The sequence below is a fragment of the Trachymyrmex cornetzi genome, unplaced genomic scaffold (assembly GCF_001594075.2).
Source record: "Trachymyrmex cornetzi isolate Tcor2-1 unplaced genomic scaffold, Tcor1.1 scaffold225, whole genome shotgun sequence".
Classification (NCBI taxonomy): domain Eukaryota; kingdom Metazoa; phylum Arthropoda; class Insecta; order Hymenoptera; family Formicidae; genus Trachymyrmex; species Trachymyrmex cornetzi.
The window spans coordinates 239,008-311,096 of NW_017296901.1; the positions used below are offsets into that span (position 1 = coordinate 239,008).

A 72,089-nucleotide genomic window follows, 5' to 3' on the forward strand; every position below is an offset into this window, starting at 1 on the left:
ATCCATCCCTCTCTTTTTGATTCTATTATTTTATGTTGACTAATTTTTTTTTCCTTCTGAATGAAAATAATTTTGTAAGTAAAACCTCTTTTTTTTAACACAAAGTAGTACTAAATTATTTTATTTCCAATAAATTATTGGTATTTTTAATTATCAATAATATTTTAGAAAAAAACATATATATATATCTATTACTTCGTGTTATATATGTATATATACCGTCCATAAATTATAACTTTCTATAGACAAAGTCATAATTTGTTTTACTGACATTAAAATGACATTAAAATCATTAAAATTTATTAATTTAACATTTTAATAATTTCCGCAAATTTGTAAGATCAAAGAGAACAAATATAGATTTAGCGTAGATCATCAGTCTTCTGTTTTTCGGAAACAGTCCTCGAATTTTTATGTGCTAAGTTTCGTTCAGAATCTTCACGAGTGCATTGGGAACTTCTACTCCGAATAGAAATTTTTCCAACTATTCTCTAGGTTGTACAAAACTAACATACCAGTTGTGCTCAGAAATATCGAGTACAGTCATTTAAGTTATTATAATACCCTAGGCTTTTTCAACTTCTGAATTTTCAGAAGTTAAGAGAGTAATCCGCCTCGCTATTTTGGCGCGAAGAGAAACAGCTATACATAAGATGGAACAAATTGAATTTACCGTGGCATCTCTTATTAATTCCATTGTGGGACGTCGAGCGACACATCATAAAGGATCGGTAAACCATCGTGTGTATTTAGAGTTCAGGGGATGCTGGAGTGATCAAATTGTCGACTGCGAGAATGCAGATCGATAAAAATCTCCAAATTTACTGTGAACGGAATAAAAATCCTTCGATAAAAATCTTCGAAAAGAATGTGACACCGGATATCCGATATCCGGTAGAACAATCATGGCCCCCACAGACATAACTCAGTATAACGTTTGTCGCGCGGCAGAAGTTAGCACAGTAGCCAATCATTCTTTCGCTTTTATAGAAAAGCGATAAAATGATTGGCCCTCGCGCCAATTTCCGTCGTTGCTGCGTTCTGTCTGCAGGAGCCACTAATTCGAAGCCGAATTTCGGATATCTTCCCGGATATTCGGTACAAATTCCTTAAAATTCTAAAAAAAAAGGAAAGCAAGGGAAAAATAGCGATAATAATTTTCTTTATCTCTTCAAAGTAAAAAGATAAAGATAAAAAGTAAACTGTACAAGTTCTGCAAATATAAAATTTTAGCTGGGGATATAAGATCGGTAAATATTACAATGATATTCGGTGCATCCTTACATTCATATAATTTTAACGTTCGGAATCATATTAAGAAATTGAAGAAATCAGTACGAAATGTTTACCGACCGATTAAAAATTGATTTTCGTAATAAGCGTAATGCGAGCGGATGAGTCGCGCCATCTGGCAGCTCGCTTGCGAGCGACTTCAGTCGGTACTGCATACGCGAGACGGGAGTACGAGACCGATCACCGGCGGAAAGGCTCGACTTGAGCCGAATTTTCTCGCCGTGATATTAGCCACAACAAAAAATTGGTGGTGATCGCGCAAAAAGTTTTTGGCGCTACGTATTTTTCGCGTTCTACCTACGGCAAGCAACAGCAAGGTGCTCGTCAGCCACGTCGTCGCCTCGTCCAGGATTCGGCGGCCCGTCGACGGCGCGAAGTAAGGAATTGCGTGCACGCCGTTACTCGCGGAACTCGGTTAATTCGGTATCGCGCGTTCGATCCCGCCTGGCCGTGTTTGCGGACCGTGTTGTGTCGGACTCGTGTGCGCCTCTTGACGGCAGACGGCTCGACGGACGCATGCACGCGTTGCGATGTTGTTACGAGAACGGATCTACGCGAATGTCCCGATGTCCCGATATATCCATCACAGCCGTGCATGCTAATTTGGTGGTCGTGAGATGATATGCTCAGCTTCGCATGAGTGATTTGGTCGACTCCGCGTCCCTGCGTCTCACTGAGCGGTGTTCAATCGCTCGCTGTGGCATCCTTTAATTTAACCTACAAAGAATCTTCGCGTGAGAACTCGCGAACATATTTTTCCGAATTTCGTTCTCTCGTCGAAACTTAACATTCGTCGTGACGCAGTTGATATAGGTCTCTCGCGTATGTCGCTGTACATTTTTTATTTACCTCCGATTTACCTCCGTGATGTCGAACGTGTGATCTCTTTATTCTTAAAGCCTGTATCATAGAGATTGAGATTGACTAACAAAAAGAAGAAAAAAAACAAATATCAAGCTTGATGAATTTTAGTTTAATCAGTTCAATCTCAGGCCAGTATTCAGTCGAGTCTTATGTTTGAAACTTTTAAGTACAGTGTAATAAACCAGGAGGGTTGTATTAGTATATCTTAAGACATTACTTAAGAATGTCTTAAAATAAGAACGAATTATGAATATTGTCCTCAGTCTCAATTTCAATCTCTAGTCTGGAGGCTTATTTATATCTCGTTCTTGAAATGAGGTAAAAACTGAAAGTTTTACAAAACTGAATGAATTTACTCGATGTTAATCAATGAACTATGAGGTTCTAAATAAATATTCTAATAAATTTGCACTCTTGTAATTTTTATTTTATTTCAAGAACCGTAACAGGTCCCTGATATAAGATTTAGGCCTGTTATTTTTAGCTGAATTATTTGCATTTTTTTCATTTTTTTCTCCAACTTGGAAAAAAAAGAGAAAAAATGTAGGAACTGTGCAAGAAGTTCAGCTGCAAAGATCTTATTTTGTTCTTATTATTTTACTTTGTTTAAGTCCTATCTCATATGAATGCATGAATGCCCTTAGGCAGTTCTGCACTAGGATTTTATAACTCTTAATGACTGTATCTGTATTGTTATATTGTTGCATAGCTTTTTTTTTTTACTATGTACGTGTAATATCTGCATGATGATAATATAATGATACCGACGCTGCTGTACAAAGTTACAGAATTCTAGGGCTGATTTATTTGTCTAATTGACTGATGTTTCGTTGTAATGTTGCTTGCAGACTGCACAATCACACAAGAGTTATAGGGAAATTCCAGCATTCACAATGGCAGGAGAGCAGCAACAGTTTTTTCTCAAATGGAATGACTTCCAATCAAACATGGTGTCATCGTTCAAACATCTGCGAGATGAGAAAAGCTTCACGGATGTGACATTGGCTTGCGATGGTCAGACTTGTAAAGCACATAAAATGGTCTTATCCGCCTGTAGTCCTTACTTCAAATCTTTATTAGAGGTACATTGGCAATATTATTCTACTATTACTTTACATTGTCATTCTAACATTACTATTATCACTATTATCTACTAGCTAATATCATTAGTGATTGATAGACTTTGCAACTAAATAAATTTTCTCTTTATATATAGGAAAATCCGTCCAAACATCCAATTATAATTCTAAAGGACGTTGCGTACAGTCATCTACAAGCTATCCTAGAATTCATGTATGCAGGTGAAGTAAATGTCTCGCAAGATCAGCTACCAGCATTTCTCAAAACAGCAGACCGGCTTAAAGTTAAAGGACTAGCTGAAGCTCCCGGTGCCATTAAGAGAGAAGGTTAAAAATACACACGTAAAATATGGTATGCTTAAAAATTTTATTTATTTGGTTTTAGAAATGATACTTACAAATGTTTATATAAATTTCCCGTGTTCAAATTTCTAAATATTATTTTATTGCAAAATTTCCTTTATAATTATGTATGTATTCGTTAATTTAATTTCTTATTAAGGTATTTATATCTTTGATAAAAGAAAAAAGAAATCTCTCACTTAATATATAGATGCTATAATATTTTTTTAAGTAATATTGATTTCGGAGTTTATATGTCGCACGAGAGTTCATTGTTCGGTTATTGATTGTACAAATCTATTTATATTCTTGGAGTGAATAATATATATACGAATTTGATTGCAGTCGCGCGCTCATTAAATTCGTGTATATGTTATCATACGCATTGGACGTAAATAATGAGCTAAAATTCTATAAATACAATGCCACAATATCATTTTTTATGCATGTTGTGAGGTTTGTTTGTAACTATGCTTGAAAATGTAAATGGGGCAAAAATATGAATTTTGATTTGCAGGTATTTGAAAAGTGTGTGGACTGAAAAAAACTGTAATAATGTAAAGTGATTGAGTAAAACACGTACCACACAACATAAACACACAACACAACATACATTATAAATATATAGAGACATATGTAAAAAAAATTTAAACACTGCGTGTGCACAACTCGGTGTCCTACGGTTCATGACTTGGATCAACACGCGGTGATGATGTAAAATAATGCCTTTTTCTTATTCTCAGTTAATGTTAACTGGTTGTATTGATAGTATGTACACATACATGCAAGTAGAGAAAAAATGTTGATGTTTGTCTTGAACCCATTACGCCATATTGGCAATAATAACAACACATTGATTATTTTTTTAAAAATGAATCATCGCGAATCAATGGGTCGCGATAGTTTACAATGCATACTGACCGGGGCAATCTTGGTGGATCAAGTTGGAAATGTTGACAACACCTGTTACAATACCTGTTTTTCAAGCCGATCTACCTGACTCGTAGCACTCTCCTATCGATTCTATTTGGTAGATCTATTCACGAAGTAGCGTTATCTTATATTACCATAATTATTTCTGTTATTTATTTTTGTCGCGCGTTAGCTATTACTTAATTTATCTGCGAAATATTGAAAATATTGGAGCCTGATTTTTTAAATCTATATTGTTTCTGTTGTTCGTTTGTGCAAATTATTATAGAGATGGTTATGGAGATCGATCCCATAGGGCATTAACAATCTTATATCACACTAAATTATGTATAAATACTAATTAAATAATGACAAATGAAAGTATTTTATTGGCATCCATATATAGAGAAATTTTGCTCCTATCGTGGATAGATTTGCGAAACCCCCGGCAAATCATTTAAAGAATATCAAATCAGGTTTACTGGAAGTAGTAACGTGCGCGTTTAAATAATTCTCTTTTGTCAGTTTTGAGATATTAAAATACTGTTCTTTTGCGTTCGTGTGAAATGTAAAAAAAAAAGTTACAAAATATGAAAGAAATTGTAATATCATAATTAATCTCCGTACAAGTTACCTCTTCTAGTGATCATGATTTTTACTTAACCAAATACTGCCAGTGTTTGTACCGGCGTATTCACAATATTACCGATATAGACCAAATTTATTTATGATAATAATATATTAAGGGTTGAATGTCTTAAATTGAGGGAAGGTTATTGTAATATAAGCGAAGTAAATTTTTGTAAAGTCGGAGCGCACAGTTCCTTTTCCCTCCCGAACAACCAGGACGCTCGGAAAAGTCTAGAAAGGCAATCAGGAAACATTATCGAATCATGGACATAAAAATCAATTTGTTATAGAGGATGTCGTGTTTTTTCTTGTCTGTAATCAAGTATTTTAACATTATTCGAATTTCACTATTTCATTACTTTTAAATTTATGATAATGCTGTATAAGTTTTCGTCAATTGCGTTTACCGCTAATTCGCTCATATTTCCTGACTTTTCTGTCTCTTTTAATTATACATTGAGAAAAAAATTCTCTAGCGTTTCGTGAGTTTTCCTTGCGAGTTTATTGTCCTTGTGCCTAATATGAATTTACTCCAACCTTCACGTGAATTATATACCGAATTAGCACGAGTGAAGTTTTATGGACACTGAATGCCGATTTATAATTGTACACATTCACGTATCGAAATGTCAGTCATACACGTCATACACCGCAGAATGTTACGAATCATAACGCATCATTTCCTGTCGATTTTGCTTCGGATGTTTCTGTGAATTACACAAGAGACCGCTCTGATCGAATTTACGATTGTAAGAATGGTCCATCCAAAAAGAACTCGTCGTTCGTAAGAATGCTTTGAACTATTCCATGCGATAAAGTCGAATGGAATTTGACTTTGTATCAAAGTATATGGCTTCCATATAAATTTTGGCGATGTCTGACGATAACAAGTTCTGATAATTAACGGGACCATTCTCGTGCAAGCGGCATTAAAGTGAAATTTGCGATGTAAGACATAATAATAATTATGTTTGTCATCTTCTCGGAATAAGGATTCAATTATTTGAGCTTTTTCAAGCATTGGAAGACTTCATCATCTTTCGTAATTATCCGATAACAATATCGTATAATAGATATTCAATATTCTCTCAATCTCATGAGGGAATACAACGAATTGTCTCCCTCCGATTTTAATAAATTTTATGTATGTTAAAATATAGACAAAAATAAGATTAAAAAAATATGTATTTGTTTAAATACTTTCTTACATGTTAAAGGAGAGAACATTTCAAAGAAGAGTTTTATCTTTTTAGGGAGATTCTCTCTCTCTCTCTCTCTCTCTCTCTCTCTCTCTCTCTAAAATCGTTTATTTTAGTGTGTATCGACCTTACATAAATCGTGTAAGTCCCACTGAATCGGTAAAGCAGACGTCTCGTTGGAGTTCGATCTTCAGTTAAAGATCTCCTTTTGTACACACTTTAACATATCAAAATTTAATAAAATCGGAAAAGGATACTTGATTGTATTCCTTTGTCAATATTTAAGGCAGTGTTAAAAGCGTCGAAATGGATGGGTTCAGTTCCTACAATGATATTGTTTGCCGGGCATTTGGTGGCTAAATGTGAATAATAATACCATGTACATTTGCTATGCTGTAAATTTGGAATACAATTATTGTAGAATAGCAAATCTCATATACAAGTGAACGTTCGCGCGCTAAATTCACGATTATATCGTATAGCCTTTTCCCTTATGTTTCTCGCTCCATCTCCGACTTCCATATATTGCACTTTTCACATTCACAACTCGAAATTCTTCAAATCGATTCGTTTGCACAAGTTATCGGGATGAATCTCTCTTCCCTCTCTCCCTCTCTTCCTTTCTTCTGTCCTTTCTCCATTTTGTTATTCCTGCTGTTCTAACCGAAATTCAAAATCCTTATTAACGTTACTTTTGCTATTATATGACTCGATAATGATTATGATATGATGTTGAGATATAAAATAAATTGTGTAAATATGCCATTTTCTGGCATAATTATCTTTATTCCTCCTTCTTGCATATTCCTTTTTGTAGATTTTATTCCTAAATTTTTCTTAAAATATTTTAGCGTGTTAATTGCTATCATATGAATAAACATTGCGTACGAAGTATATATCGCAAAATTATATTTTTTATTGTATATTATACATAATTTTTTTTGCATGAAACATACTGCACAATACATTTGTAGTCATATAAGCAGTGTGATATAGAGTATAAAAATATGTATACGTGATCAATTTACACTTAAAAAAGTTGAGTAATATATTTATACAAGATATATATTATATGAGGTAGTAGCAATCAGAGGATGTTTTTGATTTCCTGACTTTTTTGTTATCACAAACGCGTCGAGTAGAAATAATTAATGCTACTGTGGTGTATTCACTTTGTCTCAGCTTATTTTCCAGTATTTCATTTTCGATTATTTTTTAGGTGGATCTATGGAAAAAAATGTTGAAAATGTAGTGTTAAAAATGATAGATTCAGTAATAAATATTACTTCATTCTTACGTGGTGTTGTGAAATTGAAGACCGGGTATCTTGGTGCAAAAGGCTCGTTGGCACCATGTACGTAATTTGACTCATCTTCATCTTTGATACTATCCGCTCTTTGCATACATTCTTCATATGATGGCGGTGCTAGATAAAGATAATAGTTTTTTAAAAATTATATCTTTTAACATGTCTGTGCTAGGCGAATTTTAAGTAACTTGACCATCATAGTATTTTTGTTTGCGTTTGTCATATTTGTTAAATATTTCATAGAGTTACAAAAATTATAAAAATGATTATAAAGAAGATATCAATATTGCATCATTTGATATAATTACAATATGTATCTACAATTATATATCAACAATTATTTTATAATTATGTTTTTATAGCCAAAATAAACAATTTGAATGAAAAGTCCAGCGTGGATCACTAGTACATAGAACATGTTAAAAGAGATCTTACATGCAGATCAAATTGCTATAATAAATCTTGAAAAATTATATTTTTATTTCTTAATTCTATAACAAAAATGTTGTCACAGAAAAATATTTTCTCTCTGGCCTTGATTCTAATTGAATAAAGCAGTAAAATGAAAATAATATTCAATTGTACGATACGAAGGCTGATATATATTTTCAAGATTTAATATTAAATTTTCAAAATAATTGTTTACAAAGAAAAACATCACTCACGTATGTCCCATGGGTTAGTCGACGTGCTGGGTTGATTTGGCGAGGCAAAACTTATCACTTGAGGATAAGGCGTATTTGGTGGTACGTAGTCTGGAGACGTCGGCATCGGCGGCGGTGGGTCATAATCGTATTGCATTACAGGAGCTGTGGGCTGCTGCACGGTTTGTGTATAAGACGCAGATGAAATAGTAGAGTGTAATGGAATTGTTCCGATCAAGATCGGATAAACTTTGGTAATGCTGCAATGCCTGCAATATAGCGGAAATTGAATTGATTTCTTAACAAAATCATTAATCAGTATAATTTAATTTCGATTTTCTATTTTCGTACATTGCGGGACATTTGTTGTAAACAATTACAAAAAAATTCCTAAAAATTTTAAGAATTGATTAAAAAAATAAACTATTGATTATAACATACGTACAATCGTACAAATTAAATTGCTTTTGATTTTATGCTTTGAGAAAATGTACACATACGTTCCAGAGACATGGATGGTAATGCGCAAAGAATATTTCTGATCTATTATACTGCAGTATTCCAGATGGGATGGCGGTATTGGCGGAACCTGTAATCGTGATGGAATATCAGCTTGTTCGCCGAATGGTCCCATTCTTTGCTCAGCTTTTAAAATCGCTTTATCTGTCTTGGTCATACTATACGGTGTTCTCGCATGGAATTCCAAGGACTTTACAAATAGAAAAAAGGGTTACAATTACTATATTGATTGAAATTAATTTGATACGCTAGTTACGTAGTGTTATACCCACTCGTTCCAATTTAACACAGATCTTTGTTACATTGACACTGCTGGTGTTATTGAGGTTGACCATAGTTTCTATCGATTGTCCCGGAACGAACCCTGTTGTCGGTATTCTGATGCGTAGCTTCATCGAACCCAAGTTGAAACAGCAGAAACAACAAAAACTTTCACTCACTTCATCATCTGCGCCGATCTAATAAAAAACAGATTGTTCGATTTTGGTAACGTCATCGTGCAGTATCTTTATTTTCGAGTTCGACATTACTTTTGTGTAAAATAGAGGCAAAAAAATCTTTGTGTAGCGATGTTACTTACACATTGATGACTGTGAGCGTTCAAATCATAAGATAAGACCACGGTAAACGCAATTTTACTCTCATGATCAAATCTCCAGGGTCGGTCAATAACAGCCTTCATCGTATATCTGATGTGACCGTTTATATGTTCGAAACTGCATGGTATATTATAGGGTAATGAGAAATTAAATGAGTATCTATGAAACCCCGCTGGCACCCGTACTTCCCCATTGCCTGAAATTTAGAATGTTTCGAAAAACTTATGAAATCGGTTCCACTGATTGAGCAATCATTTTATTATTTTGTTATAATATTCTTTTATAAGTTTATTATAACTTCAGGTGGCTCTACTTAATTCTAATAGATTAATCTTGTGAGTGTTACCTGCTGTACTTCCTAATAAGTAATAAGTCAAGTTAAAATACTGTTCGCTTGCTCGGAAATGATCAATCTGGGTGCGATTGCGTCCTTGGGAATCCTTGGTCGACCTTTTTCTCTCCCAGCTAACATTAGCTTCTCCCTTAATCGACAATTTCAGCGCTGGAATCAAAGAAATATCGATATTCTTATATTTTCCTTATTTTTATATACATATATATTTTTTTATATAAAATTTTTATTCAAATATAAAATATCAAAAAGTAGTACATTTCAATCTCTTTTTATCCCTATTATTTTTTCTCATAAATATTAATTTTATTTCTATTATTTTTTCTCATAAATATTATTAAACAAAATTTTGAATTATTGTTATGTTTTACAATGATCATCATTGATTATCCATTCTCCCTTTTATATGTAATATTTGAAAAAGAAAGATAATTAAAAATTAATTTTAATAGATTAAATAATTCTTGAAAATTTAGGGGACATGATATAATGGCTTGGAATATATACGTACATATTTGTATTCCTCTTTAAAAAAAATTTTTGACTAGAATAAAAGAAAAGTTCTACTAATTTTTTACGCAGATTACATGAGATATATAGGAAAGACTTGCGCATTAGCAAGAATAATGCATTATAACACACCTCACACAAAGTTCAATGTCATTTGGAACGTATCAATAATACTGGCAAACATGTAATATATTGATGCGTTGCGTAACTACATTACAGCTGATACACAAAAATAATCGCGAAACAGTTGAAGCCGGCGTTTCGTACATTGTTGCTCCGGAGTAAGTCGATCCTTTTCGGCGATCTAAATTCGTTAGTAATTGAATTAAATCGAATAGCAGCTACGTGAAAATCGCTTGTTGATAATTTTTAGACTTACAACTTTGAAAACGTAGATTGTGAAATGCATGTTCAAGTGAAATTGCAAGGTATTCCAAAATGCGTGGATGAGAGTTTTATAAAATAATTTATATATATGTATATATAATCCGTTTAATTGTAAGTGACCATATTTAAACCCTTATTATTTTATAAATTATTGCTTGCAATAAAAATTTATTTTTTTACTTAACAAAAATTTACGAATAACTTTTTTACACCTTGTATATTCTGGTGTATATTTCAACATTATTCATCAAGTAATGTACGATGCGTTTTAATAACTTCGTTTATAAAGCGCACACGAGAGCGAGATAATTTCAGTGCGTTTTTGTTTGCTTACTGTCAGGATATCGTTTCTGATAACACGAATCGATATAACTAGACCGTATATCCATTTCTTTTGTTCGCGGTTAGCATTAAATAAGTAGGTTTTATTTAATTAATCTATTTCTTTAATAAATAAATAAAGTGGTTGAGTGTCTGCAGAAGAGAAATTTCATTATTGCTGTTTTAATATTGAAGCACAGAAGCTAGAAAACATGAGCGTTCGTGTTACGTTTCGCCCATGTGGTCTCAACGTTGATGTCGAATGTCATGTTGAATGTTTGATAATGACATTTTTATAGCGGGGACTTCATGATCAGTGACAGAACCCCATATAAAAATTTACGCAGGGACAAGTAGCACATTTGAATAACCAACGAAAAAAAATCATCTTTTGTTATAAGAATAAAAAATATCAACGGTGTACATCGTATAGATCATAGGTATATCGTGGATAATATCGACGTAGAAACTATTTCTATGCGAATATGTATTGCAATTAGTACTTTTTGTTTAGAACAATTATTCATTTATATATTTCTATCCTTTTTTCCTTTTTTATCAACTCACAAGATTTTGAAGTTCTTAAATTCGTTTTTCTTAAGACGCTAATTAATATTCGTATTCGAAGAATTCTTCGATTGAACTCGTCGATTTCTTCTATTTTTTCTATTCAGAATTCAGAATAATATTAAAATCTTCGTTTATCACGAGCGATCGAAATGATGTACTTTTCCAAGAAGTAGTAAGTACCCAATTCACATACGGTCCTGATTTCGCACCGTACGCGTTTTTACGCACACACACACATACACCCACGCGTGCATACACATTACACTGTCGAATGCGCTCGCCGACGCAGCCGACTCTCTTGTCGGTGCGGCGCCGATGGCATTAGAGACGCGCCGCGCGATCGCTCGATACTGCGAGCCTCGTGCGCTCGTGCCTCGTGCCGCGCTTGGCAGTCACGTACCGGACGTTTATTTACCTCGGATTGTCTTCTCTCTGGCCAGGTCAACGATGACGTCGCCGGTAACGATTTCACCAGGTGCGTAAGTAGCGCCCGGTCGGTCGAACTCGATGCGAAAGGTCCTCAACGACGGCATTGGAGAATGCGCCGAGATCTCGCTTTCATCAAGCAAGATCGAACTCCGATGATCGACTTAATCTAAGGTGGGGAATACGACTGAACGCAACCGGTCCGCGACGTCGCGACGTTTGTCGACAATGTCGACTGTGAGTCCTCTTGCGACGTTAGTACCGCGTGTTCTGACCGATCGCGTTCGGCGTTAGTCGCTAGACCGGCGCCGACAGGCATCGAGACGTGGGCGGGTGGTTGATATCAGCACCCCACTGTGAACGTCATCGGGGTGCGTGCCATATCCCTTATGATGCTTACGATGGTTTAGTGATGGGTGGTGGGAGTCTTTTATTCTTTACGATCTTTGTCATAGGGAGTAAATGTGTGTGTATGAGAAGCTGAGAATGTAGAGGATAATCGCACTTCATTAGGATAATAAAGAGCAGACAAATATATTGTAATATTATTTTAATGGTTGCTCATTGGAAAGAATACTTTTGATGAATAAATAAAGAGTATTCAAAGAAAACATTATTTTTATACTAATTTTAAGAAGGGATCAATTTGCTGGATGTGGATAAGAGATAAATGAGATGTATGTTTTGTACTTTCTGAGAAAAATTCTGATAGAGATTTTCATGTAATTTTTAGAATATGAATGTTTGAATATGAAAGGCGCCGATTTAATTAGGGGGTCAAGGTACTTTTCGCTCCCACAATAATGTGTATCTTTTCGTTTTTTAATGAAAGATTTTTTAACAACTGCAAATAATTTCTCCGATTAAAACTGTGAGAAAGCGTTGGCCAATACTCCGATGCTGTAACTTGATCTTAATGACAGTTTAATACTTTTATAATGATACTGAATTGTCAAGAGTTACAAATCGAGGTATAGACGATACCCTACATTGGCGTGCTAAATTAAAGCTGACATAGCGCGTCGCTTGCTATGATCGGGAAGAAAGTACATTTTGTTTTACATGTAAAAGTATATAATCTACATACTTCTGTACATTTCTATCCATCTCCATAATGTAAAGACTATTAAAAAAAGGTCATTATTTGAAATTGCTTTTCTCCTTGCCTCCTCTCCAACGCTTTTTTTTTTAAGTCGGCGCCGTTGAATGTGAACGCATATTTATTAAATTTTATCTGAATGCAAAAAATGGAACTTTTAATTGTAAAAAACATTTGAGTCATTCATTAGTAATAGTTCTCACACACACACACACACACACACACACACACACACACACACACACACACACACACACACACGTGTAAGAAACATTAACTTAATTTCTATAAATTGCTAAAAGCATGAGTCACCGTTCGGACTGTAATATACTCTATATTATTATGTATGACGTATGATGTGTAGCTAAAAAAAAAATTCTTTGAAATGACGATAGGAAATTACGGAGAACTGGTACTGTTGCATGATGTGTAACAATGTTACGATACAAATACGTCATTCTATACGTCATAGTAACGTGAAAATTATCAATCTTCAAGAACTATCAAGATCAAAGTATAGAGTAACTCCGGTATATACGCCGCGCCGCGGTAGTCAGAAAAAAAAGGAGTGAGGATAATTTTCTCGCAACTACTCTGTTACATGCCTTTACGTTATATTGGTATTGAGTTATAATTTCAGCTTCTTACTGTTAATATCAATGAAATTATTGTGAGTTGAATCGATTTGTCACTGTGTGTGTAACAAGTAGCATCATCATAAATTATAATCTTCATAAAATGATTACTGTAAGGCGTGTAAAAGACTTAGTGGTTATTTTGTGATACATACGTGTAGAGGAATAGTAAAACATGTTGTAGAGAGAGAGAGAGAGAGAGAGAGAGAGAGAGAGAGAGAGAGAGAGAGAGAAGAGCGAGAGAGGGGAGGGAGAGGGAGGGAGAGAGAGAGCAAAATACAAGTGCTTTGCTTTCGTATTCTCTTTGTTTAGTTTGTTAAAACCCTTGCGTTTTTGTCATATATTCCGCCCATTATCTATATATAGCAAAAATGCAAGATTTCAAAAAGTTTATTTTTTAATACGAAAACTAAATATTTCGGATTTCTAATATTTTTTTCATAGTAGTAGACAGTACAAAGTTTTTACTGATATAGTTCGTTTATTTTAAACATAGTAAACAATACTTAATAAATTAAGTTTTTGATAAGAGTGCGGCGTATATACCGGAGTTACCCTTTATTATGAAATGCCGATGATAATTCAAAGAAAATTGTAAAGCCTAGATAGAAAAATAGTAAGAAAACATGAACTAATACAAATGAGAGCAGAAAACTCATCTGAAGACGAGAGTGTGTAATACAATAAATTTACAACGTATAAACTCAGATCTAAATCAAGAAGAAGATAATTGAACGATAAAGATTAAACTTCTACAAGGTATATATTTTCATTCTTTATATTGAATTGTTAGGAATGCGTTATTATCAAATAAAGTATGTTTGTTATCTGTCCTATTAAATGATCAATTAATGATACTTGGAAGTGTATGGCGTGTTGAACATTTCTATGCAAATTTATTAAACTATTGTTGCCGATCATACAGTAATTATTCCTCAATGGTCCTTTTATAAATGCTTGTCTTCAGCGATTGATTATCAAATAAAGTCTGTCGAGATAATTAATCTGATATATTATCAGATAATTCCTAAACAACACAAAGTATAAAATTATGACGTAAGATGTCTTTAAGTTGTCTTTTAGACGCGAAAAACGTCTTGATTTTAGACATTTTTTGTTGTCTGGGTTCTTCCATGTGTGCATATAATATCTCTCCAAAACAGGATTATTGTGCATCTACCTTATTGAATTTACTGTATGCATTCGTCATTTAGTAGCTTCTGATACTATTAACTTTATGTATATACTCATATGATATCGTATTGGCAGTGCTAAGTTAGACAGCGCGAGAAAAATCGGTCTTTCTGTTTATAACAATTATTTATTTGTACGTTTGGATGACAGGTTGGCAGTATTTATTTTTTTAGTGAAACTAAATTCATAAAATTTAATGTGTGCTATGAAAGGAAGCGTATACACATGTTGAACTACTTATGTATACGAGTATTTTTTATAAAAAAAAACATTAAACAACATTTATTTTTCAAAATGTTTCTCTCTTGATTATAAAATCAACGGTTTAAAAAAAATTAGAAATAAGTTGAAACGATAGAAGATAATTTTAATTCGATGTAGCTGTTGTCACGTCAGACGATTTATTTGTTTCTTGTGAGTACATCTGCAAGTAAAATATTCATAATAAATGCAGGTGATGAAATAATGTAAGACTTAATTAATATAAAATATCAACAAAAAAAAATGAAAAAAGACTAATGAGAATGGCGCTGTAGACAATTATACCTCCTTAAGGGGATGCTGGAGTAATCAAATTGTCGATAAATTGCCGACAAATGTTGACAGATCGATAAAAATTTCCGAATTTATTGAACGGAATCAAAAATTCTTTTACAGGATTAAAGTATATGCAAAATTGGGAGGTGCTGTAGTGAACTTTATACTAAAATCGAAAAAAGTTAAAAATTTACTTATTTTTCAACACGTAGAGTTGTTACCTGACGTAGATGTTTTCTTAATACAAAAGTTTTATAGCTCGTATGGACAAAGCGACAGTGCCATTACCCTTCGGATTACGCGCGCGTGAATGAACAATACTGAATTTATAATTCTAAAATTAAAAGCTTAAAAAAATATTTATATTGATCTGTAAATTACGTGTATACGTATGCTGAGCGAAGACTTAGAATTCAAAATGATAAACAAAGTAGTGATGTCTAGTAGATTATAAGCAGTAGATGCTCGATCTTGCAAGAATGTATACGTTTGAGTGAGACAGAATAATGTAAGAAATGAATTAAAGATGTCATTATCATCGATTTTTTTTTATTATTTAATTGGAATTAAAAAAGTCTATATACTATCGACATCACTCAAGTTCAACGCCGCCTGTATTATCGATAAAGCTAGCGTTTTTAATGTTTTTGTTCCTGTCCAATTTCTTCGTAGTAGTTTCACAGAATAAAATTTTCTTTTCTACGATTAAAATATACATGCTAATGTACTTGGCGCTGGTGTCCAAAACTGGAAAAAAAATATTACAGATTTCTTTATCTATTTTTACCTCAGTATGGCGACCAACGCAGAAGCTATGAAGAAATTGGATTGGAACAAAAACGTCAAAAACGCTAGCTTTACCGGTAATACAGGCAGTTTCAGCATCCCCGTAACAAAAAATAAATTCGTTCTATTATTGTACATCGCTTGTGGTGCCATCTACTCTATTGATCTGCGGTTTGCATCCCACCTTACGACTATCACGAGGCCGGTAAAGCAGAATAGCTTCTGTCAAAATGGCCGAGTGTTCGTGGAAGGTTAAATTCTAATCGTCGCAATAAATCATTTAGGTGTGCGAATCAATTATTTAAAGCCTGCGAGTGAAACGCAGGCCTATTTTTCAGAGAATATGTTGTCATCCGGTAAACGCAGTTTATCCAAAGAAGACATCAAAACCGCGGACAAAGATGAGAAAGTAAGTATCTCTTATCGTCGCATTGGTGTATGTATATCAAAGAACACGCAGTATTCGGAAGTGATGTCACGCTTGGCGGGAAACTTGACGTATGTTTAAATTGTTCTTTTGCAGGAATCGCTATTGGAGCACGATAGCGATCTCGATGAGGAGATGTTGTTCACGTAAGAAAATTATTTTTATAATCAACTGTAATTGATTAGAAAAATTTCTATAAAAATATATATATTTGTAAATGCCATTTTTGTAAAAAAAAAAAACTGGAATAATAAAATATATCCCAGAAAGAACAAGAAAATCAAAATAATGTCAATTTGACGTCATTTTGACGAATTTATATCATTTTTTGATCAATTTATATATAAACTTTTTTTTATATATATATGAAGTCATTCTTAGATCATATAAGATAGAGATTTTTATCATGATCAAAAAATGACATAAATTCGTCATATGACGTCAAATTGATATTATTTTGATTTTCTTGTTCTCCTTGGGATAGTTATTTCTTATTTTAACATTTGGTATAAACTAGTTTTACATTTTAATGTAAATGATCAATTTATATAAGTATTAATTTTGTTTGTTCCGCTTTTCTGGAAATTGCCTTAATTAATATAAATGTATTAATATGAAATATGTAATTACAGCCGACCCAGTACATCAAGTGGAAATGAAAACATTGAAAATAAAATGGATACGTAAGTATAATGATTTTTAATTTTTATATTTTAAGGATTCGTTTGTAATAAGTTTTGCTGAATCATCGGTAATAAGTAGTTATTTTTTAGTAAAATAGAAATTAGTTCTAAGAAGAATCTTTTGAGAGCACGAGGAAAAAGTAGATTGTTAAAAATACTTAAAAAAAAGAAGGTAATCACACGTGCGTTTTAATCTTGTATTAGTCTTGACTTAATCTTTATATTCACGGTTAGTTTATATTTTTATAATTGATACGATATTATATATGCAAATTAATACAGACGAAATTATGGTGCAAACAATCGATATCGATTTAATTGTCTGTATTTGAAGCGTCAAGCTGCAGATTCAGGAGGTGGCAGACGTGATGCGGGATAATGTTCAAAAAGTAATAGATCGTGGCGAGAGACTGGAGGATTTACAGCAAGCGAGCGATCGTCTCAATATGGCCGGAAACGAATTTAGAGAAGCTGCAAAGAGAGCGCAACGGAGAGCATGGCTCCAGAATGTGAAATCGAGGATCATCATTATCAGCATTACTGTGACGATCGTACTTTTCATTGTTGGTAAGAAATAGTGCCACGTATAATTAATATAACAGCACGCGATAAAAAAATTAAACAAGCTGTATAATGTCATATGTCTTATCTCTTCTCATACTTTTTAAAAGCTTTTTGTACCATTTCATACGGTTCTGTTTGTTCATGTTTTGTCCCTTAAATTTTATTTCTTCGTAACCTTTGACGTAAAATATTATCATAACATAACATGAATATTAATAATAAGACAAAAGTTACCGATATTGACATACCACTTTCTTTTTGGACAATATTTCTTAAATAAAAATTAAAATTTTAGAAACATAAATATAAATTTCTATCAAATAATATAACTGTTTTTTTTATAATACTGTTTGTAATTTTGTAATTTTAATTAACTTTCCCATAAGACAAGCAAAAATAAGTGTTTGATAAAATGAGTCTCAAAATTGACATAGTACGCAGTAATGCCATATATTCCTATTTTTTTTCTTTCACAGAAGTTATCTGTATAAAATATTTACAAGTGAATGTATACAAGATTTTATGAAATTTTTTCACTTCGATATGAAAAATTTTTTGTTGATTTATATGCATATTTTATGCTGTTCTGTATGACGCAAACATGTAACGCGCAATTTTTTTTGAGAATTTTTATATCGCGGTATCGGCGTCTTTTTTCTATTAATTAGAATATAACTGATGGTTTGTGGCTCGGAAAAATAAAAATCTTTGTAAGATAGACTGTAGATTAAAAACAATTTATAAGATGTTTGTTCTTCACGTATAAAGTTAAATTTATACTTTTGAAATAAATTCTTTTGCTTAATTTTAGAATACGAATTTTCATTACAGTTAACAATCATTAGTTAAAAAAATATATTTCTGTTCTGTATTCTATCCCATTCTATTTATCTTTTACTCAGTACTATTATATTTTTCTACATATGTTTTATACAACTCTTATATTTAATTACTTATTTAAATCAAGAATTTAAAATATCAATGTTAAATTATTTTAAATCAGTAAATTTTTGGAGTATGCTGTCTAGTTTGATTAGCGCGTATCGTTTTCAGTTTTGGACATCATGGTACTTTATCTGGTTCTCAGATAACGAGTGTAATGTTCCGAGCCTCGATCATTCAAATTAAGGTATATAATCTTTTACATTGTCCCTGAACTTTGCATAGTAATGTTTGCGTAAAACAAAAATTAGCATTACCATGTATTTAATAATCATTAAGTTCAATAATCATAAAAATATTACATTGCGCAGTTCTTTGCACTTTGCAACTTTTTTTGTTCGCATTTATTTAAATTTTCTATTCATATCTTTTCATCACATTTTGATCGCTGTATTTTTATTACATAACTATCGTCAATGTGATCATGATACAAAAATATTAATATCTTTTTCTTTTCAGGATCCATCGTTGTGAGATTCGTCTGACTGAAAAATTACCAATATATTGTACATGTTGTACATTAAGATTTTCTTCCCTTAAATCAATTATAAGTATTGTAATTATATAAGTTTTTCTGTATAAATATATCTCTTCTATTATTTATGTAAACATGTGTGTCGTTTTTGTACATTTTGTTACCATAAAAATTGTACTACTGTCTATGTTTATTTTATGCGAACAAATGAAATTAAGATGACGATATGTTGATCACAATTTTATGTTTTATATCAGTAATTTTGAACTAAATTATATTTATATTTCACTATTTTTATTATATAATAAAAAGTTATTTCTTTTATTTTATTTGCTTTTTCTTTTGCTTAACATATTAAGCTTTATAAAAAAAAGTTTTTATTGTCATATGATTTTACGTATATTTTTCGTATTATAATGAATTAAACATATAATCTGATATCAATATCAAAATCTTTCACTGTAATGAAGAATGTAAAATGATACAAGTGTATAAATCAGAATAATCTTTTTATATTATCAAGAAACAAACACGTATATTTTAAGTATACTATCTACAATATGTAATCATACTACGTCTTGAGCTTGAATATTATTTTATTTCAAGGCTGTATAAGCACTTTATACAATACGCAACATTGATATCAGTTTATATATATGCGGCTTGTTTTTGTCAGCAAATAAAAAAATAACGCGTATAATCTCTCTCTCTCTCTCTCTCTCTCTCTCTCTCTCTCTCTCTCTCTGGTAAATGCAATGATGTAATTGTAATAGACGTACTTGTACTGTCTTCTATTTATTACTTTTTATCAGTTAAAGTAAAGCGCAGTTTCATTTATGTTCTTTTCAGTACGTGTGGGGATGTTGTGAGAAAAAAGTTACTTTTACCGTTTTTAAAACAACGATTTGATTACTTTTAAAAGTAACGAATCGACGCATTACAAGTAATGAATTACTTTTTTCAATAAATAATACGTAATGATGACAAGTTACTTTTCAAAAGTGACGTTTCCAGCCTTAGCTTTTAGTTAGTTATCGTTATCGTTATAAAAAACTTCAACGTCATTACCAAATCGTTGTTTTAAAAAGTAACGGTACATGTAACGGTAAAAGTAACTTCTTATCCCTGAGTACATGTATTACAGCACTATACACATATGAGATATTTTTTATGTTTTATGTTATTTTTGTATTTTGGTATCAATAAGTTGTTAGGAATTTATTTTTAAAAGAGAATCGTCTCTGTTTATTTCTATATGTATTCAATATCTTATTTTAATGCAAAAAGTCTGATTATTAATATTAAATTTAACTTTACTTTTAAATAAATAAATATTATTCCTTTTGTACCCTATACATGTTTCTCTTTTTTGAAAAGATAAATATTTTTATTTAAGTGTAAAATATTAAATTAATGTTATTAACCAATCTTTTTTTTATTAAAATAGGATATTGAATAAAAGAATATATCACATATTATAGACAATATATTATATACTTCATTGGAATTCATTAAAAGCTTACAATTTCGCAATGAAAAGCGATCATGTTATAGAGCAATTTCATACGTGACAAGCTTTATATAGTACGACCTACAAATTACGATAGGCGTGCGAGACACTATCTGTGGTCTGTTCAAAATAGCCGATTCGACCATTCTCATCGCTGTTTACCAACGAATCGCAGTGATGAGCATTTTTTCGCATTGTCGTATCAACAACACGATAAACACGTTTTAATTAATTATATTTTATCGAAGATTACTGATTGTATCAAATTAAGATTTATATTGGCTACAAAGGAACAAAATGTTTTTGTTATTTCATGATTATTATTTGTTTTCTTATCATATCTACACGTAAAAAACAATTTTGCTGAAGTATTTAGAAATTTCGATAAATTTGGATAAATCTGAAAATAATTTTGTTCTATTATCAAAATAATCATGTAGGAAACTTGAGTATGACGCTCAATGCTGCAAAAACTTTTGATATTCTAGCAAGTAAAGCGTTCTGCTTAATTATTTTGATAGTCTAACAAAATTATTTTTAAATCTATATCTAAATTTTAATATATAATATAACTATAACTAAATTTTTAATTACATCAGCAAAATCATTTCTGTTTCTATATAGACAGACTTTCAAGAACAAAATAAAATAAAATGTATAAACACATGAAATTTTTACTTCTTTTTCTTAAATCATATTACTGCTAAGAAAGTAAAATCACTTTATTTTGCTATGATCTTGTATATGATACGATAATAGTAATTATGTTATTAAAATGTGATTAAGAACATTTTATTAGAGTTATTTGAGGAGAATTCAGGATTTGCGACCGTACCGTTAAACCAAACCTGTTGCAATTTTACATTTTCGGAGCACCCGCCTTCAGAAGCCGATGAGAGCGACTTTCACAAAAGCTTTTGCGCATGTGTTATCCATCGCAACGTGTAATATCAGCTTTATCACTCCCACTGCTCCGGAATAGCTCCGTAGGATGGCTCATGAGTTCGCGATGACTACTACGTGCAAGTCTGTCCACATGGTTGGGGAGATATACGGATAGTGTTTATATATATCGGAGCCGTCCTTCAACTCCGTTTCAGTCATACCACGACGTTCGCGTTTATCAGTACTTAACCGGTTTATAATATACTTGCAACCGGTGTTTGTAACTAATGCGCGATTGACCGGTGGCCGCTGGCGCCATTTCTAGGTTGCACGCTCGATTAATTTCCCAAGTTCTAGGACGAGCAAACATACGGAAAATGATGACGACAGATCTCCACCTGGTCATTATCATCGTGTTGAGCCTGCTACTTGGCGGCTTTCTCCTTACCGGAAGTCGCCGGCACTTCATTTACGTGCTCTACAAAACGTTACCTAGAGATATTTTGTGAGTATAAATAAATGTGAGAAAACATGGGCGGAAAAAGTTTAAATATTTTGTTCAGTAGATAACGTAGGTACGAATGTTCGTGTTTAAATTTTCGTTAGTATTTTTTTAATGCTGCTCAAGGTAAAGAATAGATTAGATAAAAACAGAGGAAATGGAAGATTCCGTTGCATTTTCCGTTACTTCTTATAACAACAATTCGACGTAGTAATTTTTTATGACTATATAATGATAACTACATAATTAAACACTAAGGTTATGAGGTTCGAAAAATCACTTTGAAAAATAACTTGCATCATTACACGTTTACTTACCGAAAAAAGTAATTTATAACAAATACAAATTACAAGTAATGACTAAAAAATAATGAATTACAAATTCCGAGTTAATTTTTTCAGTAACAAATGTCTTTTTTAACTCGTTACAAGTAACGATTGAGTGACTTTCCAACACTGATGTTACCGTGACAGTTATAAAAGAATCCGTCATCGCCAAATCATTATTATATCAGAGTAATGATAAGGTAACGGCATTACAAGTAATTAGTTACTTTCATTCCCTGGAAAAAAAGATATATTAGATGTATTTTACATTCGTATAATTTCATAATTTTTATATTTTATTTTATACTTTATAGAAACTGTTTCTACTAAATTTACTTTATAATATAATGATGATTATATATATTGTTATCAAGTTTTTCATTGCTCCAAAATGTTCGTTTACAGTAATTGAATAACATTGAAAAAATTGAAAACATACTATTACACTATTATAATATTATACTAATAAATTAATATAATATTATATGTAAATAAAATAATATATTTTATATATTGAAAATATATAATATATACTATTTTATTTACACATTTATTAACATATATGATTTTAATTTTTCAATGCAGCAATTATTATAAGTTATTTAAGTGATAATAGATAAAATATTATAGAGAAGGCTGAGAATATTTTGTCGCGGTATATTATTGTGGTATACTTAAAGCTCGTAATAATAGTCTTTCGTGCTTCACGTTATGTTATGGATTAATAATTTGCGTTCAATGCCCGAGTTGCATGATTGCCCGTCGCATTCGCTTCAATGCTTCGTTTGCCATTGGAATGCACGCGAGAAAGATGGGGGAGTTTATAAGAGCCCCCTCGATGCATCTTCCTTTTATTACATTATGACTTCCTATTAAAATAATTCTTTTTACGTCATAAATTAATTTATATCTATTAGTAATTACGTCTATTAACTGAAATATTTTATATATATGTGTACGGATGAAGAAAGATAAGAATCTAAATTACTTAAAATATTTATAATTATTTTTGTATATATTAGTATAAAAAACTTAACGATAGTTAATAGATCACAAGGGCTCAAATAATTAAAATTAAAACAAATATAATAAAAAGGGCTACGAGCCTTTCTCTCTCTCTCTCTCTCTCTCTCTCTCTCTCTCTCTCTCTCTCTCCCTTTTCAGTATTTAATTAAACCGTAAAAATTTATAAAACGTTTTAAAAAGTTATTTCATTTATAATATTCCATATTATTGCGTAAACAATTTTTCTATTTAAACAATTAACTAATAAATTAAATCGTTTGGATGTTTATTTTTTGAATAGATACTTTGGGATATCTAGTTTATATCTTAATTTTTTTCTAGTTTTATCTCTAGTGATTTAATGTGTATTTTCTATGTTGAATATCAAAGTTCAAAGTACAGTTCGTAATCTATTAAGAGAGAAATGGTTCTGAGAGAAAATTTCTGTTTTCTGTGACTAAACTAATGTACACTTTTAGAACTTAAAGTGAGGTATATGTATGATATTTGACGAAAGCGAGGAAAAGAGTTTAATGCAGTTTTAGTTTTTATAGGAATAAAAACAGACCTAAAATATTTTTCAAGTTCGAGTACATTAAATTTTGACATATATTTATAAAAAAGTAATTACTTGCGCATTATAAAATTGCACATAAAAAGGAGTCATTGGATCTGTTAAATAAAATTTAAACTTGTAAATCTCATATGAAAGGGATATATGGATAAATTCTATTATCCATATTATGTATTATCCATTAGTCAAAACTGATTTGACCCATAACAAAATTTTTCTATGTATCTCTTTTATGGGCCTTCTACAATAAGCCATTAGTGACAAATTAAAAGTCAGAAGCTAAAAATTGACGACTGTGATTGATTTTTAGCTTCTGACTTTTGTTTTATGACTAATGGCTTATTGTAGAAGGCCCATAAAAGAGATACATAGAAAAATTTTATTAGGCCCATTAGAGATACACGAGACTTACTCGTTAACAATGTTATTTGATAGACGTAATGACTGTTTTTTATGTTCAATTATATAACACGTAAGTATGTAACATTGTATTGTATGTTTGTATATATCAAAATATATAAATAGATCACAATAAAATAAGATGTAATATTAATCGTATTATTTTTTGTTTTTCTTATCCTTTTTAAATTACTTTTTGACAGAATAAATTGGAAATGTGTGAGATACGGATATGCCAGTTTCGAATTACTTTAGTTTCGATGATATATATAATGTATTACATCTATTACGCGGAATATTATGTGTCACTAGTGCAAAGATCGCATTACGGAAGTCAGATATACATTTATACGCATTTTATATATAACGATTTGAAAGATTAAACGTGATCAAGAATTACAAAGCATTAATTTTTTTTATTTATTCAAAGCATTAATATTTTTGGTTTTTGCTCTGTTCAATTTGTAAATATGCCAAGTATAGAGCTAATTCAGATTTTACTTGAGAATGGGTATCCTCTTAATTTTATCTTTTCGTCAATATAGACAAGAATTAAATATCACTACAATAAAATTATTAATCATATTAAACTAAATAATCAATTCAAATTATAGAAACTGGATCGCCATTAGTAATTTGAGTAATTTCTAACCACCATATTATATATAATATGATCATAATTTTAAATGGGATGAAGTTAAGATTTTGGACAATGAACCATCTTATATTAAAATACTAATTTCGGAGATATGGTGTACCTACCTACATAAAAAAACAATAGCATCTATTGAACAAACAAAGTGACATAGATCTCTCTTTCTGATGTTTATCTTCCTATATCTTGCAATTATTATTACCCTCTTGATTTGATCTTTCTCCTTCTTTTTCTATCCATTTACGTTTTTCCTCTTTGTATGGTTAGCATTATACTGCTTTTTTTTGTTATATCATTTGTTGTTTTGCTTTTTATGTGTAATGAACTTTATCGGTTGGTTGAATAAAATTTCCAATCATTATTATTTAAAAAAAAATGACTCCATTGACATTACTATTGTTCACTATGATGGAAAAAATTATGGAGGATTTGCGGTTTTAGAATGTTAGAAGAGAAAAGTAGTGTTTTATCTTTACAGACTATTATTTTAAATTTGATGAATATGAGTGATCTTAAACGTTTTATTATTTCCTATTACGGTTTAATTATAAGTTTAATTGTATTGAAGATGAGAGTAGTAGGTTGAAACGTTCGTTCGAATTTGTATTTTAACTAGAATTATTTATTTTAACTAGAATTATTATATATAAATATTAAAACTTTTAATTATTAACAATTAACAATCAGTTTTGACTCATAGCTTTTTACTTGTATATATTGTTTTTATGTTAATAAATCTTTCTTTTTGTGCACGTCGCTGCATAAATATAAAGTAAATAGCTTAAGAGGAAAACTAGCAACAACAATTAAATTCAGAACGCAATGACTCATATCGATATACATATTACACATATTACTTTGTTTATCTTTTCATTAGTTTTTAATTAGATTCTACTTCGTATGAATCTTAAAAATGAGTTCTTGATACACACACATTTTATTTGTTCTTTTTACAACGTAAACAAAGTAATTTATTGTTATATTAATAATTATTGTTTTATATATTTGACATATCGATCATACGAGAATTGCGCATTCATAAAACTTTCAAGATAGAAGTAATTCGATAAGAATAATTGTCATACATGGTTACGATATATAATTGTAATAAAACCTAATTGATATTTCTTTTATTCTTTTATCATTTCTGACACTCGTAATGTGAGCAGTAAGTTATTATTTTCCGCTTTCTATGTAGTTCGAAGAAAGAATTATATTTTAACAGTACATCAGCTTCAGTCTCTGATAAATCTCTATTTCTTTTTTCCTTTTTATATTTTATAATTAGAATTCTTACAAGAAAAATACAAATATATACGTTATCTAAAGCGTCAAGGAATTACAATTAATCATGTAGCATGCAATTTACATTCTTGATATTAATTTAAATTAATGTTGTAGATGTAAAAAATTTACTATCTTAGCGAGAAACATTTGTAATCGTTACTTAAAATTTTTTTTAATAAATTTGATTGAATCATATATTATATGTGTGTGATTAATGTGTGAGGATAACATTTAATAAACTATAGGATTAATACATGTATATTAATATATTAATTGCCAGGTGTTGCATGAGTGACAATAGAGCAGTTACGTTTGTGTTATGTACATTACACGTGTCATTAATCAATTGTGAGAGAAAAGGCATTACGTGAGGGGACCATGAATGAAGAATGTATTATCAATTTTAAAAACATATGACATTAGTTTTACAAACTAATCTGTTTTTCTATTTTGATTTTGTGTGGCACCAAAATATTTAATTAAATCGATATAATTGATCTATTTTTATATAAATTTCCTTTAACTTATATTTTTTTAAAGATATGTCATATATAAACATAAATTTTGTTTGTGATTATTTTAATTATTTATTTGGTCATTAGATTATTTGCTTTTGATTGTGTATTTTAAATTAATTAATTTTATTTTGAACTGTATAATTAGGGAAAGAAGAAAAAAAGGAAATTCATATTATGAAAATAATGTTAAATTCTACACAATAATAATAAATAACATGTCTTTGTATACTAATTTCATGTTTTTGGTATTATTTATTATTGATATTATTTTGGATATTTTGATATTGTTTATCAGTAAAATTTGATTAATATATCTGCCTTGATTATAAAAAATATGAAGTTATTAATAATATATAAAATAATAAATTAGTTAATTAAACATAAATTAATCAAAATGAATATTAAAAGGGCATAGAACCAATATTTTAACAAACAATTATAATTATAATAATAACATTACATACATACGTTTCGACTCCGATCGGGTCATTTTCAATGCAAAAAACAAAAAATAACTTATAAATCCGGTAACATTAAAAAAAACCTTCAAATTACATAATAAAAATAAAAATAACATAACATAATGTCGCTAACATAATATAAAACATAAAAAATTAATAGTAACATTTCATAATGAGTAAATAATACAATGTATTGAATAGCTGTTGCAAAAATGTAAAAACTCAGAAGAAAAGAGTAAAATAATTATAACAAAATCTTAATTTTGTGAGAATATTCATGTCGTTAATCGTTCAAAGTCAAGTATAAGTATAATAGTTATAGGTATAACTATTGTATATGAGCTATTGTATTAAATGCATGTTTTTGCTATAAATAAATATAAGCATTTTTTCTGGAAAAGGAAACAATATTTGTAGAATTATTAAATTTATCAAATTTTAAATATGAAGAGAGATATTAGTTTATATATATATATAGAAAATGGAATACAAATAAATTTATAAAAATCCATATGTGTATAAACTTAAATATGATTAAAATATTTTGCATTTGCGAAAGCAACCGCTCATGAGCGGTCTGACATTGTGTTGTCTGACGTGCTCATGAGCGGTTGCTTTCGCAAGTGCAAAATATTTTAATCATATTTAAGTTTATACACATATGGATTTTTATAAATTTATTTGTATTCCATTTTCATCTGATAAGAGATGTTCGTGTTTGCATATTTAGCATAATTTCAATTGGTTATAACTCCTTTTTTATTTTCTTCTGACAAGAGATGTTCGTTATTGCAAGTTAATTTTAATTTCAATGGGACTACTGGTTTTTTTTATTGTTACCGGATTTCTAAGTTAATTTTTTGTTTTTTGCATTGAAAATGACCCGATCGGAGTCGAAACGTATGTATGTAATGTTATTATTCTAATTATAATTGTTTGTTAAAATATTGGTTCTATGCCCTTTTAATATTCATTTCGTTTTATACATATTGAACCTTATTATTATTTTATAAATTAATCAGCTGAATTATATATTTTTGACAAGTTATATTAATAATTTAGATTAATTCTAAAATTTCTGTTTTGTGCAGGGGTGCTTATCGATTTTTTCAATTTAACTTACGTCTTTGGTGGTGGGAAAAACGTGAGTATACCGTTGCAAAAATTTTCTCAAAGTATGCAGTAGCTCATCCGGATAAAGTGGCTTATATCTTCGAGGACAAAGAATGGACGTATGAACAGGTAATATCTGACGCATACATCATTTATAGATTCATTTGAACTGTGTTGCACTGCGCACTCAGTGCTGATAATTGTCAAGGCGAGTTTATTAGATTTAATTAACTAATGTTTGTTATAGGTATAACTATTGTATATGAGCTATTGTATTAAATGCATGTTTTTGCTATAAATAAATATAAGCATTTTTTCTGGAAAAGGAAACAATATTTGTAGAATTATTAAATTTATCAAATTTTAAATATGAAGAGAGATATTAGTTTATATATATATATTTAAAAAAGTATTTTAAATATATCTCTCGAATTAACAATGTATTATTAGGAAATTAGAAAGCAACTAAGAAAATTGAATATTATAAATATCATAATTTACTGATAAATAAAAATAAAACTGATCAAATTTTTGATCATATAACTTTGAGGTATATGTGCGCATAATAATCTTTTATGTATAAATGGTAGTTGGAACACTTCAGCAATCGCATGGGACGTTACTTCCGCACCAGATCATTTTCTCATTCTGATAGTATAGCACTATTTATGGAAAATCGTCCTGAATACATTGCTACCTGGTTAGGTCTTTGCAAAGCTAATTTCGTAGCGGCTTTAATTAACACGAATCTACGTCGTGATGTACTTCTGCACAGCATTAATGCTGCCGGTTGCAAAGCTGTTATTTTCGGGTCAGAACTTAAGGATGGTAAGTTTTCCAATTTGAATTATCAATGATTGTTTGTGATTTAAAGAATTAATAGAAAATTAGAAACTAATTAATAGAAAAAAAGTAGTTACAATTATATATAGAAACGTATCATTATTAATAAGTTTTATAATTTATAAACTTATCATTAAATTTTTGCCCTTTACAATTAATTTATAAATCGGAATAACAACACTGTCCAACACCATTTTTCAATACGAGTGTGAATAATCATTTCTGATGTACTTTTGCTAAACACGAATTCATTTGTCAAATTTGGCTATCACGTCATAATTTTGGGAAAATAAACGACACAGAGAAAAAACGACAGTTTTAAAGGTTTTTGTGACATAGTAGCACCGGCAGCAATTTTGTTTTAAATTTTATTAACGCTACGCGAAAGAATCCACTTTTAGCTTTAAAATGCATTTTGTTTTGTTTTGGTATGTTTTATTTTCAAGATATAGCATTTTAATTTTGCATTATGCGAAAAATAAATACTTTAATTGTATTTACATAATATAATCGGATATTTAAAATAAAAAATCCATATATTAACAAAAATACAATATAGCAGGAAAATTATAATCTTCATTGATTTAAGTTTAGAATCTTTCTGTATTATATCTTGCCAATTTGACGAGTAAATTCGTGTTCAGTAAATAAGAATACATCGGAAATGGCTAATCATATTCGTGTTACAAAAAAAGGTTTAATAAACGGTGTATAAGTATAAGAATAATCACACTATATTATAAAATTGTTTCACAGAGATATTTAAAACAATTTTCTGCATTTTTGATGATCAGTTTCTTTTAAAACGATATGTGTATGTAATAAAATACACATACACATATATTGATACTAACATCTACACTTTTAGTCACAAAACTATATCGACTACCTTACTGAAAATTCTTACAAGAAAAATTCTTGTGAGATCTTCCAAGAAAATTTTCACGTACGAATTTCGGACAGGAACATATAAGATTGTATAAAAATATATTGCATCCCATATAGTACCGATTATTGCGGAAAGTTTTCAGAAATGTTTCAACCTTTCACATCTTATGTGCAATAATTCTGGAAGGATTCTGCAATATGTCATATAAAATGTTTTAATAGAAATGTTTTTAAAATCTATCATAAGCAATAAATTGAAAAACATATTTAAACAGAACAAAAAAATCATAATGACTCCAAAATGCTTACTAAAAGACATTTTTTTGATCAATCACGATTCAGTTTAATGTCATTTTAATGTTATTATATGATTTCTACTTTAAAAATGCGAAAAATTTTTGTATATGAATAATGATATTGTGTGGAAACTGCAAGTGTGATTTTTTTAAAGTGATTATATATATGTTTATACATATAAAATAATTAATTAATCAAAATAGTTGGCGGTATAATTATTATTTTTGAGAAACATTTTAAGTTTATTTCAATAAGTTTTGTAATATATAAATAGATCATGAATGTGTATGACTAATGGCCAAAACTCTTAATAAATTTTAAGTATTTCAGAAATGATATTTAAATATATGTTTAATTGATACTTAAACAATATTTAAATTTATTATGTTGACATAATAAATTTAAATATTATTTAAATATCAAGTATATTTAAACATCATTTTTGTAGTACTAGAAATAACCGAAATTTTTTTGGTAATATTTCAAAAAATTCTGAACCAGACACGACACGCGCTTTAGAAGAATCACTTGCATAACATGTATTTGATTATTTTAATTTTATGCTGTACTGAAGAGGACCCAAAAACAGAGGTCAAAACGTTTACTGTCAATTTTCTAAAAAAATAATAAATTGTTACACACTAATAACCTGTATTGGCTCGAAAAAAGACATTCACCATATTATATTGATTTATTTCAAAAAGATTATAGATTCTTTTTATAACATTTCATCAACCTTTCAACAAGGTTTCATGTACAAGAATAGCGGACATTTTGTTATTTCAGAGCTGTCACAGAAATGTTGCAGATATTTCGCAATTTTTATGAAATGTTTCATTTTTCAATTGAAATATTTCTGAGATATTTCTGAAAACTTTCGGTGCTGTATGGGATACGATACCTGTAGGTAAATCAAGAATCTTGCACGTATGTTACATGAATCTTGCGCGCAGGTTATGGGAATTTTGCGCACATGTAACGTGAATCTTGTAAGAATATAACTGGAGTGTCATTATGAAAATATTACAAGAATACCATTGAAATTTTCTGTAATTTATTGCTTGTATCCCAGTAAATAAAATGGAATGGGACAAGCAAGGAGTTGAATGGGATTTAAAAGAATTTATTTTGGCTAAAATTAATTTTTTTTACACAAATTAACGGCTTCTCGACTAAATCAAATTTAATTTGGGAAAGGAGCATAAAAAGCCTACACCAGTTATTATAGCAAAATTATAATTTATCAATTCATTAAGACAGTGATAATATACGTTTCGACCTTTTATTCAGTCATCTTTATATAGTATTCTAACAAATTTTTTAATTTTTCTTAATTCTTTTTTATTTCATATATTCAATCCAGTTTCTGTTCAATAATTCCATTTCGTTTATTGGGAATCTGAGATGATCGATACATTTATTACTTTGGAGCGAACATGTAAAAGAATTATTCTATATTTCTTAAGAGTACCTTATTAGGTTAAATTAATAATTAAAATCTTTTCATTGCGATATAAATCATCGTGTACGATTCATTCCAGATTCCTAAGATTATTAAAGATTACTGATGAGACTTACAAACAAATTATATGAGATTCTGATATGATCATGTACATTCATTCATGTAATCTTGATTGATCACAACTCTTTTAAGATCTACAAAAAACTTACAAGAATTTTCAACAGGGTACATTGATCATAATTGAATTTTCTCTGGCAGATATACTTTCTATAAGTACACTTTCTATTAGTCAAAGTATTTAAATTTGTTTGCATTAGAAATATTATTGAAGCGTATTATATGCAGCAATTCGTGACATCAAAGATAAAATACCCGACATTGAGCTTTATCAATGGTCGGAGTTGGCGGATATATCGATTTTGGAAGGTGCGATTGACCTTAACACGAAAATCAGTAATATTGATCCTGGACCTCTTGTCATACTTGATTATGGCAGTCCCCGGGATAAATTGATTTACGTCTATACGTCTGGTACGACGGGAATGCCAAAGGCTGCTGTTATTAATAATTTAAGGTAAGATCTATAAATTGTTAGGTATACTTTTGATAAAGAATAATAGATTAAAAAGAATTAATTATTTTGTTTTTTTTTAAAAGTTTAGGAAAAAACTAAGGGCGGTATTCATAGATCTTATATTTAAAACTGTCTTAAGTACAGTCTTAAAATGTCATGAACCAATCAGAGAGTCGTATTAGTATCTTAAGACATTACTTAAGATGGTCTTAAAATAAGAACTGACTATGAATACCGCCCTAAGAGTTACAATTTGCCCCAATAGTAAACTACTTATGATTCTAATAGTAATAAATGCTCATAATTATTATTTGCTCCTATAGTAAACTATTCATGTTTCCAATAGTATAATTATGAATAGTAATGTCATAATAATAATTATATACTGAAAAAAAAAAAACTTAATTTCAAAGAAATATTTTTTAGAAATTAAGATTTTTTTTTTTCAGTGTACGAATAGTTTTAAATAGATATTTCTCTTTAGTTTCTTTCCCTATTATACGGATAAAAGAAACTGGCAACGTCTTTTAAAATGTGAAGTTTTTATAGAATTTAACGTATTCTTAATGTATTTCTATTTAAGTATTTACGTACGCATTATTAAGTTATATTTACAAATATATTACGTATATATATATATATGAATTACATTAAGAAATTAATGGTATAAAATTGATAGTTCGAGTTTTGTTGTAATTTCACCTTTTTGTTTGAATGCTTTTTATATATATTTAGTAATATCTGAATGGTCAAAGCTCATCTAGTTGCGTGCTTACTTTAATAAACTCTAATAAACTCTGATTAAACACTACCGACTTAATAACCTCCAATTAGAATTATTGTCAGGCTAAGAATAAATATCTTAAATACTATATATGTTGATAAATTCTGCTTAAAATTCTCACTAATTGTAAGTGTTGAAGTTTAAATAAGAAAAATTTAGAAAAAATGAAACTCTTATATATACATATAGTTACGTTATTATTTGTACATAAACTGCTTGTGAAAATTTTACATTTATTTTGACAGTGTTATTAAAAATCAATTTATAATGTTAGTTTAAAATATTGTTCTGCATTTATTTGTACATATTGTTTCAAATAGAGCTAGAGATAAAAATTATTTATATCTTATGTATACTGTTTCTGCTTTTAGGTACATGTTAATAACGTGTGGCGTGAATTCAATGCTTAATCTACAGTCGGATGATCGAATTTACAATCCTCTGCCTCTTTATCACACTGCAGGTGGCATAATTGGAGCTGGTCAAGCACTCATAGGAGGCGTCACCGTTGTGCTTCGTAGAAAATTTAGTGCATCCAAGTATTGGTCGGAATGCGTTCATTACGAATGTACTGTAAGATCACTCTATTTTTTATACAGTCTTATAGTTTTTTAATTTTTAGAAAATCACGTAGTGTTCAATGTACAAGAGATTTATATTAAAGAAATTGTGAAATACATTTTCTTTTAAATTTTTTTTTTAGGAAAACACGTAATATTTGTTTAGCGTTAACGCATTCAATTTTTGATAAACAAAACCTAATATTAACCTGTTGTTTTATTTTATTTGGTTTGACTCTCTCGAGGCACCAGGTTAGTTGTATGACGTCAACTGCGAGAAACATGCAATAAATTAATTACTACGTACAACTTTATTTTTTAGTTTTCCTTAAAAACATAGTAATTAAAAAATACTGCTGCATTATTTTGTGCTCTAGGGACATTATCATGTAGAGACAAATTTTCGTATATGATCATATACGTATAACGATTCATATATAGTTATATTAGTCATATATGTATATATAGATGCATATACAAATTTTACTAAGCATTTACCTAAGCATTTTACTAAGTATCGGCCGGTTCTCAGTAATTTTTCATTGCTTTACCAATGAGAATATTTTATTTTAAGTTGACCAATTAGCGATGTGCACTATCGGAATCCTTTCTGCAATACGTTGTGTGTAAAATTGTATGATTGTATAGACAATCATAAGTATACGAAGCCCTCTCTTCAAAACTATTAATCAATAATTGACTAGTTACTATTCAATTACTATTCACACATGTAGTCGCCAATAATTATTATTCGACTTACTAGAAATTGAATAATAATCATATATAAATCTGAATAATTCCCAATTGTTATCAATAGTTCTTTTTCATATAGGACACAATCAGTCTGATGTGTTGGGAGAGTCATACCTTAAATAGAAATTTGGAATTGTCTAAGAAAATAAAAAGTATTAAAATTTGTTTATCACATCTTGACATTTTTTATCATATCTTATATCATATCGTTTATCATATCTTTTATGTTTCTCAGTTTTTTGCATTTTCAAAGAAACATATTAAAGATCTTGTAAACTAGAATATATATTTATATATTTAAAAAAATTTTGTCAGTTATTATTCAAAATGTACAATGCATTAATTTTTTAATTTGTGTTTTTTAAATTTCTGCTTTAATCAATTTTGTAATTCAGTTTTTATTTGTTTTAATAATAAAAATTATGTTTGTATTTTAGGTAGCGCAATATATTGGAGAAATCTGCCGTTTTCTTCTTACAGTTCCATCAAACGAGTACGATTCAATGCATAAAATACGCTTAATGTTTGGAAACGGTCTGAAGCCACAAATTTGGAAACCTTTTGTTAAGAGATTTGGCGTGAAGCAAATAGGCGAGTTTTATGGAGCCACAGAAGGAAACTCAAATCTCGGTAACTCGTCTATCTTTCAATTAGTTTATTGTCGAAAGAATTTTACTATTAAATCTATGTTATAAATACAATAAATTTTGAGCACAAATAATACATTTTTTAAACAGAAATAATAAGTTTATCTTTATGGAAATTGCTGATATGGTTAAGTTTTTTTTAACAAATAAATAATTATTCGTAATAATTGACAACAATAACAGTTAGCTTAGTATTTTATAGTTGTCGAGAGTGTGTGTAGTTATTTTTATAATAAAATCAGAAATATTTCTGATTTGTGCAGTCAACATTGACAATAAAATTGGTGCTGTTGGTTTCATACCAAGATATGCTAGCAGTTTGTATCCAGTTGCACTGTTGAAAATTGATGAAGAAACAGGAGAATTGCTGAGAGGATCAAATGGGTTCTGCATACCTTGTAAACCTGGTGAATATCATCAAATTTTATGTTATAAAGATTTTATTTTATATTAGAAAAGATTGTAACTTCTTCCGCGTTGTTTGCTTTCAGTATTAGGTACCGGATATCGGATATCCAAAAAGAATATGACATCGGATATCCGATATCCGATTTTTGAAAAGCGATCAAAAGCATGTTAAGTACAAGTTTCAAACCTTCAAATGCTTCTTTAGTTTTTGTTTGTTTGTATGATTCTTTTACCGAGTTACGGTGATCTGAATATTGTGCAATTTTAAATTCTATATTTGGGAACTTTTTGACACCAGTATGTACATATAGTTAGGTTAGACAATACATAATTATATTACTTTTATGTTATTTGTTTAGGTGAGCCTGGCGTTTTTGTAGGTAAAATTAATTCAAAAAAGGTGATAAACGACTTTAGCGGCTATGCCGACAAAAAGGCTTCAGAACAAAAAATTGTACATGATGTCTTTAAGAAAGGCGATCGTGTCTTCAATTCTGGTAAGCGATAACATCACGCATGCATGAACAAAATGCAGTATAGTCTATTTATTAGGTATCATATAAATTATATGTTATTTAATTTTCCGAACAGGTGATATTTTAGTTATGGATGAACTTGGATACTTTTATTTTAAGGACAGAACAGGTGATACATATAGGTTTGTAGGTACTTTTAATACGCAATTAATATTAGTACAATCAGACTTTCTTAAAAATTATTAAATTATTATAAACATTTTTAGAATAAAATTAGTAAATAAGTCAGCAAGTAAATCAGAATTCGATTAATTATATTTTATTTTAAAATTAAAATATTAGGTGGCGAGGTGAAAATGTTGCTACTTCGGAAGTGGAGGCCGTCATAAGTAATGTGATAGACCTCAAAGATGCAACTGTATTTGGTGTTGAGGTAAATAACAATGAAATCATTGTTTACTCATAAAATAATCAATTTTGAATAAAGACAATATAGATAACGAAGCATAGCAGTTCATATCGTAAATTTATTCATATCATAAAATTGTTTCGGAGTTGTAGAAAATACGTATTATTTGATGAAAATTTATTCTCATGTATAATTAAATATTTAGGTACCTGGGAATGAGGGTAGAGCAGGAATGGTAGCTATATTTGACTCAAAAAATTCTTTAGACTTGAAGGGATTGGCAGAAAAGTTAAAGAAAGTTTTACCGAATTATGCAATACCTCGTTTTATTCGTATTCTATCAGAACTGCCTATGACTGGTAATAAATTTATTGTTGTCATCTTTAGTTGGCCTTTATATTTGTAATAATATATAATTTTTCTCTTTGTGCAGGAACGTTCAAATTAAAAAAGAAGGATCTTCAACGAGATGCTTTTGATATTAAAAAGGCAAGAATCGTTTCCATATATTTTAGTTCTTAAAAATTAAAAATATACGATTATTGTAAAAATAATTTTTGCAGGTTAAAGATCCAATTTATTTTCTTAACAAAGATACCTACGTAAGGATGACTGATGAACACTATAATAATATTGTCAAAGGAAAAATCCGATTATAATTCTTCTTTGTGATATATTTTCTGCAGAGAAACGTTATTTTTAATACAATTTGAGATTTAGGGGCTTATTCTGTAACTCTTAACATCTATAACGGTAGCGTTAAAGTGTTTTTGCACATGATTTTGTACATGATAGAAAAGTTACTCAACTGTGACGCTACATTACAGTGTTAAGAGTTACAGAATAGATCCCTTAGGCCAGGTCTACAATGAGTCGATAGTCGGTAGCCTTAGAAGTTGGCTACTCGCCAACTCTATCGATTCACTGATTTCGATCAATCCCGACTCATTGACTATTCTTCAGATTCGCTTCCAACTCACCAACTACAGACTACTGACTCATTGTAGACCTGGACTTAAAATTAATTTTAATGTTTTTTACGAGATATTCCAGTGTTAGTTGCAGATTAAAATATACACAGTTATCACTATTTTATTGTGAACCAATAAACTACCATGTATGTCTTCTTTCGCAAAAGCGTATATAAGGAAATACGTATTGTTTTAAGAAAGAATAATATGTGAGATATTTTCTATTAGGATAATTATATGACTGATACTTTACAATTTGTGAATTATTTCTATATCAGAATTACGTCAATGTGACGAATGTATTCCAGTGTAAATGACAAAATAGTAGAAAAGACAATTATTTACTCAATTGTTAAAAGGATAGGAGACAGATAGTATTTTTTTAAAAAGTTTTAAACGCTTTACGTAGTTATACCTTTTCAGATTATATTCTTTGTTTTATTTTATTTAAATAAAGAAAAACAAATTAAGTTCAATGTTTAACATTGTATTTGCAAATTTTATTAATATTATTAAGTTCGTTATAAAAAATTTATAATAATTTTTGTAAATAAATTTTAAGGTAAGAATCTTAATGGATACAAAAGAAATAATATAATGCAAGAATTTTAACGGTAAAAGGAAAAAAATGCATCTGTAAAAATAATAAGAATTATATTTTGTCCATTTAGATCATATTGTTAACTAATTGGACATCTTATTATAAGTCTTCGAGTTACAGTTATTTATTTGTTAAAATTTACATATTACATATTACGCTGTAAAATAAGCTTTAAATTTGAAACATCGAAAATCTGCACAATCGCGACACACAGTCGATATCTTATTTTCTTCCTGCAGATAAAAATTTGTATACATGATTGTAGTGTTGGCATAATTATAATATTTGTATAAGTTAATTATAATGTTGACATTTAGATACGGTAATATCTCGGCGTTAAGACCACGTGCGCGATATAGCGCGAGACCGATCGCGTATCGTGTATATCCTTTACGCGAATCGGTGAGTTGTGAGTAACCGAGATTATTGGATTTACGTTATATGTTGTTATACATACATTAGTTAACTTATGCACGTTAAATTAACTTTTGTTATTAAAAATTTGTAATGTTTAGATTTGTACCATTGCAATTATACCACTTAATCAGTATTACACTACATCAATTAAAAATATCTGCTCGTATTACAGCGAAATCATATTTTCTTATGCGTTTAAATTTCTTTAGGGGGTTACAATATTTAAAATATAGCACAATTTATATTGATAATAGGATTTTTATGCTCTTGTAATTCTCTTATTTATGTAAGTAGTATTACGCACATATGTTTTCGCTTAAAATAGTGAAAAATTTATTATTTACTTATTGTTATTCAATATTTTTGTACTATTAACAAGTGACAATATTTTTCAGTTCCTGTAAAGATGTATATGTATACATATTCAGAAATGACATTTAACAGAATTGTTAGTATCTATTTTTGAAAATGTACGATTGTTACATAAATAAAGAAATTTATTATAACGAGAATAATTATCAAAATATTTTTTCATTTTTTTCTTTTAAATAAATATTTACTAAATAAAGACAAAAACTAAGAAAACAACTTTTTTATTAAAATATAAATTATATATGTATTATATTTACCTTACATGTTCTATTTTATATTTTTCTTAGTTTATAGTAATTTAATAATAATATATAATAACAGAAGAACTCTTTGAGCTATATCTTTTCCAGTAAACACCAACTAAAATATAATATAATACCAATGTTATAATTTTACACTTAATATAAATCTAATATAACACAAGTTGTATTTACATCGTTATTAAAATTATTACAATTATTACGATTAAATACAGAATGTATTATTTTGTTAAAATTTGGCTACATTTCATAGCACGACTTCGAGTATGACTGTAATAAAGTTATGATTATAAATAAAGCAATCTTATCATGCTCTGACAGTTGTGTAGATTATATAGTATGCTTAAATATTTTGGAAACATTTTATCAGATAAACTAAACTTTTCCATCGTAAGAGGTATAAACGGTTTGATGTAAGTTTCATATAAGAGTCATTTACTTAATTGTTATCTTAATATTTAAAAAAATATTAGAAGTTTTATATTTTAACATATTAAAACAATTGTAATGCTAATATATAAGTAACATGAAGAATATTTTCACTTTAATTTATTAGACAATATTAATTAAGAGCTCTGGAATTATAAAATCTATTGACAATGAGTTATTTCTTAGAGGAAAAGTTATTAAAATAAAAATTTGTATACGTTTCTTGATATTATTTTCTGTTCACCCGATATATTAGCTGAAGCGACTTCTTTGTGCGCAGTCTCTTGATCAGTGATACTCATTTTAATTATTTTTGTGTATTTTTAAAATGCAACATATATCCACATATTCAGTGACATATTTTGCAATAATATTAACTCTTAATTATTGAGACTATTATACAAATAAAGAATTTCATTTGTTTGCTCAAATCTTTAATTTTTCTTTACATATATTTTGTAATCTTTTTATAATCTATAAGATATAATAAAATAAAATAAAGAAAAAGGAAAAAAGTACATAATTCACTGTATTCTTTATAAAATTTTTTTTAATCTAATCGTTTTTATCACAGATGAAAACATATAATAACCTAACTAACATTAACTGCAAACATCAACTAACTAACCAGTAACATGACTGTTTAATTCCGCACTCAATAATATAACTGTTACATATTATATAATTGTTATATGTTATGATACAGTTGTATTGTTGAGTAGGACATTATAACTAATAATTATGTTATTGTTAGTTAATGTTTGCTGGGAAATTTAAATTACGTACTATTTCTGAATTAAAAACTATTATTATTGTGATGCAATTATTGTAATAGTTAAGTGTCGACTCTATCATTCAATTCGTGATTGAGAACCTACAATGGTAACCTTGCTGTTGATATTACTCGTGCTGTTCCTACTCGTACAGTAGCAGTTGCTCCAATATCATAGACTGGTGCTGTTAGAATCGCGTGGCTCAAAACAGATATATAGTGTCAAGAAGATATTAACAATATATTATGCTTATTGTTACGATATTGTGATATATGTAACATTATTACGTTATAACAAAATTATTAGAGCAGCAATTATTGTTGACAGTGGAATTTTTCTGACGTGTTGTCGTAGAAATACAGCTGACGTACAAATACCGATTGCTTTTTACGCATGCGCAAATGAGAGTTATAAATTTTAAATCCAATTTTAAATTACTTTTTTAGGATACATTGTACTTTTTCTTTTGCTCTTAGTGTTAAGACCTGATTAATATCTTATTAACGCTATTATATGTTAAAAAATATTATGTTAAAAGTGAAAAAGACTTTAAAAATGTTTTATCAGATAATTAAATCTTCTTTTATGTGAGCGACGTTAACTAGTTTCTTATCAGAAGTATTGTACTTCACTTGTGCTTAACCATCAACAGCGTGCATATTTGTTTTTATTGAAGAGCGAAGGTATTATTATTAAATGAAATATGTGTATATGTGTGTGTGTGTATCATGTTTAAGATTAAACCGAACTGAAGAGTTTAAAATTATTTATTACAATGAATTACGAATTATTTATTACATTTTATTACAATTAATGTAATAATTAATATTACGTAGTTTTTATTATACATATACATTATAATATAAATTATATTATTTTAAGATATATGTATATTGTGTGTTCTGTATAAAATTATTAGATAAAAAAATTTTGTTGTTTTTCCAAAACACAAAGTTTAATGTACGAAACATCGAAAGACTTGATATATTGCATTACAATGTTAATGACATTGAAAAAAGTTATAAGAGTTCACAATATGAGTTTAAAATGGAAATAAAAACTATGCACGGTTCAAAAGATATGCTAGGCTTTTGAAGAAGCCTTTATTTTAAGTTTAAATTGATACAGCGAATGCTCGAAAAAAACTAATAAAATTGGAGTATTTATTTTCAGTTCAATTTTAACAATAATATCTTTTCAATTTTTGTATATATAAATATACTTATATAAAACAATTTATATTTTCAATATCATTAATGTTTGTAATACAATCTATCGAATCTTTTGCATTACCTACATTATAATGGAATTAGATAAGGTGACCCATTGCGCATAATGGCAGAGGTCCCATCACGTGATCTGAGAGCTCGACCAATGAGAACTTGAGCTCATTTGCAGTGCAAACTAGAGTCCTAATAGAACTCTAGTGCGAACGAGTCATGTGAATTTCTGCAAATGAGCTCAAAACTTGATTGATTGATAGATTCCCCTACTACTTTCAACTGCACATTCATGAGAATGGGTCACCTTATCTAATTTCACCATGACCTACATTAAACTTTGTAATTTTAAAAAATAGAACTTTATTAATTATCTGATAATTATAATCATAAGTAAAGAAATATTTTAACTTCTACAAATTAAGTGAATTTTTACAATATAATATTTATTTTTTCTAAATTAGGGTTCATTTACGGGTTTATAAACTAGATTTCATCCATGGAGACATCAATGGAAAACGATAAATTCCAATTTTCCATAGATCGTGGTGGCACGTTTACTGATATATACGCTAGGTGTCCTGGGGGTAAAATTCGAGTTATGAAATTACTATCCGTAGATTTTAATAATTATAACGACGCACCGACAGAAGGTATTCGTAGGATACTAGCTGAGGTATGTTATTTTAATTAATTCAAAGTTATGAAAAAATAATTTTACAATTTTTTACAATTTAGAACTTATTAACAAAAAAAAAATGTTACAGTATGAGTTTGAAAGTATGTAATTTGCACAAACAAAATTATAAAGCTATATACATATAATTGAAATAAATTATTAAGTTGTATATGAAAAAATCTGCGAGCAAATTAAATAATATTAGATTGTATTACAAAATAGAATAATTTACTACATAGAATGAAATCTCATAGAAATATCTTATAAAATTCATGAACATAATTCTAAAATACTTTAAATATTTTACGACTATTTATTAATTTTAGGAAGGTAGTATTAGAACGGAAGGTGCAATCGATACCTCTAATATAGGATGGATCAGAATGGGAACGACAGTTGCTACTAATGCGTTATTGGAAAGAAAAGGCGCAAAAATGGCACTATTAATAAATGAGGGTTTCATGGATCTTCTATATATTGGCAATCAGTCCCGGCCAAATATTTTCGATTTGGTTCGTATAGTTGAACGTAACATATATTTTAAAAAATATTACAGATTGCAGTATATATTAATTTATCGTGAAATATTGTATGTAGTACAGAAATTTATAAACGCATTTGTTCTGTCATTTGAATTAATTTTTGTTAAACGTTTACAGGAAATAGTGATGCCGGAGGTTTTGTATAAACATGTAATAGGAGTAAAATGTAGAGTAATTCCCGCTCTGCCAGGAAGTTGTATGGAGAATCAGTCATGGCGAAAGGTAAAAGGTTCTACCGGCGAAGATTTGTACGTTATTCAAGAACTTGATGAAGCACAATTGAAGGAAGATTTGAAAACACTTCGCAATCTAGGAATAGATAGTCTTGCTGTTGTTCTGGCACATAGCTATACGTTAGTAAATTCATTTGATCAAACAAAAACTTTTTTGTTAGTAAACAATTTTTGAAAAATGGCTTCTAAAAACACATAATTAATGCTTATAATTTGTTTTAATTTTATATGCTTATTTAAATTCTGCTATTGCATTTTTATAATATAGTTACGCGGCTCATGAGATTAGAATTGGCGAATTAGCGCGAGAAGCAGATTTCTCACAGATATCTCTTTCACACGAGGTGATGCCGATGACGAGAATGGTTCGCAGAGGCTTTACTACATGTGCAGATGCTTACTTAACGCCACACATTAAAAACTACGTACAGGTAATATTTATAATTACATACATGAAATTTGAATTCTTCTTTATAGTTATTTATATAAAGTTCCTTTCTATATCTCTTCTTTCCAAAATAACAATTAAAATATACATTCAAGATATAGATTTCTATTTCTAAACTGTATTGAATATTATTTTAGGCTTTTTCTTCAAGATTCAAAGACAATTTAAAAGGCGTCAATGTATTGTTTATGCAGAGCGATGGTGGATTAACACCTATGAATTCGTAACTATTAAAGTTTATTTTGAAAATTATTTTAAATTAATTTTCTTATTATCGCATAAATTAAATATTATGTTTTGCTGGCACGTTAAAGTTTTATTGGGTCACGTGCTATACTTTCTGGACCAGCTGGTGGCGTTGTTGGATACGCAATGACAACCTATGGAAAGGAGACTGATCTTCCAGTAATTGGATTCGATATGGGCGGCACATCTACTGATGTAAGTCGATACGGAGGAAGTTACGAGCATGTTTATGAGAGCACCACGGCGGGCATTGCTATACAAGCTCCGCAGGTATTACTCTTTTTTATGATAAATATATTACTTGTAGATATTTAAAATATTGACATTTTAGTTTTTCTTAAAAATATTAAATATCTTTTTGTAAAAAGATTTAGCTGAAATAAAAAATTGGGTTAAGTTGGATGTCAATACAGTTGCGGCAGGAGGTGGATCGATGCTTTTCTTCAGGTCGGGTCTCTTCGAGGTTGGGCCTGAGAGCGCGGGGGCTCATCCTGGACCCGCATGTTACAAAAAGGGTGGTCCATTGACTGTAACGGATGCTAATCTCGCTCTGGGTCGTCTGTTGCCTGAATACTTTCCTCAAATTTTTGGGCCTAAGGAAAATGAACCGCTTGATGTGTCTCGTACCTTAAGTTTGTTCACAACACTTACCTATGAGGTAATTTCTTTTACATATTAAACAAACATATTTTTACAAAAAATATCTATATTCTAAATTTTATATATTTTGTAAAAGAATGAATTTTTCTAAATGTATTGTATTGCATTCGATTTACAAAATGTCTGCATATGTCGCAGATCAATGAATTTTTAAAAAATGACGAAGCTATGTCAATCGATGAAGTGGCAATGGGGTTTATTAGAGTCGCGAATGAGACCATGTGCCGACCGATTCGTGCTTTGACTCAGGTACAGTTAAATCGAGCTTATTTTTTACTAATGCCAAGTAACGCATTATGGTCGTTCTTAAGTTATCTTTAGGTTCTTTTTATGTATATAGGCAAAAGGTTATGACACTTCCCGTCACGTTCTGGCATGCTTCGGCGGTGCCGGAGGACAACATGCCTGTGCAATCGCTCGATCGTTGGGTATAAGTACGGTTTTTGTTCATAAGTACGCCGGTATTTTGTCAGCTTATGGGATGGCATTGGCAGATGTTGTTGAAGAGGCACAAGAACCAAGCGCCGAAACTTACAATCACGGTAATTTACGATAACAAAATTCTCTTTAATTATGTTGCGTGTTCCTTCATTTTAATATTCTTTTTTATCTATAGAAAGCTTCGCTCGTTTGGACGATCGGTTAGATGCGATGGAAGCTAAAGTCAGAAGTAGACTTCGCGCACAAGGATTTTCTGATTCTCAAATAAAAACGGAACCATTTCTTCACTTACGTTATGAGGGCACTGACTGTGCTTTAATGTGCACTCCTGCAAGTCAGGATTCGATGAGCGTCACTACCAGACATGGAAATTTTCTCGCTACTTTTCTCGAAAGGTAAGCATTTGATTTGAACAAATCTTGTCTTTAATTATTTATTTATAAACCATTTTTTAATTATTATTAATTAGATATAAGACAGAATTTGGTTTTACAATACCAGACCGTAAGATTTTAATTGATGATGTGAGAGTTCGAGGAATTGGAAAAACTGAAGTTCCAGAGGATCTTATATTGCCTCCTTCACAAGCTTCACCAAAACCTGAAAAGGTTAGATAAAAAATGCAAAAAATATCTTAAATAATTGTTAAATTATTTTTTCTTAAACTATTTCTTTCTTTTAAATCAAATTAAATTTTTAGAGGATAGGAGTCTATTGTTAAATTGTTCTTACAGCTTGTCCAGAGTAAAATTTATTAAAATTTATTATTACACATTATATTTCTGCTTCAAAATATGATAGTGTTTCAACGTCACTATAGTGACTTTCTCATCCTGAAAGGGCATGTTCTGATTTCCACTCGAGTACTCTCTGGATGTCATATCATTCTTGTTTAACGTTAGTGAACGACAAGGATGGTGTGACACTCGTATGGGAATCTGAACTCTGCATAAGAGTTATAACTTTTTAAAACTTTATTGAATTCTGTTACAAATAAAACAAATTTTAAAAAGGAGGACAGGTAAAAGTTATCGATTTTTATCCCTTATGTTCATCTTACATTCGTCGAGTTTTCGTACGTTTATTTCCTTCTCTACTTCAACTCTAGCACAACAAAATATCATATATTTGATAATTTTTGAGAATTAAAATATTAAAAACAATCATTATTTATTATTTTTATGACAAAAATCTTATGCTTATTTACTCATTTTATTCACATTTTTACGTATGTTTATGTAAAATTGATTGCTTTACGTGATTCTGCAGCCCAAAAACTATAACAAAAACATATGTTTCACTTCCCGGTTGGGGGCAAAAATCGACGACTTTTACTCGTCCTCCTTTAAAAATATGAATTTTCTAGACCACTATGGTGTACTTCGAAGGTGGCTATCAGGAAACAGGCGTTTATCAGTTAAATTCATTATCTTCTGGAGATATTTTACATGGCCCTGTCATTATTATGGATAATTTGAGCACACTTTTAGTGGAGCCAGATTGCATTGCGGAAATTACTATCCGTGGTGATGTAAAAATAATGATTGGACAAGGTTGGCGAACGAAAGTCACCACTGAGCTTGATAGTATTCAGCTTAGTATTTTTTCGCATCGTTTTATGAGCATTGCTGAACAAATGGGTCGGTATGTAATTAGTAAAGAATTTTAATGTTTTAAATATATGTAATTATTTTTTGTTAATGCTTTTAAATATTGCAAAGTAATATTTGTATTTCTAATTTTTGATAGAGTACTTCAAAGGACTTCAATTTCTACTAATATTAAAGAGCGATTAGACTTTTCATGTGCGATTTTTGGCCCTGACGGTGGTCTTGTTTCAAATGCTCCTCATATTCCAGTGCATCTGGGCGCCATGCAAGAAACTGTACAATACCAGATGAAAGCGTTTAATGGTAAATTTACGCCAGGAGATGTCATTCTCTCTAATCATCCATTAGCAGGCGGTTCCCATCTTCCAGATTTAACAGTTATCACGCCAGTATTTTACAAGTTCGTACATTCTTTATATTTTGTAACTAAAAAAATGTTTTTGGGAAACGTTATACTAATGTCATATTTATTAGACGCAATATTATAACAAAAGAAGATATATTGTTAATATTTTAATGCTAAATGTCTTAATTTTCTCTTTTATTTATGTTAAATGTTCATTAAGTGTACTATACTCGAATTTTACATGCACTTTAGAGATGTGCCTACACCGGTATTCTTTGTGGCCAGTAGAGGTCATCATGCTGATATTGGTGGTATCACTCCGGGTTCTATGCCACCACACTCAACGAGTTTGAGTCAGGTAAGAGAGTATGGTTTCCAAATAGATTTTAAGAGAACTGTATATAAATATTGTATTCTTTCATAGGAAGGCGCTGTCTTTAAAAGTTTTCTATTAGTACATGAAGGAATATTTCAAGAAAAAGAACTCACTGAGGCCTTGATGGCGCCGAGCAAAGTACCGGGAAGTTCGGGAACTAGAAATCTCTCAAACAACATTAGTGATCTCAAAGCTCAGATCGCAGCTAATCAAAAAGTAATGTTCAATTATTTATTCAAATTTAGTCAAATTTATGTAAGTTAAATATATGTAAAGTATGTTTTTTTTTGTAAGGGTTGTCAACTAGTAAACGACCTAATTGATACATACAGTCTCGAAGTAGTGCAAGCGTATATGGATCATATTCAATGTAATGCTGAAGTTGCCGTTCGACATATGTTGAAGTCAATAGGTACGAAAATTAAAACGCGAAGAGGAAAAGAAACCGATATCGACGCCATTGATTACCTTGATAACGGTAGTCCCATCAAGTTACATGTGGATCTCGATATAAACAAAGGCGAAGCAATTTTCGATTTTAGGTATATTTTTAACTGATATTTGTAATAATTTGTAATTTATAAATTGTAAATATTTGTAATTTAGCAGGCGGTATTATTTTTTAGTTTTCATAATAATTGTTATTTTGCTGTATCAAAGATTTGTCTTTTGTTGTTTTTTTTATATACTTCTTAACATATATAAACATATAATTTATTATTAAATTAACGATCAATATAATTTTTAATATTATTTCCAACTTTAGTTTGCGATTCAAGTTCTATACAAACCTAATTGACGCGCAACTTATAGAACTGAAAAATTTATTTGCAAATTTGTATATCGACATTATTAAACATCAAAATCCGCTTTGATTGAAAATTTTTCTTTATTTGTCTCATTAGTCTAAATTTCACATTTATAACAACATTTTTCTATATATAGTCTAAATAATAATTTTTAAAAAATATATTTTTATTGTTCTTATTGCTTCTTGCAAATTTCTATGCTATAATAATTTCATATAATATATTATACAAATTGTAATAATTTATAAAATACTAAAATCTAAATTCGCAGTGGAACGGGTTGTGAAGTATGGGGTAATTGCAACGCACCACGTGCCATAACGTTGTCTGCGGTAATTTATTGTTTAAGATGTATGATTGGACGTGATATACCATTAAATCAAGTAATGCCCTTTTGCATTTTTCAAAGAAAATCTAATAATGCACTTGGATTAATTTAATATTGTCTGTAGGGTTGTTTGAAGCCTGTGAAAATAATTATCCCTAAAGGATCGTTACTCGATCCCTCGGAGGATGCGGCAGTGGTAGGAGGCAACGTCTTGACATCTCAACGTATTGTTGACGTAATTTTGGCAGCTTTCGAAATTTGCGCAGCCTCGCAGGGTTGTATGAACAACGTAACCCTTGGCACTGAGAAATGGGGTTATTACGAGACAGTTGCTGGTGGAAGTGGAGCAGTAAGAAGAAATTATAAGCTTTAGATAATATATATTTGAATGTTAAAATAAATTTTCTGGCTAATAAATTATTTAAATAAAATTAATTAAAAGAAATAAATTAAAATATTATTTGAATATTGAAAAATTAAAAGATACATAAATTTATTAATTATATATAATAATTATTATTATAATTCTTTTTTTATCATATAAAAGTTAACGTAAGATAAAAAAAGATGTAACATACATTCTATTTTAGTTTTACGTATATTTTAGTGGTACATATAGTAGATATTTGTTTAGTAAACTTGTGTTCTCCAGGGACCGACATGGCACGGCAGAAGTGCTGTTCACACGCATATGACTAATACAAGAATAACAGATCCAGAAATACTCGAGCTTCGCTATCCAATTATACTTAACCGCTTCTCCATTCGATGCGGAAGTGGTGGTAATGGAGCGTATATCGGTGGCGATGGTGCTGTACGTGAAATGATATTTAGGTGATTAAACGCACATTTCTATGCACATTATGACTATTTATATAAATTTTTGTTCTATTTAAAATTACGTTTTGAAGATAATACATAAAAAATAACTAATGGCAAAAAATACTCTTATTAAAAATTTTTTTTTTTAATATTTGTTTGCAGAGCCCCGATGACCTTATCTGTATTAACCGAGCGGAGAGTGTATCATCCACCTGGATATAATGATGGTGAGGCTGGAGCATGTGGTTTAAATATTTTGGTGCGGACTGATGGTAGACACATTAATTTAGGCCCGAAAGCTGCCGTTCCAGTTTATGAAGGGGTAAGTAATTTTAAATGATATCTTTTGCAAACGTAGTCAATATTTTACAAGCTTTATCAAAAAAGTAATATGTTTGAAAATATTATAACAATTTATTACGTTACGATAAATATAATATGTTTATCAATATTGAAAAGTTTAAATTAATCCCTGAATGATGAATAAATAAAGCCTTAATTATACAGTTCAAAATATTAAAGATCCATATTTTTTTGTTTATTTGAAACTCTTTTATCTGCATTATTACTTATTAACTATCAGCATTATACATAATTTTAAAAGGTTTTTGAAACTTTTATTTAGGATATTTGTTATCGAGAGATATACGTACTGTGTTAGTGATTATATATATTTCACATGTTTTATGAAATGAAATGAATTATATTACGAAAGTAAAGATAAAAATCATTTAAGAAATTTATATATTAAAAAATTTTTTAATATTAAAATTATTGTAGTAAATATGTTCTTCACTTGTCAAAATATTTTGTGTTATCTAATTAAAATTGTTACAGTCGTGTAACTGTTATTATTTACAGTGAGTGCAAAAAGTATCATTAAGCAATACTTGTATATGACAATTCTTTTAATAATTATTTTATCTGTGAAATGATGAGTTTGTTTTATAAAATAGTAAATAGTAAATGTATATATAATTGGCTTTATTTTTTCATAATAATTTTTAAAGGCTCTCTATATATGCAAATGTAATTGACGTATTTTGCTTCTACACTATGTGCTATAAATCTCGATTAATATGCGATTTGATTTTATGGCAAGGGCAAATGCAATTTTCCAAAAATTTTGATGACGTTATTTTGCGACATGGTATTGCTTCGAAGTTTCGGTGGAATAGTTTGTAGTGGTTTGATCAAAAGTTGGGATGTATGTACGATCGCACGCACAAACTCGTAGTAGTGTAATTTGATCGCATGCAAAAACTCGTAGTAGTGTAATTTGACCGCTTTTCCTGGTTATTTCTTCTCACTGCATTTAATAATAATATTCAATAATAAATGCAATAGTCAACTGTTGTCTAAAACACAATATATGTCTTTATATTCGCTAAAACATATTAAAGCGCACGTTACAAACAATTGTAATACATTATATTTTTATTTGTTACAATAATTTAATGTACGATGACAATCATATTATAAGTGCAGACATCCACAATTATTCTTTATATTTTTCATGTCACTTTATACACTTAAACGAGTTTATCTCAAATATAAATTATAAAAACAGAATTATAAAATAAAATTATAACATGATCTAGTTTAAAGAAAGAAATAACATTAAATTAATCCTACGTTATTCATGTAAGGTGTAAAATACACCCCAGCCTTAGAATTTTAATAAATTCACAGTGTAAAACAATTTTTATCGATTAAATACCGCAAATAAGTAGGGGACTACAAGAATATATAATTTTAAGACATAAATCTTTAACTTTTTAACTTTTGATGTTTACCAATATGATACTTTTATTATCTTAATAATATGCAATTATTATTATTACGAAAGTTTAGCTAACAATTTCTGATCAAATTTCTACGGTTTCTTTACAGGATAAGTTCATTATGGAAACTCCAGGTGGTGGTGGTTACGGTTCTGTTTATAAAGACAAGCAAGCTGAAAGATCTTCGATTTATTCGAAGACTTATAATTCACAATGTTTAGCAACAAGGTCTACATCAGAATATAAAGATACAAAATCTAATAGAAGTCTGCATAATTTTGCAGAACGCGGAAGTGTTTTTGAGTATCGTATGGCCCAGGAATCTGTTTAGTAAAACTCATAATTATTGCGATGAATTGTAGTATAGAAAACATATATATCGCGGAAAAAATGGACGTGCATAAGTTTCAATAGTCGCACTCATGTTACAATATATTGTAATTATTATTTAGTTATTCAGATTAAAATTATGTATTTTTAATTGTATGCATATTTATCGTAATATATATATATATATATATATATATATACATATATATTGTTATGTATTTTAAAGTGTGCATTTATTTTAATAAAGATATTCTCAAATTATAATTTTGTATAATATACATTATATATATATATATCTGTAATTAAAAAAAAAATTTTAGTATTTCTAATCCTTATTTTAATTTTTGTTATAATTGCAATGATACCGTCACTTCCAAGTCAATTGATTCGCATTCTCGGGTCAATTCCTAGAGGAATGAAATTTCTCTTTGCTATGGCTAATTTCCTCGATTTACCAGCCCGTTCGATTTGCGGCAGGTGCAAGATGGCCGACGTTTCATTTCCGCCAGGAGTAATTACTGACCGAAATGTCACTGTGCTGACCTACATAGCAGTGGAATTATGATTCCATTTCCATAAAACGTTGTCCAAGATATTCTAACAATTTGCTAACAAACGAATTTCGTAAATTTTTGTGTGAAATACGATAATAAGAATATGCGAAATACGTGAAATATTTTTGCTCAAAAAGATGTGAATAAAAGAAATAGTATTTTTTGTAAATTTTGAACTCCAAGATACGATATAGTTATTAAAAAGTTTGTGACGTTTAAGGAATGCTTCGACAATTGAGCGAGAACATTAAAATTTAAACAATATAAATATACCATGTTCGTGTTTAATTTTCGAGATGTTTTTCAAACGTTACAAACTTTTAACAATTTTATCGTATCCAGAAGATCAAAATCTATAAAGAATACTATTTTTTTTACTTACACCTTTTTTGGGTAAAACTTGGTTCTTTTTTAACATCTTTTCAAAAGGTAACTTCCAATGAAGGAGGATTTAAGATCTTTTTCATGATTATATACATATATTTATACTTACCGTCTCGTTCTTAATGATAGAAAAATCTTAATTAAGGATTTAGAAAGAAATCGTCGAGTTGGCGTCTTCTTTTAGTTGCGTTACACTCTGAAATGTTGTGAAATCGAACACTGCCAAGCAGCCAAAGTAGCACAGCAACACTTGCAAAGTGTTAAAAAAGCGATTATATACGCTTTTTTGACGCTTTGTTAACGCTTTGTAAGCGCTGTGTCCTACTTAGGAGTACTACAATGGTTAATTCTCCATCATCTTCGAACGAGATGGTAAGTATAATTTCGGTCGGGCGAGCCCGCCTTCGTCAGATTCGTTCAACCATTCTATTGTAGTGGCTCGGTGCGATTACTCCTTCCACCGAATAAAAGCGAATAGAAACGCGAAAGATAGTGTCGCTCGTAAAAAAAAGCGAGATTTTGTCCGGAATGGGTGCTCCTATCGATCGATATTTTACAATGGAATGAAAATCGAAGTAGATACTTCGAGAAGAAACAGAGTACGCACAAAAATTTCCGAATAAGTTTTTACGATGCATGAGATGCTTACGAAGACCACACTACCGGAATCGGCACTCAAGAGGAGAGCATCATCTCATCGAGATTTTGCAATTTAAATCTCTTACAACATACTGCATTTTTTATTGATGCATTTTTTATTGATTCCTTCTTGACTCCAATTTTCGCCAGTGGATTGGGATAATGTTTTCTTCGTAACTTCGTGCAGTTCGACGATTGTAAAGAGCTGTAATACTGGGTGCGATATTATTGAAACGCGTGATTTCTATTGTATTGTATCACCGTATTGTAGTTTTATCATACTTTAACAGAGATTACTATGCGTGAAGTTTGATTTTACGAATACGGCAATAACTAAAGATAAATAATATTTGTATTGAGAAAAGATTGTAGTGTTTAAAATATTTAAGCATTGTAAAACATATAAACACCAACAGCTTAATATTTAGAGTTAATTTCAAGAATTTGAGAATTTGTGGAACCAATTCCAAAGAAAAAAAACTTTACTTTGTATAATTTAATTTTTATTTATTTAAATTGCTACAAATTTAATTTATTCCAAAATCGTGAGTATAATTTATTCGACTTGTAAGCATGCATATAATTTCGTAATTATACACAATATAATTAAATAATAAAGAGTAATTCTAAAATAAAATAATTGTCAAATTTTAGGAATTTGTACTTGCATTATATATAATGTATTTAATATATCTGTAGTTTAATTTTATATATCACAGATATTTCGCAATGTGTTTAATTACACTGCAACGCGTAGTCGGACATAAAATATCGGAAAGTTTCGTCACGTAGAGCGTTATACGTAGAACGGCGCAACTATGCAACTCATCAGAGCGTATTGAGCACGACACAGGAGGCAGGACGAAAGTGTCTTCTCTATTTAAAACAGTCCTGCCAGTTGGGCATCACGTTTTGGAAATTCAGAATATTTTATACGCGTACGCAGTTTAATATGTATAAATTACACGAGGGAAGTATCACGAAAAAATAACGTATGAAAAGGTAACACATTTAACAGAAAAATGCATATAGAAAATCTGTGACAAATTGGATGAAATTTTGTTTAAAAAGTGACTCAAGGACGACCGGATTTGAAATTCTTCAAAAAATTACAATTTTGAGGAATATATATGGAACATTCTCGGAATATGTAACGATATATAGATGGCATTTTTAATCGATATTTGAATGTCGCTTTTACATTTCGTAAATATTTCGAGATATTTTGGAATACTCTTGGAACGTTTGTTTTTTTTTTGGAATGTTAAGAGTATTTAGCGTTAGCTGGATGTTGTATACTTTTAATGTCCGTCGATTTTGTTTTGGATTTTCTGTATCGTAGCAATTTTTAAAATTTAAATTTGATAAATTTAATTTTTAAATCACTTTTAGACCAGTTTAGGTATTTTATACTCAGAAAAGATTCAGTCTAAATTTGCCATTTAAAATTGAAACCGGAACATCATGTATGCATGTTGTATACAAAGGGTAGCACATCGAAGGGCATAGCGTTGCTTCATGAATACGGTTGTAGTCACGCGCAGGTTCTTGTAGAAGTTATGCTTGCAGGAATATACGCATCGACGATAGCTGTCCCGGCTTCATCCCCGACATAAATCACTAGCAATGGCTTACACAAAAACGAGGAAGAACCTTGTATAGTCGCTTTGTCTTCTTTTCATCCGATTTTCATAACTCAGCTCTTTTGCTTAGTGATGTTGTCTCCAACAACAGCGATAACATGTTGAAAGTGCCTTCTAAAGCTCTGTTGTTGTTGAACAATGTCTTACATCTTGCGTAAGCTACTTTATAGAGCCATTTTCATCTTGATTTTTAAATATGTAATTAATATATTTAAAATATAAATAATTAATCTTTATTTTCTTTTCATCATGCTATTTTTAATTAATCACTATTATTGAGATATAATTATAATTACGACACTAATATATGGAATACCAATATGGAATGATTCCGAAATATTCTCGTATAATTTAATTTATAAATATTAATGTATTATATTAAAGCGTTATGAAACTTAATTTTTGTCATTTTATTTTTAAACTTTATATATATTTTTCAATGCATTTAGATTATTTTAAATAAAGTAAAAGATGTTAGAGAATCATTCGATTTTAATAAAAATTTTAAAGGTTATATATACATTGATCTCTACTTGTACTTCTATTCAATCTGTATTAATGAAAATAATGTAATTGATTTGTTTACAATAATTGATTTGATTGATTGACAATACAAAAAAAGACTAGCGAAAACTAAAGCAGTGTGTTATGGATGTTATTTTAATATGCGTTAAGATAAATGTAACGATGCGATACGAAAATCCACTAGAATGCCTAGCTCGTGACATATTTGCGCGGATGACTTCCATGTTGTCGGTTTTTTTTCGTTCTGCTTCTTTTTTCTTTATCTTCCGGCTATTCAACAAAGCGTTTCCGGTTTTGCTTTATTTTCGCAAAGTTTTGCAGCTTTTCAATTCGCTTCACTTTCAATTAACTAATGATATCGCAAGTCCGCTTTTACAAAAACGGGAAGAATTATAAAGAAAAATATAGTTGACACACTGTGTGATAAAGATACATTTGAAATATATACTGATATTTCTTTACTATCCTATAGTTAAAATTCACTGTGACTACACAATATTGCTAAATATGCATTTATACTAAATATGTTTTTATATCCTAGTTTTTCAAATAGTTCTACAATTACTAGAGAAACAGAAAATAATATTCTATTAATTTCTATGTTAAAATACATACATATTTATGAAAAGAATTAATTGAAGGTAATAGGCAATGTGCGAGTTGATTTCCTATTATATCAAGAATTGGCTGCGTTTAGCAGAGAAAATTGATCAGTGAGCCCTCAGAGATTGTTTAATATGATTGTTCTTGCCTTTAGTTCTTTGCTGGATCTGAGTGTAACAATCAATTTTAATAAAGTATCACTGACTGTAAGTGCTCACTTATCAATTTTATCTGCTGAACCACCGATGAAATACTATTAAAGACCGTCAACTTTAGGCAAATTTTCGTTTTTATAAAAGACCTGGAGTTAATTGAAGAACGCTAATCGACAATTGATATAAATTTGCGATAGTTAATATAAATATTTGGATAACATATTATTAAAGTCATGATTTTTTATTATATAAATGACCATTAATAAGTATGTGTACTTCTAATGTTGTAATATCTTATATATTGCAGTAAAATTACAATTTTAATTTTCTCTACAGTTGTAATCTCTATTTCAATAAACGAAAATGGATTGAAATGGATTGAAATAGATTCAGATTTTCAGAAATACGTATTCGCAAACTTTAAAATAAATCTTTTTTAATACGAATGCATTTAAATTCATTTATAGAAATTTCATGAAGCACATTGCTATGCCTTTCAATCTAAAAATAATATTAGCTTTTTTTTCTGTGCCTCTTGAAAAAATACATCTCAATTCAAAAATTTGAAACATAAAATGCAGTTGTTCAATCCAATTGAATAAAAATTGAATCCAATTAAATTCAATGAAATCCAATTGAATACAATTGAATCCAAACTGAATAAAAAAACTTTGAATAAATAAAAGTTTTTGTTATCTGAAATACGCATTTAGATAGATAAAATTTCAATTCTCGTTTACTGGGTTTTGATAATCAAACTCAGACGATAATTAAAATCACAGTTTTAAATAAAGATCGAGTATTATTGAGCTTTAAATATACATGTCTACGGAACTAATAGATTACGAAATTAGTACTATATTATCATTTCTTATGCTAAATCATGTTGAAATTTAAATTTCAACAGAGATGCGAATTTCCGTAAAAATATCGGTCTTTAATAGTATTTCGTCTCTCTCGTGGCTGAATGCATTCCATCATGGCTAAACACAATCCTTGAAACAATTGAAAGATGCGTGATGTAAGAAAATATCATGATGCAATCGTTATCAAAGAGGTTAAAGTTTTAATACGTGTTATATAAGTGGGTCTGTAGGAATCCGAGGAATATTTTCCAACATGAAATTGCCTTGGATATTAATGAAAAATCTGAAATTACCTAGACGGAATTTTGCACAGAATCAGCCTAAAGAGAGCTGGAAATTTACCTTGAAAAAATTAGTATTCAATTCGTCTGGATATAACAAATATGGGCTTTACTCGAACGATCTATTATATTATTACGATAATCCTGTAGTACGTGAAGCACTGCGTCGATTGCCAGAGGAAGTGCTGGATGCCAGGAATTTCAGGTAACGTAAATTTAATGTAGATCCCTTATAATAAAAAAACAAAAATTGTATATCTACAAATAACTACGAAGAAGATGTAAAAGGAAGACGTAAAAAATGTAAAAGATGTAATCACGAGCATATTTTTGTACATATAATATATAAACATGAAGAGGAAAATAAATATTCTTTAAACTTTTTCTAATGCTTTGTAAAATAAATACACTACAATCAAATATGACTCCATTTTAATAGGCAAGATTTAATAAATTAAAAGAGCTCCGTAATTTTAAATTAACACACATAAATTCGTGTTTTTAATATAAAGTTTTACTAAACGTGATGTTTCGCAATTACACATAGACTTTTTTAAATTTACAATGCATATGTAATTATATGCCAGACGGAAGACTGACGGGATGCAGCGCATTGTGTCACGCTTCAAAGAATTGTAAAGACGTCTCTTTCATTAAATACTAAATTCGCTTGATGAGATCTCTTAATTTGAGACTTAGTTAAACAGCGATATTATTCTACGAGCAACATTACAATGTAGCATGCGATGGGATTCTACTTTTCGCGTTCGCGTTTTTCTGTAGTCGGTCTTGGAGTTTTCCACCGTCTACGAATTAACGAGAGAGATTCCTGTATTCTTTTTTGCATTACAAGCCTCTGGAATATTCTGCGACTACGCAGTTGACTTTTCTATTATGCCACTCAGGCGCTTCTCGAACGAAGGCACGTAACAGTTTTGCATGCTTTGCAGGATCATACGCGCTTTACAGCTGAATTTCCTGAAGATATATCTACCCAGGGAGAAATGGGTCACGTACGAGCAGGATATAGAGTATCGATATCTCGAACCGTATATAGAAGAGATCGAAGCTGAGCAAGCTGAGATAAATGAATTCGATTACTGCGATTAGAAGAGTAGTGATTGGCCGACTGTTAACGTAAAAGAAAAAAAAGAATATTTCTCTGTGATTGACATGTGCATTCACGTGTATATGTGTGCATACATGTGCATACGTCGTGAAATTAATTGTATGAACAGTGCTTTATTATATCGACAATTTTTTCAGGCTGTTCTTCAAACTAGTGTGACAACACTTGTCTTACTAAATGTTCAAATATAAATATAAACTATTAAGTATTAATGCCTTAATGCGTACATAAATCCATAATTTTTCACACTCTGACAACCATTTGAAGAAATTATCGATATAATGGCGTATTGTCAGAATAATAATATAGTTTGCGACTGTATATTGTTAAATTAAATGATGTTATATAAAATGCTGTTCAAGTTTCGTGTATCTTTTTGTGAAGAAGATTTGTCAGCAATGATTGAACATAAAACATGTTGTTTTCTATTTATTACTTTAAAAAGTTTTAAACAATAAAGATACCGTCGGTAAATTCCATTTTTGAAATAGTACAATGCGTTGATGTACAGATTCTCAAAATTATATTAAAAATATGTTATTAAATAAATATATATTTTAGAAATTAATGTATAAAATAGGTTAAAGTGTTTGATTTTGTTATATGCAAAATTTTATTCACATATTTTTCTCTTTTTTATGCATTTAATTTTGTTATTTGCCAATTCCACCTCAATTGTCACTTCAGACCTATAGGTGGTAGTTAATAAGACCTTGCTCAAGAAGTTGCTGTTTCAACTTGCAAGTGCAGTGTTAGTTGTTGGAAGTGCAACTTCGAGATTCATGAACTAAACAGACATGAAAGGTCAACCAGTTGACTGATTCTCAAACATCTAACGTAATAGCTAACTGTCCTGTAACAGTTTGCTTACGGCAAAGATGCGGTATATTTTATCTCAGATTTTTTTCTCAGATAAATAGAATACTGTCAGCGAACACACACATTAATATGACACACACTCTATCGATTCATTATACTAAAATGAGCTATTTTGCAATTAATTTAATATAATTATACATTTTCAATATATATATGTTAATCTTTATTTTACAAATTTTAATATTTTCTTATTTCAAAGTTAAATAAAATTAAGGTTTTTTTATTTTTTATTTTTATATATTGTTAAATTAATTTAAATGCGGTTAATGTAAATAACATAAATAATTATATTAAATATGTAATCAGATTTATCTAATTATACACTTTATTTCAATTGTAATAGTTCAGTTACAATAAATACTATTTGGTTTCTAGTTGTAAATTTGACAATTATAAATTTACAATTAGAACCGTCATTGCAATAATTAAAATAAATGTTTTTAAGAAAAGGAGCTACAATGTTAAAATCCTCTAATTTATTCGATGTCGAAAACATATTCAAATGTAATATGCAATTTATTGCCTGATAAATTTATAGCGCATCACATTTTGTTCTCCCATTTGAATGCGCATATTATATCGAGAAACGTATAATCTACGGATTTGTTTACGCGAAATTTACGACGAATGGAAAGGAAAATCTGACTTTGCTTTGCATGGCATAATATAAATCAACATGCATCGTCGTGTATACTTACTGTAGTTACTATATTCCGCATATTCTATATTTTGTTTTTACAAGTCGAAAAATTATTATTTTGCACAACACAATAAGCAATACATTTCTATTTTAATAAATTTATATATTTTTAATTATATTTAAACTGTACATTCGTTTTTAGTCCAGATTTTTATTTTATTTACTTATTTTACACATCTTACACACAAATTTAGAATCTGTTATTTTAATTTTAATAATAGCTTTTTCTAATCGATTTACAACAGTCATATACTCTTTTTATTATCAAAAATTCATACTCTTTTATAATTTTCATTTATTTACGATGATATAGTCGCTGATACAGTTGTTGATATAGTCACTAATATAGTTTTTCCTTTTTTAAAAATAATTCTTTGAAAACTTTGTTCAGAATCTAAATGAGTCTACTTTACCTGTTCGATCTCTCTTTCACAGGAAATACTTTCTTGAGGCATGTCGATCTCCTCGTAGCAAACTTTTCTTATTTCTGGTCAACAGAAGTTTCGCAATTTTCCATAATTTTTTTCCTTGCAAAAGAAACGAAAGCACTCTGATATTCAAGTTCATTTAATGTTCGATCGAGTGTTAACGAATTACTGTTTTAGCGCGGCCGCAAACCTCGCTGCGCGGCGCCGCATTTAGGGTTTTCCGTGGGAAAAGAGTTAATCGCAGTAACGCACGGCTGGCATCGACTTTACGAGTTAAAGCGAGTCGTAAAAAGTTCGTAGCCGTGGTTCCCGCACTCTTATCCTGAGTTACCCAATACTTGGTTCGCGTTCTGAATTCTTTATGATTTCACGAGCCTCGCGAAATGCCTCACGAATGAAAACGTGAAAACGCGTTTACGTTTGTCGCCGAAAGTATTCACGGCGTGCATTTTCTCATGAATGGCCTTGCATAAATTGAAAAGCTGCATCAGTGTGTATGCCATTATAATTCTTTTACTTTGCACTTCACATTATACAAGCAATTAAACGCATAATATAAATTCGTCGTTATCCAATTTTTACGATTAATCCTATATGACATTTGTTATTAAATATTTTTGTTAAATTTCGAAATTTATGTGAAAATTAATAGCACTTATACGTTTATTATAATATATCATTGTTCATTATTGTAATGTCTATTTTTTAAGTAAGGAGTATGCAAAGATTAGTTCAAGTATTCAACTAAATTAATTTCCACCAAACTACTGTTCTACTGTTATAGAATCATACTGGTGAATGGATTTTATGTAGAGATGCGGGAGAGCCAATATGGTACGATTTGGGACATAAGGTCGTCCTTTCGGAAAATATTTCTTTTTGGTGATTTCATCTTTAATCTTGTGAAGTGCATTCTCTCAGTCATTTAAATGATCTGTGAGTCTTTGGTCTTTTTGATTAGCTTTTTTTCAAATTCTGAAGTAGGATGATCTAGATTCCACTTGGTGGTAGGTAGGTTCCACTTGTCATCGTTTTGCTACATAAAATTCTTTATTACCAATATGGTTCCATGATTCAGTAGAAAGTTTGATAAAAGTTTCATGAAGATCTACTCAGTTATACATCTTGGACCAATATTTGCATATCTACTCCTTTGCTTCATGATTAAAGCGACTAAATTATAATCACCAAACGAGAGTGCATAAACAATAATAACATGTGATAGTTAATCGTCGTGAAATCATCGATAAGAGAATATAATAAAAATAAATTTTGTAATGATCGTTAAATTAGTCTGTAGATTACTACTCTAAATTCGCGAAATAAAATGCTATTCTGTTTGCCGTCTTTATTTTTTCTCTTTTTTTTCTCTTTTCCTAGATTATGTGAATTTCCTGCAAGGTCATATGAATATGAGTAATTGTCTGGAATACTGAGACAGAGGATTCACTTACTCAGCTAGAAACAACGCGAAACGATGTTAATTTTCTGGTACCTTGGACACTTAACACGCGCCACGCTTTCAACGACCGGAACTTCACTAAGGCGTCTCTGAGAGAGCGGCGCTCATTCGATAACTCGATAGTTCTAACGACGATGCTTCGGATAATCGCGCTGACAACGTTCGCTTCAATTGCATTCGCTTCATTTGATTTGCCTCTTTGTCCGGCTCGCGTCAAGCGCGAGACGTCGCTCATTTGTTATCGATCCTCTTAAATATTTCGGCTAAGTAACTTTAGTCTCTTGGATGTAGAAAGATATCAAAAGGAAAAAGAAGTATTTAGTGAATGTTTTAAAACTACCTTAAGATTGTAACAATAGTTTATCTTCTTTTAAGAGAAATCATAAATTAAAAGAGGATACAAATAATATTACAATAAAACAGGATATCCAAGACTTGGTAATAGAAGTTTTAAAGAGAATGAATTTACGTAAACAAATATGTTAAAAATGTAAAATAAAATATTTTTACAGGAGGCTTTGTTTGTCTGAAAATTGAAAAAGGTGTAGTATAAAAAAATACTATTCTATATTTTCAACTTATTTTTTCTCATATACCATATATAGAAATATAGAAATTATTTTTTCACATTTCATTCGCGCTTTTATTCCCAAATTTGGAATATTGTTAAATAATAGAATATTGTAGGCAAATAAATAATAAAATATTGTAGGCAAATGAAGAAATATTAAGGAAATATTTATAATATGAATATATATAAACTAATTAATATATATAGATGTATATGTAATACAAAATATGTTTTTTTCTTTAATTTATTTTTTAACAGTAAATTCAGCCAATTTGAAGTCTTTTGAATGATTAAAAAATTCAGCCAATTTGAAGTCTTTTGAAAAATTAAAAAAATATATCCCGCAAAGATATGTTTTGTACGAATATATAATTTGAATTAAATTTAAGTGTAGTAAAATCACATTTTCTAACTAATTTTAGATAACATTTATTTTACCATAGAATTATGATAACTTAATAACAAAAATGTAAACTTACAGTATTGAAACAAAAATTATAAACTTACATTATATGAGGAATGAAAAATGTACGAAATGTTTTGTATATAGTACATATTTCATCTTGTTATTGATCAAGTAACATTATCGAGTTTCTGCCATTACGAAGAAACTTTGGCTTTGTTTTAGCATGAGACAATAGTCGTCCATTTTAAGCTTGTTCGAAGTTCGGACCTCATTCAAACCTGTCATCAAACTTTCATTAAGAAACTGCCTCTCATCTGGACATAAATCGAAACTATACAAGATGTAGAGATATTAGTAAATTATGTCAATTATGCATGCAATGAAATGCATAATATGCCTAAAATATTTTCTTGACAAAAATGTCTATCAATATATGCATCGTACATAAATTATTTCTTGATTTTCTGATTTTTATAAATGTTAATTGTAATATAATAATTTGGCAAAATGATGAAGTAATATATATAAAAGCCTTTCATATTTTTATGCAATTGAAAATTATTTTTCTTCAAGAGTGATGGTTTATATTTGTATACAACACAATACATTTTATTTTAGATGAAATACATTTTATAAAGGTTGGAATTATGAAACATCTGATTAGAGTTTCCATCTGACGTGAGAAGGAATATTGTATATTTTTTTTCTACCAGCCAGGATGACTGCTTAGGGAATTGCACGACTGGAGAAGCATTTTAATTTTATCCACGTTGAAAAGAAAAGGTCTAAACATTATTCAGCCACGTTCTTCTAATCTAAGTAAATAAGACTTGCTTATTTATTTTGAATTGTTTCATATCACTCTTACTAAATCCCACTATGGAACATAACTCAAAGAGTGGATTATAATTTGAGATATTACATAATTTATAAAATTATGGAGGCAAAAAATATATGCATATACAATAGAAAAAATTGTAATATAAATTAACAAAGTAAGTTTTAAGATGCTTATTATCATTGTTAAATTGATAATTAATTTAATTTGTGATATTCCAGTTTTAGTTTATGATTGCGTTTCAAGTCCGATAGTAATCGGCGCGCATTTGTAGAACTAGAAATGTATTTAAAATTTACATAAAGATATTATTAGGCATTTAGATCCAGGCTCGTATTTAATGCTCTCTATTCATTTATACCTTCATTAATAAAGTAAATTTAATTCATAATAAACATAGCTATTATAATTTAACAAACTGACAAAGTGTACTGCAAATTTTTAAGTATTCTGTTAGTTCATAGAAATGTTATTATCTAAAACAAACTGAAGCACAAAATATGTTATGTACTTTCTCTTTATTTTTAACCTAAAAATAAAAATCCTAAGGATGTGTTCCGAGTTACGCATGAAGTGCGTGCATTATTTTTCCTTATTGTATTAATCATATATATGATATTAAACATGTATATTTTGTTTGTTCATCAGAATTAGTTTAAAAAGCTATTATCATGATAAAAGGAGATACATGAGAAATATGTTTTCACGTCTCAAACAAAGAGCCACGTTGATGGACACATTACATATAAAAATATGTTAATTAAAAACTTTACTTTTTCACACATAATACTCTATAATTATATATACATCACAATTGCTTTCTCTAATAGTCGCACTTTCTCATTCTAATTACTCTCTCGCGTAGTGACTTCATGAGTCTACGTCGACAGAGATGAATAGCGTGTACCGTGAGAATATGCGACAGCCATTTTATTGCAAAGCGCATCCCAAGTTGCGGTCTCAGAACCAACTCGCTCAGAGGAGCTGGTGCTTGAATTACTTTGCATCCACATGATAAAATACATGCTTTCTGGAAGCTTTTATTGGCGTTTGTGACGACAAAGTTTCGCAGATAGCAGAGCATTTAATTTGAATAAATAGGACTAAGAGGATAAAAGCTCTCGCATACGCGACAGATGAGCGAATGAACTGACTAATTTCGTAGAGTTCGCAAAATTGCCATTTTAATTGTGACCGAATAAAAACTATTATTACTTTGTGTGCAGTTCCGTATAATAATGTGGAATTTAACTATCGACGTTAATATTTAGCTGGTAGCGTAAATAATGCAAAGCAATGTCATTGTCGTTTGACACCGCATACGTTATCCGTAGCTATTGATCGCTTTCAATTTCTCGTCAATGCGGAAATGAAATTCTCATTTTGATCAAATCAAACAAACAGCGCGTTACGAAATCATTAATTCGTTTACATTTGCGCTGCTTTGTGTATCAAATCGTCAAAATTGTTACATCTAATAAGTCATTACGGTGAGTGATCAGAGTATTGTAATACTTGTACGAAATTATACATTAAAAATGAGATATTCTATAAATAATTTGCAGTCGATTGTACGCCATTATTAATTGTTATATAAATCATTAAATAATTTGTGTATCTTTAATTAATAATTGTAGATTGTGATTCCATTACTAATATTAACATAGTTTTTAAAATTTATTTATGATTTACTCATAAATTTCGTGTTCAAATATAGTAATTTTTATAATTTGCGACACTTTAAAAATATTTTTCCAAAATATGTTATTAAATAACTTTCTTCCTTTTATTTGCTTTTTAATTAAATTTTTATAAGGGATATTTTTATTTTCGTTGTGTTATAAATGCAATAATAATAAAATTATAAGTCAGTTATATTTGCAATAAAGGATGTGTGAAAGCTTTGAATCACAATATTATTAAATATAATTACTTGAGGTTCCTCGAGCGTTAAGTTTCAAACACTTCAGCAACTAACAGATCAGTTCATGAGTTCAAGTGGCCAAACGACTTTTCCGTAACAATACAACACTACGACGGCTGGAAACGTCATAGTTAACTTGTCGAACTTTGGTATCTGCAACGAGACTAAAGACTAAGTTTTGACATATGCTATAACGTGATCCGAAACTTAGATATTGATTGGATGCATAAGTTTAACGTAGAACTTGCAATAACAGGCGCAAAAGTTTTATTGTGATGTTTTAAATGTATGTATATATATTTTAAATGAATTCACATGTTACACTATTTTATCGATATATATTGACATATGTGAGATGCGATAAAGTTGACTTTTATTGTGTTTCGTAAAGAACCATATACAGCAAAAGTCTATAATGCCAGATTATTTTTTATCCGCTACAGTTCTACATAACATTGCATGTTTTTAAACTCAAACGTACGTATGTAGCAACGTATATTTTTCCGCGCTACATGTAAGGTAACGTTTTCCAACGATGTTCTTTAGTTGCCGAGTTTTACAGCAGCCTTTTAGTGTCACAAAAAATCGCACTCGTGCCAGTAACACTAAGCGTGTAGCCAAAATGGACGGTTTCAAACGACACCGAGATGCATGCCGTTTTGCTATTATTCCTTTTGCCACTTCGACTTCAAAAGCTTTATAAATATTGGAAGTTGTAATTGTTTTAAAGAAATTTATTTTATCAATAGAAAGAGAGAGTAATTGAGCATTTAATGCTTAACCATTAAGTTAAATAATATTTTACGATGGAAAATGATTATGGTTTTGGCCTTTTATTCTTTCATTATTGTCAAACTCTATAATTTGATACCGAATATATAAAAATATGTGTACACATATTTTACGAAAAAAATACATTTTTTAATAAATTATATGACCTTTTATTTAAAACCTTTATTTTAAATTAGTTCTTTCAAAGATTTAATTTAAATTAATTTAATTTTAATTTTAATTTTATGACATTTTATACGGATGAGTTCACATAAAAATTATAGGAAAAAGAAAACATTTAAATATGCAATATTGTAAATGGGCTTCAGCATAACTATTGTTATAAATGTTTAGTCAGATAATAATATAACAGTATCAGGAAAAGACCAATAATTTATTAACTGATAAATAATATAGGTAGTCAAAGCCAGATAGACCCAGATAGAGCCAGATAGCCGTATTTGAGTGGCTCTTGGTGCGTGAGAGCTCCTTTGTTCTAATAGGATGAAAGGACATCTTATTCGATAGCCATTATATTACCGATGATGGCATTATATTACAATTACGTAATGGAAAGAGTAATTTGAGAACTTTCGTGAATCATTTAACGTCTTTAAATTAATTAATGAAGAACGTTTTACTGATGAAACAATTAAATTTTTATAAAACTATTAAATACTTGCCAGTACAGTTTTAATAAGTTATAAGAACATTAATAAAAACATAAAAAATCTGATCAATCTTTAATATTTACAAATTTAAAATAAGATATTTATTTTTATTAGTTAAATAATAATTGTTTTATCTTTGTTTTTTAAAACTATTGTTGTAAGAATAAAATGAAAATAAATCTTATAATTAATCTTATAATTTTTAATGAAAATTTTTGTTTTATTTTCTTCTGTGCTTGTAATTTAATAGGCCTGAAATTTTACCAGAAAATTTCAATTGAAACAAATAAACTTTTTCAACAACTATCTTACGTTTACAAGCTGTCCGAATTCCATTGTTAATTTAGCGTGTATTCACCAATAAATCGCCAAGGCGAGCATACCCGAAGATACTGCAAGACAGACGGGAGTCTTAGATGACGCCATTGTTCGCACGACGTGCTGTCCAAGTCCTGCTTGTACTTTGTCAAACTTTGTCGAAAAGCAAGAGCTGTCAAAATATGAATTCCTTCCAACTATTAAAGGTCATAAAGACAAGATGCAGTAAACATAAATTATCATAGAATTTCAACTCATACGTTTACATTAAACTTTTTAATTATTAAAGAGAAAGGAAAGACCCAGTCAAATATTTACATATAATACTTTTCTATATCTAATCTTCACAAAATTCTGTATATAATCTTTAAAAACACAAATTTTTATAATATATCTATTTCTTTAATTTGTTTAAAATTTAAAATTATGATTTTAATCAAATTTGCTTGTTACTTTATAAAATTTATGAAAGATGTTATAATTATTATAAATATTTTATGTATATACAGAAAGTTCGAAAAAATCTAAGCAAAATTAAAGAAACGATATTAAATGTATGTATATATTAAATATATCTTACTTTTAACATGTTAAGAGAAATTCTTTTACAAGTCGTACGAGAGAGGAGTTAATAACGGAGTTAATAACTATAATAGACAGTTATTTGATATATTCACGTAAATTAGACAGTTATTTGATATATTCACGGTTAAAGAATCTTGACGATTTGCTAAAGAATTATTTTCTTCCCATAGCGGGAAGATTGATATATGAACAATTTCTTCACGAAGTCGAGAAAGTTGAGCATTGATCGTATGATATCATTCTTCATACGAGACGGTTCGCAAAAGCGCAAGGATATTTGGAACGGTAGAATTTTGCTCCCCGTTTCCTGGCAAACTTTCAGTAATCCTTAAGTTGATCACGAAGTCAGTAATTGGACAGTCGATGGATCCTGCTCCAAGTAAAGTTTCTAGTATATTGGAAATCACATACGTTGAACGAAATCCATTCATGCTCAGATGGAATATGCATTTGACTATCTGAGCATTGATGATGTTCAGATACTTTGATTAATTATGGTTATTAGCATACAAAACGCTTTAGCTCTTAATATCTGAAATTGAATGTATGAAGTGGAAAATGCATTTCGGATTTAACAATAATTCTTAAGGCATAATTATTATCGGATTAATTTTCTAGAAAAATTAGAATGTTGTTTGCATAATAATGAAATAAATAAATAATTCCTTCTATTTCTAGTTATCATTAATTATATGCATAATGATACAAACTGCAGAGAAGGACCAAATTCATTTGACGATGTTGGTTTTTGCTTTCGATAAATTTTCGTTACAAAAAATATCTTAAATAAATTATTACAAGAACAAAGGACTCTTAATTTAAACAACAATCTCGAGAGTACAGGGTACTTAAGAGTTAAATATAAATAAATAATTTTTTAAAACATAAAAACTCAAACGAGAAGTATATTTAATATAATATCTTATAATTAATTAAAAATTATATATGTATATATAACTTTATATGTATATATAAAGTTGTATATATATTACAATATATATATATAACTTTTAATTAATTATAGAATATTATATTAAATATATTCCTCGTTTGAATTTTTATGTTTAAAAAAATTTTTCGTTTATATTTGACTCTTAAGTGCCTTGTAAACTCTCGATAAAAAATATCTTATATTAAATATTTTTTTCGGAGTTCTTTACATAAGAGAGTGCCAGACGTGTTTTATTAAAGTCCAGGAAGTCTGAAACTCGGGAGGGGGTCATACAGAATTGCACATTCTCGCCGGTGTGAAAAGATTTTAATTAAATGCAATTTTCGTAGGAATATTTAAAGTTTTCCGTCAAAGAGGGATCTGTCGTGAGCATATGCTGCGTCGTCAAATTAATTCCGTATATATCGTCAGATAAGTTTTTACTAGACTGACAACAAACAATGGAGGAAGAGGGAGAGTTTGCTGTGGAATTTCGCTTATCATTTATATTGTTAGACCAAATACGCTTTTTACGCGAGTTACCTTTTTGCGTATATTAACACGTTCTGATTTGGTTTCATCAGATTGAAATTGGAAATTAATGCGCTTCACGTGATAATTGTGCCGCTTTTTGAGGTGGATTGCATTCACGTCAGTTAGCTCTTGCAGCAATCAATTGTACCTGTCTCCTATATGTGTCCATTACAGTTTTAATATTAAACCATAAAAAAAGTCGGCTATTTTTTAACAAATTACGTATTAAAATTAATTTCAAAATAACTAATCTTAAGTAATTAACTGTATAATTTGATACACGGAAAAAGTAGTTTTTAACTGAAATATTTTAAAATTTATAATAAATAGAAATCCGAAAATAATTTTATTGAATTATCAAAATAATTATGTAGAAAACTCAAGCATGATAAGCAATACTGTATAATTAATTAACTTCTAGCATTCTACGTAATTATTTTGACTTAAAAATTATTTTTAGATCTGTATCTAACTAAATTTTTAGATACTTCAACAAAAGCGTTTCGTGCATGATTTAATTATGGGATACATATACGTGGATGGTAAAGGAACGCTTAACTGTATAATTGCATAAAGGATTAAATGAATGTTTAACTGAAGATAACCGAGGAGACAGTGATGAAGTGATGTTCATCGGTTACGAACCAAATTTCGTAAAGTTGATATAATAGCAGTGTGTCCCTCATGTCGGTGCGAATATCGATCCTAATTCAAGTATGTTGCAAACTTGATTCAGAGCGTAATAGAAGAGACGTTGTCATAGATTTTCAGGTAACTTGCAACTTCCCCATAATCCTTGTTTAGACTGGCATATATGTAAGCCTCGTAGCCCCTTTCTCTCTCTCTCTCTCTCTCTCTCTCTCTCTCTCTCCCCAGCACTCTCGTATTATAACGAGACGTACAGATTAAAGATCCCCATAAGACGTTTATTTCGAGTTTACATCGAACGAGGTACATGCATTTAGAGGAAACTCTTAAGTTCGAAACCCGAATCGCATCTACGTGCAGAATGACTGTAAGTACTAACCATAAGTATAATAAATTCAAGAATTGCTAGTTCATTTCGATTTTTTTAAAACTGGCAGTTAACTGGAGTAATCGATTTAACATTAAGCCTTGCCTCTTCAATGTGTTTTTGATTACGGAGATCAATCTTTTCGTAGGTAATGCATCTTTTACGAATGTTTCTGCGGATTTAAAGTTAAAGTTGACTTCTAGAAGAAGTTTTTTTCTGAAAGAAACGCCGGAAGATTTTCAGAAGCTGCACGATAAAAAAGAGATTTGTTTTTGTGTCTCTGCCAGTTTTCACAAGATGAAATTTTAATTTTCCGCAATAAAGCTGAGAATTTATTTCCAATAAAGCTGTAACTTTATTTGCCATAAAGCCTTAATTTTCTACGTTACAATTGACTTTAGACACTGTTGCATTATTAAAACATAATTTATATACCTTTCTTACGATTCAATAAAAGCTATATGCAAGATTGTAAAAAGTACGTAAATTCAGACTGGTGGTTTATGATTCTTTTTCATGTGATAATGTTTGTGCACTTAAAAGCAGTTGTTGCAATTATTTTTCACATTTGTATTTTTGGTTTCATAATTTTTATAATATTTAAATAAACAGCTCATATTTTATGACAATATCAACATTGTGACATAAAATTGCATTGCCTAATTTTTTTTCTACTAAAATAAAAATATTACTGTTGGAGTAGAATGTTTCTTTTGCTGTCTCGTAATATTAAATAATAAAAAATCAAGTTAAAACTACAAAACTTATATTATCATTTAACCTGAGTTGTTCCACCTTTCGATAAATTTCGACTCACCGTGTTACTCTCTTCTGCTCTTATTCTTTTACTCTTATGTTTACCAAATAGTTAATAAATTACTACATAGTTTATCTGAAGATGGAACAACCAGCTCTTAGTCTTTAAAATAATTTTACATATCTTTAGTATTAACATATATTGCATGTGTAAGTGATTCGCGAGTGTAAGCGAATTTACGTTTCCAGTTTATAGATCGTATTCGTTTTTTCTTTTGATTTCAGTTACAATATACTTTTATTAAAAATTTATCCTGAAGATGTTAGATTTACATTTGCATATATTGGATTTTATTATTAAAAAAATGTTTTTAAATTGACAAAAACTGACGCTTCGAAGCTTTATAAATATTAAATTTAGCTAGGTTAGTATTGCATAATCTGTTGTTAATCTACAATAATCACGACTTTTTACTTCGAAAATTTCAAACTGAAAAGTTGTTACTGGCAGATTATGACCCATTTGGTATCTTTTTTCACAATATTTTGTAACATAGAACGAAAAATATTTATTTTGCAAATAAAAGATTAATTAACCAGTTTTAGAATTATTGATCTTTCTTACAAAAAGTACGAATTAATGTAAAAAAAAAAATGCTACAAAATAAAAAAATTAATGTAATATATAAATAGAATTACATAATTAATACTTCTACATAATTAGTACTTTTATATTTTTCTTAAGCATTTTTCTTTTATATGATTTAACTGTACTCTTTAATAATCGTTCTATATACAACTTAATTCTGTTTAAAAGAAATCCTCCATAATTTGATCATTCCTTTCAGCATTTTAGCATTCTGCATCAAAGTCTGTATCTTCTTGTAAATTATTTGCCACGGTAGTCGCAGGTGCGACAAAAAGACCTTCGCAATTTCTCCGCGAAGGATATCGAGGACGCAAGTGTCCTTGTAACATGTCTTAGGTCTTCTCGCGCGACTGAAGATGTTACGTAGAGCTACATGCATATAAGACATTGCCATTAAATCACGAACATTTGCATATCATGAGCAAAGGAAGCGAGGCGAATCTCAAGGAAGAGAAACGATCCCGTCGGTATCGGCGCGCTGTCGAAACTGTGTTACACGCGTGATGTACCGCACATTGTTTCCAAGCGAGACATCTATTAA

The 72,089-nt window shown here is 29.5% G+C and overlaps 5 protein-coding genes across 8 annotated transcripts; 4 read left to right on the forward strand and 1 right to left on the reverse strand.

The window, feature by feature from the left end:
• The first annotated feature begins 1,483 nt into the window (after positions 1–1,483).
• Positions 1,484–7,084, forward strand: lolal (longitudinals lacking protein-like). Its single transcript, XM_018506527.1, has 4 exons — positions 1,484–1,669; positions 3,006–3,239; positions 3,374–3,588; positions 4,096–7,084. Exons 2-3 carry the CDS (start codon positions 3,051–3,053, stop codon positions 3,566–3,568), a joined length of 384 nt encoding a protein of 127 aa, XP_018362029.1. The 5' UTR covers positions 1,484–1,669; positions 3,006–3,050; the 3' UTR covers positions 3,569–3,588; positions 4,096–7,084.
• A 223-nt stretch (positions 7,085–7,307) lies between these two features.
• On the reverse strand, positions 7,308–12,477 carry LOC108760514 (arrestin domain-containing protein 17). 2 transcript variants are annotated; one of them, XM_018506525.1, is made up of 8 exons: positions 11,946–12,477; positions 9,737–9,892; positions 9,372–9,586; positions 9,064–9,249; positions 8,773–8,981; positions 8,294–8,541; positions 7,617–7,745; positions 7,308–7,544 (listed from the first exon to the last, which is right to left on the reverse strand). In XM_018506525.1, the coding sequence occupies exons 1-8, from the start codon at positions 12,061–12,063 to the stop codon at positions 7,528–7,530; spliced, it is 1,278 nt and encodes a 425-aa protein (XP_018362027.1). In that variant the 5' UTR covers positions 12,064–12,477; the 3' UTR covers positions 7,308–7,527. The 2 variants fall into 2 exon arrangements, with proteins under 2 accessions (XP_018362027.1, XP_018362028.1); XM_018506526.1 differs by lacking the exon at positions 11,946–12,477 and adding an exon at positions 11,724–11,824.
• A 3,945-nt stretch (positions 12,478–16,422) lies between these two features.
• LOC108760500 (synaptobrevin homolog 2) lies at positions 16,423–19,363 on the forward strand. Of its 2 annotated transcripts, XM_018506493.1 has the most exons (6): positions 16,423–16,616; positions 16,731–16,780; positions 17,267–17,317; positions 17,652–17,884; positions 18,935–19,010; positions 19,283–19,363. In XM_018506493.1, exons 1-5 carry the CDS (start codon positions 16,551–16,553, stop codon positions 18,970–18,972), a joined length of 438 nt encoding a protein of 145 aa, XP_018361995.1. In that variant the 5' UTR covers positions 16,423–16,550; the 3' UTR covers positions 18,973–19,010; positions 19,283–19,363. The 2 variants fall into 2 exon arrangements, with proteins under 2 accessions (XP_018361995.1, XP_018361996.1); XM_018506494.1 differs by lacking the exon at positions 18,935–19,010 and having other exon boundaries at positions 19,283–19,356.
• A 2,444-nt stretch (positions 19,364–21,807) lies between these two features.
• Positions 21,808–37,970, forward strand: Fatp3 (Fatty acid transport protein 3). Its single transcript, XM_018506537.1, has 13 exons — positions 21,808–22,198; positions 28,512–28,662; positions 29,124–29,361; positions 32,369–32,597; positions 33,753–33,954; positions 35,132–35,324; positions 35,605–35,748; positions 36,109–36,246; positions 36,341–36,407; positions 36,568–36,658; positions 36,840–36,993; positions 37,068–37,123; positions 37,198–37,970. Exons 1-13 carry the CDS (start codon positions 22,071–22,073, stop codon positions 37,291–37,293), a joined length of 1,887 nt encoding a protein of 628 aa, XP_018362039.1. The 5' UTR covers positions 21,808–22,070; the 3' UTR covers positions 37,294–37,970.
• Positions 37,971–40,957: 2,987 nt separating this feature from the next.
• On the forward strand, positions 40,958–58,359 carry LOC108760520 (5-oxoprolinase). 2 transcript variants are annotated; one of them, XM_018506532.1, is made up of 24 exons: positions 40,958–41,140; positions 42,142–42,353; positions 42,683–42,868; positions 43,016–43,251; positions 43,400–43,562; positions 43,717–43,802; positions 43,894–44,095; positions 44,223–44,483; positions 44,624–44,734; positions 44,826–45,027; positions 45,102–45,321; positions 45,396–45,534; positions 46,293–46,570; positions 46,676–46,936; positions 47,135–47,240; positions 47,307–47,474; positions 47,553–47,800; positions 48,339–48,450; positions 48,520–48,744; positions 49,048–49,229; positions 49,380–49,539; positions 51,111–51,216; positions 57,057–57,186; positions 57,932–58,359. In XM_018506532.1, exons 2-24 carry the CDS (start codon positions 42,177–42,179, stop codon positions 58,089–58,091), a joined length of 4,119 nt encoding a protein of 1,372 aa, XP_018362034.1. In that variant the 5' UTR covers positions 40,958–41,140; positions 42,142–42,176; the 3' UTR covers positions 58,092–58,359. The 2 variants fall into 2 exon arrangements, with proteins under 2 accessions (XP_018362034.1, XP_018362033.1); XM_018506531.1 differs by lacking the exons at positions 57,057–57,186; positions 57,932–58,359 and having other exon boundaries at positions 51,111–51,433.
• The last annotated feature ends 13,730 nt before the right edge of the window (positions 58,360–72,089 follow it).

Bases quoted from the DNA above. Each gene is read 5' to 3' on its own strand.
- LOC108760514 (XM_018506525.1), bottom strand. From the start codon at position 12,063: ATGCCGTCGTTGAGGACCTTTCGCATCGAGTTCGACCGACCGGGCGCT. The intron at 9,587-9,736 runs GTAACACTCACA...TCTAAATTTCAG, and splicing joins CTTATTAGGAAGTACAGCAG to GCAATGGGGAAGTACGGGTG. The intron at 9,250-9,371 runs GTAAGTAACATC...GTTTTTTATTAG, and splicing joins ACGCTCACAGTCATCAATGT to ATCGGCGCAGATGATGAAGT.
- Fatp3 (XM_018506537.1), top strand. From the start codon at position 22,071: ATGATGACGACAGATCTCCACCTGGTCATTATCATCGTGTTGAGCCTG. The intron at 28,663-29,123 runs GTAATATCTGAC...TATAAATGGTAG, and splicing joins AAGAATGGACGTATGAACAG to TTGGAACACTTCAGCAATCG. The intron at 32,598-33,752 runs GTAAGATCTATA...TTCTGCTTTTAG, and splicing joins GCTGTTATTAATAATTTAAG to GTACATGTTAATAACGTGTG.
- LOC108760500 (XM_018506493.1), top strand. From the start codon at position 16,551: ATGTTGTCATCCGGTAAACGCAGTTTATCCAAAGAAGACATCAAAACC. The intron at 16,617-16,730 runs GTAAGTATCTCT...GTTCTTTTGCAG, and splicing joins CCGCGGACAAAGATGAGAAA to GAATCGCTATTGGAGCACGA. The intron at 17,885-18,934 runs GTAAGAAATAGT...TATCGTTTTCAG, and splicing joins GATCGTACTTTTCATTGTTG to TTTTGGACATCATGGTACTT.
- lolal (XM_018506527.1), top strand. From the start codon at position 3,051: ATGGCAGGAGAGCAGCAACAGTTTTTTCTCAAATGGAATGACTTCCAA. The intron at 3,240-3,373 runs GTACATTGGCAA...CTTTATATATAG, and splicing joins ACTTCAAATCTTTATTAGAG to GAAAATCCGTCCAAACATCC.
- LOC108760520 (XM_018506532.1), top strand. From the start codon at position 42,177: ATGGAGACATCAATGGAAAACGATAAATTCCAATTTTCCATAGATCGT. The intron at 49,230-49,379 runs GTGATTAAACGC...ATTTGTTTGCAG, and splicing joins GTACGTGAAATGATATTTAG to AGCCCCGATGACCTTATCTG. The intron at 57,187-57,931 runs GTAACGTAAATT...CATGCTTTGCAG, and splicing joins CTGGATGCCAGGAATTTCAG to GATCATACGCGCTTTACAGC.